At 40.0% G+C, this 60,948-nt stretch overlaps 1 protein-coding gene across 3 annotated transcripts; it reads left to right on the top strand.

Annotated features, from left to right (window-relative positions):
• The first annotated feature begins 1,048 nt into the window (after positions 1–1,048).
• Positions 1,049–44,636, top strand: gins4 (GINS complex subunit 4 (Sld5 homolog)). Of its 3 annotated transcripts, none has more exons than XM_048243074.1 (8): positions 1,049–1,196; positions 1,423–1,520; positions 9,695–9,781; positions 13,417–13,530; positions 43,263–43,360; positions 43,465–43,553; positions 44,169–44,259; positions 44,425–44,636. In XM_048243074.1, the coding sequence occupies exons 2-8, from the start codon at positions 1,437–1,439 to the stop codon at positions 44,519–44,521; spliced, it is 660 nt and encodes a 219-aa protein (XP_048099031.1). In that variant the 5' UTR covers positions 1,049–1,196; positions 1,423–1,436; the 3' UTR covers positions 44,522–44,636. The 3 variants fall into 3 exon arrangements, with proteins under 3 accessions (XP_048099031.1, XP_048099030.1, XP_048099032.1); XM_048243075.1 differs by having other exon boundaries at positions 1,056–1,145; XM_048243073.1 differs by having other exon boundaries at positions 1,049–1,520.
• The last annotated feature ends 16,312 nt before the right edge of the window (positions 44,637–60,948 follow it).

Below are 60,948 nucleotides of genomic sequence, written 5' to 3'. Positions count from 1 at the left end.
ACAAATACCCCAGAATAGCCACCTCAGCTCTCTCGGTTGGGAGTTGGTCAAAGAGTTCTTTCCATCATCCTTCTCAATTTGAGTTGCATGTCATAAAAAAAAAAAAAAACTGTTTATCAGTAATCATTAAACTATTAATCAGAATGTCAGTATAACTATGGGAAAACCTGTGGATGTGGATAAGTGTTGCAAAGTCAGCTTTATTTATTGTCAATTTCTTCACATGTTCCAGACATACAAAGAGATCGAAATTACGTTTCTCACTATCCCACGGTGAAGACAAGACATATTTTACCAATTTAAGTCCACAGACAAACATAACATTCAAGTAAACAAAAAAGTAAGTAAATAAGTAAATAAGAGGGCACATATAATAATGAAAAAATAAGAGCAGCAAAATTTGGTTGAAATTGTGCATAGACAGTCAATAAAATACTAGTGCAAAGTCAGGCCAATAAAGTAAGTAATAAAGAAAGTGGCATAGTGGTGCAAGTTATGTAAGAGCAGCAGAAGTGTTGTGTTTTCAGGACAACAACACCAAGTTGTAAAGTGTACAAGTGTGCAAGTGTTCAAGTGTGCAAGTGGAGTAGTGCAGGCGGCCATTGTGGGTCCAATGTCCAGGATGTTATGTAGCTGAGGGTGGAGGGGGGAGAGGAGGGAGAGAGTTCAGCATCCTTACAGCTTGGTGTATGAAGCTGTTGGTGAGTCTGGTAGTGCGGGAGCGCAGGCTTCTGTACCTCTTGCCTTCACATTATCTAATATAGATATAGCCTACTCCATAAGTCAGAGAAGCAAAAAATGTCCCACATTAGGACAATCAACCACAGTTATTTATTTAAGATTAGTGAGCGTATGTTTTAACCATTTTTGTAGCATCCATGTTTTTACACTTCTGGAAAAGCACTTGAACACTTGCAGTGGGAAAAACAACGTCACGGGGGCGGTCCCTAATACTCTTGGTTCACACTCCAGTCCAGATGGTGGCGCTAATGCACCAAAAAGCCAACCGCCATACCAAACATTAATAATAATAAGAAGAAGTAAGAAATGGCGGGAGTTTATTTGGAGGCGGAAGTTAGTATAAGCGTTTACTCTAAATAGCTTTCTTGGCTTCTAAGTTACCCGTTTAGCCAAAAGAAGAAGACGTAAGTTACCTGAAGTATTGCCGTCTACAACAACTACAATTTTACATTTTGGTGAGGTAGCGCGACGAAAAGAGACCATATCTACTGGTTTACGGAATGTTTAGATTCAGTTCCAACAAATGAATAGCCTTTGTTGTATGATGTTACCCAAGCATGCGTATTTTACCAAGTAGTATAAAGAATTATAAACATTGCGAGAGGCAAGTAAAAGGAAAAATATCGTCATCTAGGAGCAATCTCCTGCCTTGAATTACAGTAACGCTAAAATCTAACTTAAGGTACTGTTGCAACATGTCGGACTATCTAAGTGACCACAACAGCGATGAAAATGAAGATGTAATCACCTCTGCGGAGCTCATTGTGAAATTAGAGGAGGTAAATAGTTACTTATGTCTTACTTAGTATGCTAATGTCAGAAAGTAAAGTGAGTCTGTGTTATTTAACGTAATCGTAATGTATTGTTGTCTCCACTAGGCCTACCCTGGGTTTTAGACCTTTCGTGCCCGTGCCGAACATTCCACTTTTCGTGCTTGATGACCCACACACACACTTTATTTCTTATATTGCATACCATCAATGGGATATACATACCATTTTAATCAGAGGGATCAGTTATATTAACTGATGTAAAATACATGGTAATAATGTTGATCTAGTAATGTACAGATTTTTTGTCCCAAACTAAATTGTTCTTCAGTCTACATACAGTACATCAGTCGAATTTGCATTTTGGAAATTGGACAGGCAGGTGCACAAGTGTCCTTCCACTGTACTGTGAAAACATTACCCTCTATTTTACGCCAGCTCGTGTCCCAACAATATTATTTTTGAGGTGGTCCATCAAATGGTCCAATGCAGTTTCCAAAGACGATCTTGATTGTTTTCTGTAGCTGGACCTATCTATTACATGCAGAGCAGCCAACAAAGCCTTGAGACGGTGCAACATAAACAATTTGGTCCACGATCCCTGCAGAGATTTGGTTCCCCAGTAGCAATGGATATTAGGGAGGGAAGTGAACCCCATGTAAATGATCAATCCCAGAAACCTGTGAACTCTTCTGGGGCCCACATAGCAACATTTGTCTGGCCCACCTCTGGGCCACTACCTTTCCTCAGGGTTGCCTCAGTGTTGGCCCACTTCTGATTTGATCCCCGGCCCAAAAATGGCCCAGTCACTGATAGGGCTTTGACTCCGAACTTCGTTATTCGAATATAATTCGATTATTTTAAAAATTAAAGATATTAGAACGAATTTTAGGGATCTCTTAGTATTCGAACCTGTAGCCTATGGAAATAATTTCTATAAATGTATTTGGTTGTAAACGTTGTTTTCAATTCAGATTCCGAGGTTTTTTTCACGCCCGGTGAAGTAAAATCGCGAGCTCATTAGCAAGGCTATTATTGGTCATCTGGGCTCCTAGGTGACGTTAGCATCCTGGCTTGTATATAACCTTACCATTACCTTACGCATGCCAGTTATCTCCAGCTGCCTGCCTGCAGCCTACTTCCAAAACTCCAAAGCTGCTTGCTGTCTTGCTTTATGTGATGTGTTAATCAATTAAATTCCCAACAATTTCACAACAGCTAGTTCTGGAGTAGGCCATTCAACTATCCCGCTTGCTTACGACGAGACTCAGGCTGCGCAGTCGGCACCCTCCTTATCTGGGTTTTGGGTTGCCAGGTTTTAGCCTATGCGAAAACGGTTGAAATTGAAACTAAGTGATAGTGTATATGTAGGGTGTATTTCATACACAATCTGAAAACCTGAATGGATCAATGATTTTAAAATGAAGTTTGATGGCCATGCAAATTACGGGAGTTTTCCGGGAGAAATAACAAAACGGGAGGGTGTGGGAGATGACCTTGAAATACGGGAGAAACCCGGGAAAACAGGAGTATTGACAGGTATGGTGTGTTCATCTGGTCTGTCTCACTCAGTGGGACACACGCATCACAGCTATATGAGAGTGCTGCGCTACCTGAAGAAGAGATTTTAAAACTTTGAGAGATACGTTTTTATACCTGTCAGCAGGGCTCTACACTAAAAAAAAAATTCAGCAGCACTTGTGCGCCCAAGTTAAAAGATTTAGGAGCACAGACAAAAATTTGGGAGCACAGTCAGTTCTGTAGTTAACTTACACATAATCTAACATTATACTGCAGCTAACAGTTAAACATGCCAGTGCACCAATTGCGAATATTAAGAATGACTGACAACATTTAGGCTACAGGAAACAGGATTTTAAAGATCAGTGCCTACTTTATTTTCAGTCTGTTCTATTTTCCTACATTTTGTTAATGTAAAATAATATAATGCATTGCCATATTTGCATTTAGCCTGTATATCAAGTATTCTGCCAAATTTAGGCTAATTTATTTATTTGTGAATCCATCTATAGCTAATCCAAATATGCCCATGGTGACCTATCTGACTGCATACTGCCTAATAGACTACTACTACTAAAACAGTCCATTTTCTCTTCCACAAAACCCAACATAGGCTAATCAAGGATATATGTTTTATACTTTTAGTTTTTATTTGAAATATCTGCATTGATGGGGGCAGTAGGCAAACGTTAGGCCTACTTTCGTTTTGCACTTCAGCTTGTATTTGGTGTAAACAAACATACATGCGTAGAAGCCTGGAGTTGTCAGTAGCGTTCTACCTTTGAATAAAATGGGAGTATTACGGGAGGGTACTTTTGTGCCGGTTCGTTCGCTACAGCTATATTTTGCATATTGCAGCCAATACCTCAAATGGGCTAAAAGGCATGTTAGGTTACCTTTCCTTCTCTCACTGCATTCTCAGAATCTCATCCTGTTCCTCCCATATCCAATTAATTTGGTGGATAGAAGAACTAATTTCTTCAATCTTTGCATCTTGGTTAGCTAGTCTAACTTTCCGCTTTTTCTGCGCGCTCTTGGATTTGATAGAAGCGACTACTAGCGAGTCACAACGCGAAACTGCTAACGTTGATGGGAGGTGTAGTTTTTATGCTGCATTCGCGACGTGATTCTATGGTTTGCAACCAGTAATGTTTCTCGATGTTGCGGTGTATTTTGTAGACAAACATTGACATGGTTAGAAGTCATTCGCACCAGTGCGCCTAAATATTTTTTTGCACTCGCACGGCATCATTTTTACTCGCATGTGCGAGTGAAATGGGCGCACTGTAGAGCCCTGTTGACGTTGATGCCGTTTAGAACAGAAACATCTGACACCACGTTATTTCCACGTTATTTTCCTCTGCTGATTCATGGTTCTGTGATTGACAAATCTGGCAGTTTTTTTTTTTGTGTTTCAGAAAAAATATAGACATAGAAAAATTGAAACCATGCAGTCTAAAATGACAAATCAAGCACTTTATTTCAATAGCTACTTTTCAGGCTTATTGTTTTCTTAAATTATTTAAATGTGTTGACAAAGGACATTTTGTGATGACTTGAATTATGTCTTATAATATGTCAGCAAGCAATGCATCATCAAGGCTGTGTTGTAAGATGTTGATGAAAGCATTTTGCACAGTTAACCATATCCAGTGCACCCATCCATAAGTTCAATAAATGTTCCTTTTTTAAATTGAGACTTATAACATTTGTTATCATCATTTGTGTCATTTGTATGATGTAAATTGAGGGAGCAAAATAAAAGCAGTATCGGCTCCAAATATCGGCTCAAGAAAATCGGCAGCCTGTATCGGTCAACGGCTAAGGCTGATGGAAAAAAATCGGTATCGGCACTAAAAAATCCATATCGGTCGATCCCTAGCATCCACACATCAGCAGTCTTTTAACTGTGTTAATGTTATTGCAAGGATTCGCACACGAACGTCTTAAAATGACAGGCAATTAGACATACACTACTGAACTTTATTGAATGCTACCTCTGACTAAGAATGCATTACTTTGCACTTGTATAGTCTTTTATTTTTGAATCTTAAGAGCAATAAACATATATTGCAATGTTAAAGAATTCATGTTTTTTCATTCATATATGAAAATAAACAAGTTGCTATTAGTGAATTAATTGGGAGATAATCGAAATCGAATCGGACTAAAAAAATGAATCGTTAGATTAATCGATGCATCGAAAAAATAATCGCTAGATTAATCGTTTAAAAAATAATCGTTTATCCCAGCCCTAATTATGTCCCTTGCTGGCCACCGGTATTTTAACATGGCGCACGTACATGGCGAGTCGACATGGCGCTATGTAAATGTAAATGAGGATTTCTAAGCCAATAGGTATGCTTCGACTTGTTGGTGGTGGTAATTAAACATGAATGGGGCCACATTTATGTATGGGAAATGTTGATTTTGTTAACAAACAACTGAAAACGTTACACAGGGGACCTTTAAGTTTCATGTTGCCTAGTTGAAAGAGTGAAGAGAGAAAAACGCTGCTTTATATGAATTTCAAAATATTTAAAAAAAGAATCTAAGGGGGTAGTTCCCCCCCCATTTTGAAAAATGAATTTTAAGCCCTGTCCGAGTAAGTGGTTAATCTTCTGATAGAACGGCTTCATTCTCCCAACAAAACAATGCCATAGGGCTTGTTGTAGGAAGTTCACCACCTACTCTGAATTAACTTACTCAGGTTTGTCACTAAATGTCACATCAAATCCATTCTCCCCCCCACCCTGGACCCCTTCCAGTTTGCATACCGAGCCAAGCGGTCTACAGAGGATGCAATCTGCTCTGCCCTCCACCCAGCCCTCACCCACCTGGAAAAAAGAGACTCATATGTGAGATTGCTGTTTATAGACTTCAGTTCTGCATTCAACACCATAATACCACAACAACTCATCTGCAAACTTGACAAACTGGGACTCAGTACCTACCTCTGCAACTGGCTACTGGACTTCCTCTGTCAGAGGCCTCAAGTAGTACGTGTTGGCAACAATATCTCAAGCAGCATCACACTGAGCACGGGGGCCCCCCAAGGCTGCGTGCTCAGTCCGCTGCTCTTCACCCTGCTGACGCATGACTGCACTGTAACCTACAGCAACAACCACATAGTGAAATTGGCTGACGACACAACTCTGGTGGGTCTCATCACCAAGGGCTTACGAGACTCAATACAGGTTGGAGGTCGACCTTCTGACCACGTGGTGCAGGGACAACAACCTTCTGCTGAAGCGTCAGCAAGACCAAGGAGATTGTTGTTGACTTCCGTAGAGGTCACACCCAACACCTGCCACTGACCATCGACGGTGCTGTGGTGGAGAGAGTGAGCAGCACCAAATTCCTGGGGGTGCACATCAGTGAAGACCTCTCCTGGACCACCAACACTGCATCACTGGCGAAGAAAGCTCAGCGCCGCCTGTACTTCCTCGCTTGAAACTCAGGCGAGCAAGTGCTCCACCAGCCATCATGACCACATTCTACCGAGGCACCATTGAGAGCATCCTCTCCAGCTGTATCGCTGTGTGAATGGAAGCTGCACTGAATACAACAGGAAAGCCCTGCAGCATAGTGAACACAGCTGGAAGGATTATTGGTGCTTCTCTCCCCTCCCTGAAGGACATTTACACCTCCCACCTCACCCATAGAGGCGACCAAAATTGTGAGTGATGCAAGTCACCCGCTCACAATTTGTTTGATCTACTGCCCTCTGGGAAGAGGTACAGAAGCCTGCGCTCCCGCACCACCAGACTCACCAACAGCTTCATACACCAGGCTGTTAGGATCCTGAACTCTCTCCCCCCTCTCCCCCCTCCACCCTCAGCTACATAACATCCTGGACTTTTAGACCCAAAATGGCTGCCTTGCACTACTCCACTTGTACACTTGCAACTTGTTGTTGTCCTGAACACTTCTGAACACACTTCTGCTGCTCTTACATAACTTGCACCACTATGCCACTTGCATACTTAGGTCAAACAAAATTACCTCAGCCATTTATTGGCCTGACTTTTGCACTATTATATTGACTGTCTACTGTATGCACAATTGCACAATTTCTACCAAATTTTGCTGCTCTTATTTCTTCATTGTATGTGCCTTCTTATTTTTTACTTTTTATATTGTTTACTTGAATGTTATGTTTGTCTGTAGACCTAATTGGTAAAATATGTCTTGTCTCCACCGTGGGACAGTAGGAAACGCAATTTCGATCTCTTTGTATGTCTTGACATGTGAAGAAATTGACAATAAAGCAGACTTTTGACTTTGACTTTGATCATAAACCAGGTACCGTATTTTCCGGACTATTAGTCGCTCCGGAGTATAAGTTGCATCAGTCAAAAAATGTGTCATGAAGAGGAAAAAAACTAGAAGTCGCTGTTATTTCGAAATTATTTTTACGAAATCCAAGACCAGGAACATACATTTAATCTGGAAAGGCAGGGTGTTCAACTACACAATAGCACACAGAACAACAGGCTGAATAGGTGTCCGGTAGGTATGTAACGTAATACAGTTATTCAGCTACACTATTTAGCCAGCTTGATGTTGGTTAGCTTGGTGACAAGGAAATTAAAATGGCAGTTCCTGGTTGCACAGTTTGTTGTGGTGATGTTTCCTTTCTGCCAGATGTGGAATATTAACGATGACTAGACGTTTGTTTGCTTACCCTCGTTTGAACTGCCGTTGTCCTTTGCTGTGTAATTTGTTAGCTAGATGCTAGCGATTAGCAAATTGCTAGCGGTTGTCTGTGTTGAACATGGGAAGTGCCTGGGAAGCTGAATAGGCTAAATTAACATAACAAGCCAGCAAGTCACAAGCCTAGAGCGCCCTCTCACTGTTGTAGATGGTAATGTTACCTTGGTTCATGCAAAGATTCATGTCAGTCAACAGGAATTAACATTTAACAACATGTTAAAATATATATATATATATATATATATATATATATATAGAAGTTGCACAGCAAACTAGTCAAACTATGAAAAAAAGTGTGACTTATAGTCCGGAAAATACGGTACTTGGAATACCCCCCATGTCATCATCCCTGTTGACCCGTTAAGTAAGCAGTATTGTGTTTTTTTTTTCTTTGCTCTTAAAGCGTCTGCATACTCGCCATTCCCAACCTGTAGCGCGACAATGTGACGTCACGGGAGCGCCGTAACCATTTATACTTGTGTGTGGTGGTCGCGACACTAGTTGCAATATTCTCCTGAACAGAGGTGTCGCTGTTGTGAAAAGGGTATTACTACCTACGTTACACAGTAGAAGAAGCAGTCAGTACCATTGGCGTCAATGGCAGTAAAAAACACTAGCTAGCCTTTGTGATGGTATTTCAGACTTCGGTTGCTGCTATTCACAACTACCATCTAGTTTCCAAGGTGTGTGCAGATAGATAGATAGATTTGACTTGGACAAGGGGGGGTCACTTTAAGACGTTCCTGAGTAGCCTAACACAGTTAAAAGGCTGCTGATGTGTGGATGCAATTCATAACGTTTTCTACATAGTAGTTAAAATAAAGGTTTGTACTTCTCCTTGGGACAAGCACTTTTGAATTTTGGAAAAAACTTTTCCATTTACATCGGGATTTTGCAAACATTCAGAGTCAAAAAAATGAGCCCTTCAACGAAATTGACAAGCAGCTGTAAGTAGGCTAAGCATACTAAATTCGACATCCAAACAGTATTCTAACGTTAGCTTTGAGATACTTCTTGATTTCATAACTTAACTTAGTTTAGTCTCTTCAATGTAGCCTACTATGTTGTGATGAGACCTTAGCAGAGTTAACTTCAATGCAGCAGTTTTGAACAAATTTGCGCAGCATTTAGCCAGATGTCTTCTATGCAATGCTTCTATGTGGCAACAACAATCCTTCAACAATCGTGAATATTTTGTTAAATGCACATGCAGAGGAGGGGCAGTGGGCTACGAGAGAGAGCGGGGTGGGGTAAGGAAAGGCTGCGTGCTTAAAATGCGCAGCTCAAGGGCAATGCAAGGATTTGATCTTATATTTAATTTCAATTAAATTAAACATAGAATATTAATCTGTGGCGGCCTATTTTGATTTCATGGCGCCCCGCCACAGATTAGTCAATGTATGGGAAACACTGATAAATCTTTTCTATTCTTTCCTCTTCATTCCATGTATTGCGACTCTTGCTGGTAACTTAGTTAACTTATCCAGCTAACTATTAAAAATTCACGACTGTAACAAAACAGTCCTCCGAACTGCAACTCTCGCTTGCCGTCAAACTAGTCCATCTTCCGGTTTCCGGATTGGCGCGCTCAGCTGAAAAAAATAGTGGTGCGCTACCGGCCAAAATCCTGGCGCGCCAGAGAGATCTACGTCATTTTTGACGTCACATTGTCGCGCTACCGTAACATAATTGGCCATAAGTGAATATTTTTTTTTTTTTTTTTATTAAGTTCTTGACAAAACATTCTCATGTGATAACCAGGGAACCAAATGGGAACGTTCTGACTTTGTCCTCTTTGTAACAATAATGTCACAAGATAACTTTGGGGGGGACATTCCTTTTATCTAGGGAACTTTAAACTGCAACACTTTCCTAACCAAAAGACACCATTTTAAGAATGTGATTGATGACCATGTATATTTATGAGTGATTTCCATTTGTCATAGGCCTGGCTCAATGAGAAGTTTTCCCCTGAACTGCTGGAGCACAAGAGCGAAATTGTGGAGTGCGTCATGGAGCAAATTGTGCACATGGTGAGAAGAAAATAGTCAAATACATACAGTATCTCACAAAAGTGAGTACACCCCTCACATTTCAGCAAATATCTTTTCATGGGACAACACTGAAGAAATTACACTTTCATACAATGTAAAGTAGTGAGTGTACAAGCATAACAGAGTAAATTTGATGTCCCCTCAAAATAACTCCGCACACAGCCATTAATGTTAATGACAATTTTTATTGGTAAAAACTGGTGATTAGATGCCATGTCTGCCATTTATTTGATGATGTGTGTGTCTGAGTCTGACGGGGACAAGGAGAGAGAAGGTTTAGACCAGGGGTGCCCAAATTCTTTCCCACCAAAAATGAATCGGGGGTGGAGGGCAACGGGCCAAATTGTTCAAGTTGTGGACCATTAAGTTGAAATATATTGTATATTTGTTCAAAATTAACATTCTATAAAAGGTAGACTTTTTTAAGAAATAGGAACAATTTTCCTTATTGTGCTTGTCTTTGTGCTGTGTTTGTCATTAGCAACCTACATCTGTCCTGCTCTGAAAAAAAAGTTCAGGAGTTTTTCTAGTAGGCCTAATGAACAAAATATTAATACAAATATAGCTGCAAGCAGCAATGTGGGGGCCAAGCAGTGCGCTATAGCAGGAATGGAGTTGCCATGGCATGAGCAAGCACTCACAGCAAGTTTGGTTGCAATTGGATAAAGAATGGCTGAGAAATAAGCTCATTTACTTTGTATTAGTGTCCCTAGACGTGCAAATTACACCAATGTCCAATGTGCATTCTCAGAATCAGCTACCATGTCCCTGGACTTCATACACCAAAGAGTTGCTGAGATGCGAGTTCAATTTGTCTATTACAGCACCCCTACAGGCCAAATGAGACCACTTTCCTTGCATGTCCTCACAATCAGCTACTTTGTCTCTGTATTAAGTTTGGACATCAAAGCGTTGCTGAGATACAAGCTCACTTCCTGTATTGCAACGCCCCCTATAGAGGCCAAATGATGCCAATTTCCTAGGGCGTCATCACAATCAGATACCAAGTCCCTGTACCAAGTTTGGACTTCATACATTAAAGCGTAGCCGAGATGTTAGCCCAGTTCCTGTTAGGTGGCATCGTCGCCATGTGTGATTGGCTGTCACGGGCAAATAAACTTGAAATTCAAAAATCTGACAAGTATCGTTTGTGCGGCTCGGTCTGAAGATCCTCTCCGCCTAGTTCTGTGAAAATCGGATGAAATTTGTAACCGCTGAAACTTTTCGTAGAGTTTGGACTAAATCCAATTTGGCGGAGGTCCAATATGGCAGAAAGTGACGGGATAGGGGTCGATGAACTCGGGATGGTCCAAGGATTCAGACGCTACCTCAATTGTCAAAATCAGACAAAAGAGTCAAGGATCACGCGCATGAACGTCCATGTCCAGCATTGAACTGGTGGTGGCGCTAGAGTGTTCAATGTATATGCATAAAATTGCTGTGAGTGATTGGGATAGTGTCTTGACTAATGGTATCGAGTTTTGTTATGTTAACTCAAAGCGTCACAGAGACGTTAGTCCACTTCCTGTTTGGCGGCTTCATCACCATATTTGATTGGCTGTCACGGGCAAACAAAAATGAAATTGAAAAATCTGACAAGCTCGTTTGTGCGGCTCGGGCAGAAGATCATCTCCGCCAAGTTCCGTGAAAATCGGATGGAATTTGTGAACGCTGAAACTTTTTGTAGAGTTTGGACTAAATCCAATATGGCGGAGGTCCAATATGGCGGAAAGTGACGTAATAGGAGTCATTGAACTTAGGTCGGTCCAGGGATTCCAACAGTGCCTGATTTGTGAAAATCGGATGCACCGTTCAATGGTCACATGCGTTAATGCAATCCAGTTTTGACCCATTGGTGGCGCTAGAGTGTTGGGCATAGAGTTTGTACCAACTGTAAATTGGTGAGAGTGATCATGGGACAGTGCTGGATCAGTCTGCCGAATTTCATAACTTTAGACCCAGCGGTTCAATTTTCGCCCAGATTTTGACCTGTTGGTGGCGCTAGACGGCTGGGTTTAGAGGTCCGTAAATGAGCGTGAGTGATCAGTGGATCAGCACTTTTTAGCCAGGCGTTCTATGGGCTGCCATAGACTCCAATGGCGGATGTGTAATAATAATAGGAAAAGCTAGTAACTCAATGGGTGCCTTCGCAGCTTCGCTGCTTGGCCCCCAATAATGACTGAACAATAACAATTGGACAATTCAGATTAGCTACTAGACACATCCATAGTACACAAACAATCATTAGAGTTAGCATGACAATCCCTCAGTTTTTTCAGAAAGTCCGTAGTGTCTTTAAGGTAAGAGGGTAAAGTGTACCAAGCCACAAAAACACGAAACCACGAAACAATTGGACGGCCCGGAGGGTCTTTTGTCTGTTGTTTTTTGTTGCAAACTGCAGTTTCATTATTCTATGTTTTTGTACATTGAAACTGGGTCTCCCCCTGTTGGAGAGCGCTGGGTACCTGTGGGGGTTAAAGGTGATGATGTAGTTCATTTAAGCACACCTACTTGGGGTCAAGGGTGATATTGCCATTTTTCACACTCAAGAAGGGTGTCAGCCCGAAACGTTTGTGAGGCAATTAAAAAGTAAACGAAACTGGAGTACTTGCTTTATTTATTTGTCAAAGTCTTTGATTTACCATCAAGAAAGTTTAAGCACCCAGTTGAAGTACTATAGGGTGTTGAGAGCGCTTCCTTATTTCTACATATTAAGGAGAGCTGATAAATTATCTTTAAATTTGTAGGGTCACCTGCAGAACATTCAATGAAACACTTTTGTACTTGAATACACCTTGTGGTGCAACCTGGACACATCGTCAGTGATGCTCCCGGGGTCATAGGGTGTTTCGGTTCTTACATCAGACAACCTCACACGGACGACCCAGCCGGGGTTGATCAGGCCCTGACTCGGGGCAGCTGTGGTCTACTGGTTAGCGCTTCGGACTTGTAACCGGAGGGTTGCCGGTTCGAACCCCGACCAGTAGGAATGGCTGAAGTGTCCTTGAGCAAGGCAGCTTGAGCTAACCCCTCACTGCTCCCCGAGCGCCACTGTAGCAGGCAGCTCACTGCGTCGGAATTAGTGTGTGCTTCACCTCACTGTGTGTTTCACTAATTCACGGATTGGGATAAATGCAGAGACCAAATTTCCCTCACGGGATCAAAAGAGTATATCCAGGTAGCGCACTACGTCACAACGTGTACAACCCCCCCCACCTTAACCAGAGCCACTGTGAAGCCTTTTCAGCAGCTTCCAGGATGTTCTTGATGGCTCTTTGGCTGTGCAGTCCGCAAATCCCTAAGAGTCCCAGGACCCATTGTAGAAACTGGCCTACGAAGCCCCTGCAGCTCACTTCAGCAGGCTTACAGCGGGCCTTCCACCCGTTCCTCCGACACTCAGCTACCAAATCACCTTGGCCCTCTTCCTTTCCTTGGCTTCCCCCATTCAATATTCCCAGGGGACAGTTAGTTCAATTAGCACCACCTGCTTCCTTGCTGCGGACATCCCCCGCCCACAGTTTTTGGTTTACAATTGGATTAAATGGCCTTGGTTTAATTTTACTTAGTGCAGGGCGAAAACTTCAATTCCACTTCAATCTGTTTGTGTGATACAGGAAGAAAACCTGCAGCGAGCAAGGAAGGGTGATGTCAAAGCCAACATTCATCGAATGGAGATTGACCGCATCCGGTTTGTCCTTAACAGCTTCCTGCGCTCCCGCTTACAGAAGGTACAGAATGTTTTTGTTTTTGTGTAGAAATCATTCTGACTATTTCATTAAATTTGATGTATGTATTCCCCCATTAACAATACAATATATATATATATATATATATATATATATATATATATATATATATATATATATATATATATATATATATATATATATATATATATATATATATATATATATATATATATATACATACACACATTTATTAGGGTGGACACAGGACATTTTTTTTCTAAAATTTCACAACGCACACCCTCTCATTCTAGGAGGTTAGGTGAAAAAGAAATGCAGTTTAAATTTCAGGAAAATCCAACAAGTAGAAGTGGTCCCCCCCAGAGGCTTCAAAATCCCCAATGTTCACTAAATTAAAGTTTTGGCCGTTTTTGCCAATTCTGTTGTTTTGCGCCTGTTGTTCCTGGTTGAAAAGATTATTAATATTATTCAGTGGCAAGTAATTGACAAATCAAAATTTGAGCCTTTGGGTAGTGATGATTCTGGTCCAGGTTGTCTTGGTGATTCTGAGAAGATCGGGCTAGACAACAGACGTCATGTTGTTGTGCAAAGTTTGCAAAAGCATCTGGAGAATGCCCAAGTCCTCGAGAAGACTACAGAGAGTTTGCTAGACTAACACTTTGGTTGTTGGGGGAAAACATTACATCAGATTTCTCTGCACCAGGTCTGTACCATCGTGGTCGCTGGATGGCTAAAGGAATTTATTGCCTGAAAATCTTTGGATATCGCCACCAATTCAAGCTCACCAAAGGTGACCTTGATGCCTTGCGGGGCATGTGTGTGTTTGTCTTCACGGTCTATGCATGTTTTTGGTTTGTGGCACCAGTGGCAGAGTCTGCCCCTCTACATGACCTAGCAATGATTAAAGCTGGCCGAAGACTACAGCAAAGTCGACAAAATTTCTCAGATAATACTAAGTAAGATGCAGCTTCATCTTTGGTATTTGATTGAGGACCTTGCTGCTGTGACATTGTTCTCCCCTGATGCCAGCAATGAAGAAAAAGAGGCAATAGTCAATGCCAAAGAGAGCCATTCCCTGAAGATGTGCGACGCCTTGCTCCTAACAAGAGTTAACTTCAAGGGCCTTTCTGTTACACAGTTTGTCACAAGTCGTTCTCTCAACCTGTTCCAGGCACTTGGCCTATCACAGCAATTCCTGACCTCTTCAGTTGCTACATGGTCTGATCAAGCTGATTATGTTGCAGCATCTAAGATTGTTCATGCACTGAAAGTGGTGAATGATTGTGCTGAGCATGCTGTTAAACTAGCCACGGATTTTAACAAGGTCCTCACAATGGTCCACACACGATGACCAGCGCCAGTTGCTGTACCAAGTGGTCGGACATCATAGCAAGCTTGTGCCAACTAATACAACCAAACAACAACTCATTTGTTAAACACTGAGACCTATTGAGATTCAATATTTTGACAATGTCGTTTGATATGCAAATTTTAAGTTGGATGTTACTTTCATTATTTTAGATGTTGTAATTAAGAATGACTGAATAAATCTCTTTCATTGTAAATTCAAATGTCTTGTTTGCCTTAACACCATAACCTATGGCAACTTTATTTTCTGAAGCACTGCTTGGCTCCATTTTATTTTTTAACTATTAGAGATGTGACGCAGCACAGTCTTATTTGTCAAATTCGTCAAATTTTAAGAGGCCTTGGGGGACCACTTAGACTTCTTGGATTTAAGAGTGTGTCCATGAGAGGACCAGGTGGGGCTGACACATGCTATGTCACTGATTTTGATGAAACTTGGACAGTTTGAAGGGTCCACCTAAAAACTCAAAAAGCCAAAATAGTACAACATTTGAAACAACCCAGGGGGAGTTAGGCCCCGTCCTTGTTTTAGGCCAAAAAACCTCAAAAAAAGGCCCAAAATTGCATAAAATGTTGACATCCCTCCAGCTGTCAGATTTAAACACAGCAAAGTAACAATCCATGTCATCAAAGGTCCATCCAAGGTTAGTTACAAGGCGTAAGGTGTGACTGGTGTCAGTCCAGGACTGCACGTCTCCACTATGTCACATGCCTTTTGGCGAATACCCCAAAAATGGCAATATTCAGACCTGAATATCTCCGATGAGCAACCTCCTTTTTTCAAAATTCTTTCTGCACATGAAAGGGCCATCTGTGGACTTCATAAATCAAAAGAAAAATGCTCGGCCTTTTTATTATTTTTGTCGCTGTAACCGCCTAAATAGTGTGATCCAGCCAGTGATTTCAAATACATATCTATTTCAGTGATTGGTTGAAACATAATGTTTAGGTCATTTATGGTGGACAAATGGAGATATATTATCATCAGTCATGTCTACTGATCAAAGCTATATTTAATGTCCTAAGTGCAATATATTCCTTAAGGTAGCTCAAAATGACATCATTGGGTGACATACACCAGTATACCCGTATGTCCAATATTTGCAAATGTGATATCTCCAACATATCTCTATATATCTCGCTAGAAACAGTCACTTGGATTCAAATAATAACTTGTAACATTTTGGTAGCCACAGGTCAAGGTCACTGTGACCTTATGTATATCCCTTTGTGGTGGATAAATCTAAAAAAATCCCTGACATAATTTCATGTTATACAAATATTTGAATCTGGTGGTCAAAGGTCGAGGTCAAGGACCTTGCATTCTTGAGAAAATTGTATATCATAAATGCCTGTAGGGATGTTTTTTCAAATTTGGTACAAATATTCACTTGCTCTTTTGTCTTCGTCATTCATCGGTGACCTCCAGAAGGCTCAACAGTGGTATCTGGCATCTCAGACCAAGCTCCCTCCACACTCATGATGGGTTGTCTACCAACCAATACGACACATTTTTTGGTAATTTGTCTTCTTTGCTGTGGCCGTTTATGATCCGATCAGCAACACAGCCAAGCAAACTGCAGTACCTTGATGTGGGCACCCACAAATACCAACAAATTCTTCAGTTAATCATCTTTTTTGCTGCTTTTTTGCAACAAACAAAACACCAACCCTTAATGAGGGCACCAAGAAGTACCACCAAAGTCTTTGGTAATTCATCTTCTTTGCTCCCACAGTTTCTGATCCAATCAGCAACATAACCAGACCAACTGTAAGCCCTTGATGTGGGCACCCACAAATACCTACACATTCTTCAGTCAATCCTCTTCATTGCTTTGGTGGTTTATTATCTGATCATTAACATACCCAGTCAAACCGCAAGCCTTTGATGCAGACACCAACAAATATTTAGATACCAACTACCAACCATTGTCACAAATTCTTCAGTCATTCCTGTTTGTTGCTATGGCCATTTATGATCCGATCAGCAACATACCAACATCCAAGCAATATCATAAATTCTCTAGTCCTTCCTCTTCATTACTGTGGACACTTATGATCTGATCAACAACATACACAGCCGACACGCAAGCCCTTGATGTAGGCACCAACAACTACCACTCCAGAAACACAGCAGCAGCGTCTCAGAGTCAATTCAGGTTACAACATGACCCCAAATAGCATGTGAGTGACATAGCCATTGGCTTGCCTTTTCAGCAGCCTCCGATATTTATTACAGCTCCTTTCAGTGACCGTCCTCAAAAAAAGTCTAACAGAAGTTTTGTGGCTGATTTATATTTGTGAACTATTTTACTATTCACTAAAAAATATTTTTACAACTTGAACATGATATCCTGGAAACACAGAGTATTGTTATTATTGCTATTATCACATGATAATTACATTGTTATTTTTCATGTGATAAATGGTTTTAACATTGGAAAATGTTAATCTAGCTTGGCATTTCTCCATTAGCACTGTTCCATCAGCCCAACACAGCAGACAGCGGTCATATGCAGGAATTAAAGTGGGAGGAACGCAGTTCCGCCACCTCGGATAATTTAATAATAAATATATTCTTTCATACCAATACATACAGCGATTATATTGTTAAAATAATTGGGGAGTTAATTTTCTTGTGTACAGAGGTGACCAAGAAGCTATCAATTCTTGTCCAAAAAGTATTGCTACACCACGATACTCAATATGTTGTCCAACGGTGAATCATTTTTCCCCGTTGCACCGACACTGTATTTTAGGGTTCCCCCACCTGCCAAATCCAACTTTAACCACTGGTCATGTGGCATGCAATGGAAACGGATTCACAAGTAATGTACGTTATCATGATTTCAATGTTTCAGACAGATTTCCTTGTGGGAACCTAATATGAAGCTAGGTGGTTATACCATATCAGAGTCTCTGCTTTAAAACAACTTGTACTAATAAGCAGGGTCTACAGACATGTTTTTACGATGGATGGACATCGAGGTACAGTAGGCTACAAAACAAGTAAAGCCCAGGAGAGTACTGACTGACTTGCTATATACGAACACCCAATACCCATAGTAATCATCATGTCCTTGTCCAATTTCCCTCACGGGATCAAAAGAGTATATACTGTATACGTATATACTTGTTTGTAAAAATCTCCATTTTGGATGTCCACAGATCCAAGTAAACCAGCATTCTCTTTAGAAGGTTTTAAAAAAATATCTGTGTGGGCTAAAACACTGTTTATGTGTGGACGAAAGACCCAAACATAAAATATCTGGTTATGTGTGTACAGGGCCTAGGCCTAAGTTGTGCTAAATTTGAAATAACTCCCTCAAGGTGTTTCCAGGATATTGTAAAAATACAGTAGGCCCATGTTGTTTTTTTGAGAGATCACAGTAACATTGACCATTCAAATCTAATCAGTTCATCTTTGAGTGTAAGTGCAGGGTTCGTACGGGTGCTTGAAATCCTTGAAAATGCTTGAATTTTAATGTTGCGTTTTCAAGGTTTGAAAAGTGCTTGCATTTCGGATAAAGTGCTTGAAAATGCTTAAAATTGTAAGTGTATTTCTTTTGACACATAGCTTTCTGACGGAATAATAAGCTTATTAGATGCAGAAAGTCGGAGAGTTTAAAATTAAAACTTCTCCGCCATGGTCCTTGCTTGCGCCTCTGCGTATGTGACTGATCTGCCCAGTATATGGATCTCAGGGTTCCCGCGGATCCTTAAAAAGTCTTAAAGTATTAAATACAACTTTCGGTTTTTAAGGCCTAAAAAAGTCTTAAATTGACTGGAATGTCTTGAATTATCGAAAAGGAGGTATTAAATTTGTGTATGGGACTGCCAGCGAGTGCGAGAGAGCGAGTGAAATGTCTCCATCCGGTTTTGTGTAATTGTGGCTCTAAGGCTACTGAAGGAAGTGTAGTGGTTGCAGAGTGAAGATGTTTTTGTCGTTAAAGGTGTGAAAATGGTAAGAATATGTAAAAATATGCCTTACGTTTTGTGTTGTAGCCGAGGGCTGAGAGATACGTAGGTAGCCTATGCAAGCGATAGAGCCTGAGAAGGAGCTGGTAAGCCAGTTAGCGATAGGGTGTCCTACGTTCGGATTTGGGCCGGACAGTTTAAAAGCCCTGTCCAGTGCAGTCTCAAGCCAGACGCTCATTTGTCCTCCTTTTTGGAGTTGCGCTGGGCTTCTAGAATCTTTGCTCGGACGCAGCATCGTTTCACAAATTATGGACGCGAAGACTGCTGGTCAAATTATGCGCGATGCTTCAGTCACTCGTCTGATAATTTGCTGCGCAATTTATGAAGGAACCACAGACCGACAGAGGAAATACACATTAAGTTGATCTGTTGCATCTCTAGCGTGTTTTGCTGGTCTAGCCTAAGTAAATATCTGTCTAAGTTATAATAGGCCTACCTGTAATACCTGTCTGCATCTTGCTTGCCAGCCTTTCCCAGTACTTATAAAAGTTGTGAAATATAACCGTGATATTTTTTTTATAATGTCGGCGACTGGCTACATAAAAAAACGCATCTGTAAATGCGTTCATAATATGTGCATGCTTGAGATGAAACCAGCAGGTTTTACAATGTTTCAGTCAAGCTTTGGTTGGTTTAAATACAACTGGTATGCAAAATGTAAAGAAGTGGATTAACTTTGATTTGCTGTGCTGCATATGGGACAATAGATGCCTAGTAAAGTTAGTAGGCTTATTAAAATATTTAAATAGTCTACCTTTGAAAAAAAAAAATTGAAGGGAGTCCAGTCCAGTACACATGTTTGGCAAGTAGCCTAGGCTACTACAGACACAGGTGAAGAACAGCCCAGACCCTAAAATTGGGCATTTATAACTGTGAAGGTAAATACGCAATTATTTTTTTTTGCCAAAATATCTTATCAATATAATTGTCTCGTCTGCTATTTTTAACTAATAAATGAAACTTGAAATTTGAAGAAAGGTGACCTCTATGGTAGATACGGACATAGACATGACTGGTGCGGTTTTGCATTCACATACCATAAAGTTTCGTTTCCCTCTTCAACCTAACTTTCTCCTTGTCTTCCAATGATTGGAGCTAATAGCCTATTCAATAATATGTTAGCTTTAATGGTGACCTAGCTAGCAGTCGTTAGGTGGAAAAGTTTGTTTGTACTTACAGCCTGTGAGCTGGTGGTCGATCGTCGTGACGTACTGTACAGGTCCAGGTTTTCAGAACATCGATGCAAAACCACTTTTTTAACTGTAGGCAGGCACATTGAGTGTGGTCGAAATGATTGGAACACAGAACTAATGTTGCACTATACTTCGGTGGTGGTGTTCCAACGATAAATTCCAACCATTTCTTCCTCAACTCTTCTTTCTAAGGCAAGACATGCAACATTGATGTGTTATTGCCACAAATAACACAGGCACGAATTTGCTCCACCATGTTAGCAACTTGCTGTTAGCTCCTACTAACTGCAGAGAGACAATCTCCTGGCCAAAATCTTCCTGTCTTCCTGTGGGCGGTCACAAGTCAAGGTGGACGAGGCCATGAATAATTGTTGTCACAGGGAAGGGCTTTTTCTGATTCGCTTGTTTTTCCGTGTATTTTCTATCATTGGCTAATGCGGGCAATGGGGGTAGAAGATCATTTTCACGTGCAGCATGCATATGCAACTTGGAGTAAGCTATAGTATTTCGAAAGGAACAAGTATTAAACGGTTTCTCGGTGAATGAGACCTTTAATTGAAAAGAATGAAGTTGACTTTAATAATATCAATTATTGGCAAAGTTGTCATAGAGGTAAACAGTGACATATGAAATGTGGCACATGGAAATAATATATTTCTAGAGACCTTTTGTCTTCTGTCTTTGGATGTAGGTATTGTTGTACAATGTAGGAAAAAAGGAATCAAATAAAAAAAACTATTAATAAGTGTGTGTGTCCAAACATTAACCCATAGAACCCTTTACCTATGGGATAAAGAAGCATTTATCCTGGTCATTTTAAGCACATGCTATATATTGTTTTTTTTCAGCAGAGTCTAGACTACCCAGATCTACCACAATTTCATGTATTAATACTTGGGCAATTCCATGGAAAATTACGTTTTTTGTAACCTCCATAACGCCAATAAAATGTGATGGTATGGTATGATGTGAATGATTACATGAAAGGGGGATTGAGGATTAAGATTGTCTTGGTTGTGTATAGGTCTAATTGAGTGCCTGTCACTTTAAGACGTTCGTGAGGGAACCCTTGTAATTGTAACGCAGATGTGTGGATGCAATTCATAACGTTTTCTACGTAGTTAGTTAAAATAAAGGTTTGTACTTCTCCTTGGGACAAGCACTTTTGAGTCTTGGACAACACTTTTCCATTTACATCGGGATTTTGCAAACATTCAATGTCGGAGTCAATGAAATGAGCCCTGCATGAGTAACGAAATTGACAAGCAGCTGTAAGTAAGCATGCTAAACTCGACATCCAAACAGTATTCTAACTAGCTTTGAGATACTGCTTAATTGCATAACTTAGTTTAGTCTCCTCAATGTACTAAGTTATGTTGTGATAATACCTTAGCAGAATTAACTTTAATGCAGCAGTTTTGAACAAATTTGCGCAGCATTTTACGTAATATGTATCCGTTGTTCAGATTGGCCCAATTTCTGGCGAACATTTCTAAAAGAGGAATTTCTATGAAACGGAGATGTTTAGAATGTCTAGCTCTTTTTGTATGTTTATTTTGTATGTTTTTGATTCTCCGTCACCTTTAAATAATAAAAATACAAAAAGCGTATTATAAAAATCCTTTTATTTTGATGTATCACCACTGCAAGCTGGCAGCTTGATGTGCCTTTCATCTGGCAATATCATTGCCATGGTGGAGGGATTTTCTGGGGTTGAGCAAACGTGAAAAATATGTGTTGTGTGCCTTACAGAAATAAATGCCATTTGTTATTTAGCCCTATGAGCCCTACTCTATTTTTGGCCATTCTCACTACCTTTAGGTATAAGCATTTATCCTGGTCATTGTAAATGCCATTAACACAAGCTATATTTTTTTTCAGCAGTCTAGGCTACCCAGATCTGAAATGTATCTCACCATAGCAAGCTGCCACATGACTTGACTTCCATGTATGTGTAGGCCAGACTGTCCTGAATCTGGGAATATAACAATCATGGTGGAGGTGGACTTTGGGGGCCGCTGAGCAATTTACAGACATTTACATACGTTATGGTGTGTGCCTTACAGAAATAAATGTCATTTTTTATTTTGTGATGAAAAATGACCTTTCTGCGCTCCATATCTGTGACACGAACTGATCAAAAGCCAACATCTTAATGATCTCATTCTGAATTTCATGCGACAAGTAGTTGTATTTCTTTTCTTGTTTAAGCCAACCTGTGAGAGCCTCGTTATCCAGTGAGCTCAAGCTCACTTTATGTGGCCTCTGATTGCTATGCCCTGTCACACAAGCAGTTGCAGCGTAGAGATGATGCACAGTGGAGCATCTCTCACTTGAACCATATCCCTATTTTTCTTTTTTTAAAAAAACAATTTATTTATTGATTTTCAACGTTTTTATCCCACAATAATACAGGACATATTTTAACTTTCAGAATTATATCCCACTGGTACAAAAATATTATCATATACAGAAACAAATCCTAGACTCCTAGGTCTACTAATGTAGCCTAACAGATTAGTGCAAAATGTTTTAAGTGCAAGTGGCATTTCATTTTGTTGGCATCCACCTTAATGAAGTGGAGTTTGATTTGTTTGGCATTTATTACATTATGTGAAAAAACAATACACCTCTCCAGACAACACACCCCTTTGTATACAATGTGTCCATGTTTTTTTTCTATGGCAAAATAACGTGGATTTTGGATAATCACGCCAGCCAAACTGTCGATAATATAGAGGTCTGAAATGCAGTCATATGTTTTTCCCTACACACATTTGTCATCTGACATGTTGTGGTTTTTGTGTTAAAAGAGTTAAGTTTGGTTTTGCTGTGGGAGCTGTGGGAGCAAACTCCTCAGTAGGGTTGTGGCGATATCGTCCATAGTACTGGTTGACCGACATCACTATGGGAAGCAACCATCGTGATGCCACGCCCCCACATGCCAGGCACTAATTCCTGCTGTAACATAGGCTTAAACATAAAAAATCTTTCCCTGGAAATGAAATTGAGCCAACTTTAAAGGCTGCAGTGTTAATTTCGTTGACTAAGACTATGACGAAAAATATTCGTCAATGAAGCTTTTTCATGGACGAAAACTAAATAAAAAGTCAGATATGATGACTGAAGACTATGACAAAATATAACTGACACTTTAGTCAACTAATAAAAACGAGACGAAAATGTTAGGGAGGGACGAATGGAGAAGAGATCCAATCAGAACTACTCTTTTTGCCAGACAGGTTGGGAAGAAATCCAATCGGAGCGAATCTTTGAGGGTAGGTTGATCTATGCAGAAGCAGCAGAGCCATTTAAAAAGCTGCGGCAAATGCAGGCGTAACAGCTAAACAAACGCAGCAGCAGTTGCATAGGAGGAGAACAAAGACAAGTTTGCAGGACTTCGCACAGTTTCGAGGACGTGTTCACATCAGTTAGGTTGTTTACATTATATGCACAGACTTAGTTACACAGCTGTGACTGATTTCAGCTGTCTTCGCTCATTAATCACATTTCATAGTGACATTTGACCCAGTGCAGTCTGGCTATCGTGACTGAAGCAGACCAGAAAGCACTGCTTTGAATAAAACATTTAGCCTACGTTTTAAAAAGAACACCCAGACCAGTACTGTTGACAGGAGCATCAATCTACTTTTTCTGAATCTGCAGTAAGGAATTTCCGTTGCCTACCGTAGCAGTTCTCACGTCTGAAGTAGCACCTCGATGCAAAACAATCTGGAGGTAACGTTAGTCCTACGGGTTAGCACACCTCTTGATGATGATAATGCTAGCTGCCAGCCTTGTCAAAGGTAACTTGGATAACGTTTTGCTGAGCCTACATAAAAACAAACTCCCAAATTGACTATGTGTGTTGCAGCTTGAAACAAAATGTCTTCAAAAGTATGTTGAAGGTGGCTACATTTATTTCCATTCTAATAACTTCACAAACTATATCTCCGTTTGCACTTGTAGGCTCTTTCTCTCATTTTCCTACTGTACTGTTTTGAACTTCTCTATTTCTTATCCTGGACTGCCACCTACTGGATACAAAAGGCAACAACCTTATTATGTGAATTAAAATCTAAAACATGTTTGAATGGCCAAAAAAGGAAAAATCATAGGGGGTATTCCAAACATTACTTTGGTGTTAGGGTAGCCTACGCTGCACATGTCATAGACAGTGACTGGTAACTACAGTCATTTGCATTTATCATGCTAAAAATCTGACACCAGGCACTACGCTGATGCCTGAGCCAAAGAGAAAGTTATAATAAGAGAGAGATGTTGAACTTTAGTCTATAATGTTGGTTTGGCTCTTCATTGATACACTCATCTGCCAAACTTGTTTTTAAGATGTTCATAGAAAAAATGGATGCATGTGATTAATTTGGATTAATTAATCACAGAGTATGTACGGTCAGTGTTTTTGACATTAAGAATAAAATAAAATACATCTTTTGTATTACAACCGTTAAATCTGTGTCTGTATTGCATATTCAAACCTTAATGCCATAACAGACTGATGGATACTTCCAATGACCGGAAATTCTGGAGAAACATTCAGTCAACTAAGTCCACTGTAGATTTAGTCAACTAAAATCTGCTAATATTTGGTCTACTAAAACTAGACTAAGACGAAAAGACTTAAGACTAGACTAAGACTAAAACTCTTATGATATTTAGGCGACTAAAACTAGACTAAGACTAAAAGATTTCAGATGACTAAACTATGACTAAAACTAAATGGCGTGTTATTCAAAAGACTAAGACTAAATCAGAATTTGCTGTCAAAATTAACACTGAAAGGCTGTCAGCCAAACAGTTATCACTTATTAGTCTACTGTCTTGTGAAATAAAAGACTTATTAGTCTATCGTCTTATTCAAATAACTCCTGATTGTGGCGTGAATGTGTAATGTGTCTTTTGTACATGTCTCGCAGTAGGCCTATAGCCTACATTGAACGTAAAAAATGTAGCTTAATGTTTTAGCAGAAAATAGTTCAAATTAATTATTATTGTTATGACTAGGACATTCTAGCGCTCTAATATTTTTGCGAGGCTACAGCACTGAAGCGCCAAATGCGTCCTTCTCCTCCGTGTTAAACTAAACCATTTCTTTCGTTAGTTATAGCATCAGAAGGTAGCCTATCCGTCTTTCATTGTAAGGCTTGTATTTCATGCATTTAGCAAAAGCCCCAGACAGCAGCGGAGTGGTCGCCCTCATAGTCGCCATGGCTGGTAGCCTAATAACGTGGGATGCATAGCGTACTACTAAAGATTTTAGATAAGTGACCGCGATAATAGTCTTAAGTAGCTTTTTTGCTAGGCCCAGCGAAGGCTGGCAATGTGGAATATTCCTCTGGTTGGTGCACATGCAAGTGTTCAGATTGATTGTCTATCCGATTTTCTTGGAGCAGATCTTCCACACAACTTCGGTAGCCTGGTCAGTATGTCTCTTAGCTGTCCACTTTCATCAGGCCATATAGCATATATAATATATTTTTTATTTTTATGTAGGAAAATTATACATTTATTTCTGTACAGACATATGATAATTAGTGTTTACTATCCTCAAGCCAGGCGTGGTTTTTCTGCTATTCATATACTAATTAGAGCCATTAGCACTCCGCAAACCCTCCACATACGTCATAATTCGTTTCCGACAATATGTGGCACAGACAAACGCGACTTTCGCAGGCTGTAAATTGTCGTTAACTGCCTGAAAATTAGGGAGATTTCCGGGCATTTACGGGGACGAAAATCCCACTTTTTATGCAGTGCTAGCAGATGTGGATGATGTTTGTATCAAGTCTAAGATAGTCACATTGGTCCTCTATTAAGACTACCCCTAAATCTGTGTCCCAGGCTTCTTTCAAATGTGCAGTTGTGTGAGGGTCAATCTTACCAATACAATTATAGACCTGGGATATTAGACATTTACGGTCTGAATTGAGCTCAAGGATACAATCATATTGTGTCTTTGTGGGTTTATCTGTAAATGAGCTAAATGTTTTTTGTACAAAACTCCTGATCTGCAGTTAGCGGAAGAAATTATTTTTGGGTAGGTCATTGGTTTGTGAAAGTTGAAGGAAAGAAGCAAATACATCTTCAATGAACAATTGTTCTGATCCCTTTGGTAGACCATGCAGTAAATGCATCTATGCAGGAGGGAGTGAACATATCATTTGACTCGACTGGGGTGGAGGCTCTTTGAAGCCCAAAATGACTTCTAAACTGAGCCCATATTCTTATGGAGTTATTAACAATAACATTTGGACTAAATTTGCTGCTAAGCAGAGGTAAGCCTGCACACACCATTAAGGTCAGATTGTCCAATAGATATGTCTTCCACCCAGTGAATTAACTTCTGCATGTTGCATGACCAGTAATAGGAGCAAAGCCGTTTCTCCAGAACATTTAGGTCTCTGGAGTTGGGCTCTGCTAATCCGACTTGATTTATAAGAAAGATCTTTTAATTAAAATGGGTATTTTGGAAAAAGATATAAAAACTTTTGTAGTATTATCATTTTAATCAGGCCCAGCGGTACATGTCTTGTTTACACATATTTTAGCAGAGCAGTGAAATTCTTTCCAAAAAGGCTGCCACTTCAGACGACATGTTAAACTTGTGCTTGTTACCATTGACGGTCACTCGGAGTTTAGCAGGGAACAGTAGACTGAAGCGCCATCCATCTTTTTTGAGCCAGGCTTTGATCGGGGTGAACGTGGCTGTTTCTGGCTACCTCAGCGCTGTAGTTTGCGCAGATATGGATGTCTGACCCCTTGTAGTCTAGGGAGCCTCTTTCACGCGCTAGTTGCATTATTCATTGCTTCATCTGGAAGTGGTGAATACACGCTATGACGCAGTGTATTGACTTGCCTCTTCTGGACGGCTAGCCTATGCGCTCCATCAAGGACCACAAGGCAGGGTAAAGCCTCAGCTCCAAAAACGTCTTGCAGGAAAGATTCTATGAAAGAAGTTGGTTGTTTGCCTTCTCCTTCCTCTGGTATGCCGGTTATTCATATGGTGCATCTTCTGGATCTGTTCTCAAGCTCGTCAAACTTCAGTTTAAGCGGCTCGTTCTCCTTTGCTAGGCAGCTAAGTGTGGACTCCATTGTAGCCATTCTCTCGTCAATGTCATTCATCGCTGTTTCAATTGCTTGAATCGTCTGGTCTTGTTTGGCGATGGTGGCGTGATTGGAAGAAATCTGTGCGTTAGGTTGCCAATAATTCACTCTTCCATGCCAGCTAGTAGTTGTTAACTCGAATAAATGACAATGAAGGGTACAAAACATTTACACTTTACTGGAGCACTTTCTACACATACAGCACTGGTATTGTTTCTCTATACGACTGCCCGCCCCGCGCTCACACATGCGCAGTTACACTTAGTGTCTGTATTTCAGTTATCGACACCGGGCTGCTTTTTCAGTCATGGTTGTTGCTAGCCTGGTTTGAGGCTAGCTCTCTGCCACTGTTCTTGTTTTCGTTTTTTTGTCCTTAACTTTGTCCTTATTGCTCATTTAAGTGAATTGAGCACATAATATGTCCAAGACCTATACAGGCAGGTCACCAAAGTCTAAATATGGTTTTCGAATCAAGAATTTGAAATAAATGTCAAATTCAGACAGAGCTCTTCCGGTCTGCTGCTTACTCTGCCATTTGAAAAAACCGGAAGTCCCATATACCCATTTTTTGATCTGGAGAACATTTGCACATAATTTGTGTATTTGGGGAGTTTTTCGGTGGCACTAGGAATTTTCATGAGCTCGGAATTTCTCTGGGCCTTTTTTCCTGGAGTTATTGAAGCCATCTAAAAGGAAAGCTCCCTCCCTCCTAATGGAAAACATCAACAGTTTTTGTTCCTCGCATGTCTGACAAACTTCACAAAAGGTAAAACAAAACTGAAGGTCACCTCACCCATGAACTCAATTTCCCCTCAGTCCTCTGATGTTTGCGATTGTGACACGGACCAAGACTGTCACAACCTTCGACATTTCAGGAGGCACCAACGTCACTAGGGGGTTCAGTATCTACCAGGCCGGTAACGGTAGGCATATTCAGTCCCCTCTCTGGATCCGCAGTGACATTAGGCCTACTGCCTTTAGTGGCAGTGCCAGTGGTGCGGATAATCCACTTATCCATAAGTTTGCTGAATATCTCTATAATTTTCAACTCGATTAAGCTACGGTATTAGCTTATGCTGTTAGCATCTGGTCTGGCTAATTAAGCTAACGCTATCAGTCTGATGTTTGTCAACAGTGGAACAGTGGGCTTTCATACTTTGCAGGGTTCAACCTGTCAGTTAATTTGCCCTGTGTCAACCACAGGAATGCTCGGACTGTTGTCAGCTGTGCTTTACAGTGATGGGGTGGGCGGAGGGATATTTGACTGCTGCCGAAAGCATGATTTTGTTGTCACAGCCGGCATTGTATTAGTGCTAGCTGGTATGGCGCTGGCTGCCAACAAAATCATGCCGTTGAGTTGTTTTTATTGTTTTTTTTTGTTTGTTTTGTTAAACCCAATGCCCAAACGCATCAACTGGGACACTGAAGGTGAGGAACTTGGTCGGTTGAGGGTTGTTGTATAGATATTAAACACAAAATATTGCATGACTACATTGTGTCAGATTATTTGCTCATTTTTGTCCAGATGGCTTCAAACCCATTTTGCTTTAAACTAGGGATGCACAATATATCGGCGGCCGATATATTATTAGCCGATAAGTGAAAAAATGAAAATATTATTATCAGTTATTAACAGAATTCTGGCCGATAAGTCCTAATTTAGGCCTACTTTATTTATTTTAGTCCTAATTTAGGCCTACGTCTGGCTACACTGAGCTAGCCTACTTGAGCTTGGTTGGCTATACTTTTTCCTCAATATAATGTCAGCGGTGTGAATGTATTTCACCACTCTAACAAAATCTGTGGATATGCGTTCATTTGGGAATCTGTGCATCTCAAAATCCTCTCGTGAATGATCCGCCATTTAACCTTAACAGAGTGGAGCTCAACCCTATCTAGAGCCGTCTTGTGCTGGTGTGTTTACACTTTACCGCGCTGGTCGGGGAAACAAATAAACAAACTCGTTAGTGGAACGAGTACATAAGTAGGCCTAGTTCTAAGTTGTGTTTTAGTATTATATTTGCATTACTTTAGCTTGGGTTTTGTATTATTACCTAGAAATATGCTAACCATTCGTGTTTTCAGTTCCAGACAGGTCATCATAATAAGTTATTAAAACCTTCGGGCTAACGCCTTTCATTTCTGCTGCAGCAGGTTGTGCGCAACAGAGTAGACGGACATAAGATACAGTCTGAGGAGTTGCAGCTTTATTCAGTTACCCGCAGTCAAGTCAAGTTTATTTATATAGCACATTTCATACACAGAGGTCATTCAATGTGCTTTACATAAACAAAACCAAACAATAATAACAAATAAAAGCATAGAAGGGCAATATAGTCAAAGAATAGTTAAAAGGTAAAGATCATAATAAAAAAAGAAAACATAAAACACAAGGTAAAATAATTTAAAAATAAAAAGAATAATTAGTAAGCAAAACAAAAGGCAAAAGTAGTAAAAAAAGTAATAAAAGACAAAGTAGAATAATTATCGAGGCAGATTCAGAATTTGTAACTTCGGCACAGTTAGCAGAAAGCGTCTGAGAACAGTTTGGTCTTAAGTCTAGATTTAAAACTGGCTACAGTTGGGGCCTTTTTTTAATGTCATCCTAAAGTTGGTTCCACAGCTGAGCCGCGATAGCAGCTAAAAAGCTGCTTCACCATGTTTAGTTCTAACTGTAGGTTTTACTAGCAGGTTTTTCACCTGGGACCTGAGAGGACGAGAAGGTGTGTACTGCTGAAGCATGTCTGACAAGTATTTAGGTCCTGCTCCATTTACTGATTTATAAACAAGCAATAGTGCTTTAAAGTCAATTCTGTGACTTAATGGAAGCCAGTGCAAGGACTTAAGTAATGTGGTCAGTTCTTTTAGTTTTTGTTAGAGTCCTAGCTGCTGCATTTTGTATCACCTGAAGCTGTTTAATAGTCTTTTTAGGAAGGCCTGTCAGCAGTCAATTGCAGTAATCAACCCTGCTGGAGATAAATGCATGAATGAGTTTTTCTAAGTCATGTTTTCACATCAGCCCTCTGAGTTTGACAATATTTTTGAGGTGGTAAAAAGCTGATTTTAGTTATCGCTTTCATGTGGCTGTTGAAATTTAGATCACTGTCAATTAATACAATAATACACCAAGATTTTTAACAGTATCCTTTGCCTTCAACCCTTTTGTGTCAAGGAGAGTGGCAACCCTAAGTCCTTCCTCATTTTTACCAAATATAATTACTTCAGTTTTTTCTTTGTTCAGCTGAAGAAAATTTTGAGACATCCAGGTGTTGATTTGTTCTATACACTGACACATAGATTCAAGAGGACCATAGTTGTTTGGTGATGGAGCTAAGTAAATTTGTGTGTCATCTGCATAGCTATGATATGAAATCAAGTTATTTTGGATGATTTGTCCAAGTGGGAGCATATAGAGGTTGAATAATAGTGGCCCCAAGATCGACCCCTGGGGAACACCACAGGTCAAGGACGTTGGTGTTGAGGTACAGTTTCCGATGGCAACAAAGAAGGTCCTTTCTTGTAGATATGATTTTAGCCAGCTGATAACTATGCCTGTAAATCCAACCCAGTGTTCTAGTCTGTGTAGTAAATGCTGCACTAAGGTCCAGTAGCACTAGGACTGATGTTTTACCTGAATCTGTGTCTCTTTAATGAGAGCTGTTTCAGTGCTGTGATTTGCCCGAAAACCAGACTGAAAGTAATCAAAATACCCATTTGATGTTAGGAAGGTGGTTAATTGATTAAAGACTACTTTTTCAATAATTTTGCCAATAAAAAGTAGATTGGATATGGGCCTGTAATTGTTTAGCATGGAGGCATCCAAGTTATTCTTCTTGAGAAGTGGCTTTACAACAGCTGTTTTCAGTGACTTAGGAAAAGTGCCAGACAGCAGTGATACATTTACAATTTGAAGGACATCCGCCGCTATGAGGTGAAAAACAGTTTTGAAGAAATTGGCAGGCAGAGTGTCTAAGACACATGTGGAAGGGCTGAGATTCTGTACCTTTTTTTCAAGTGTTTCGTAGTCTATCAAGCTGAACTCTGACATCAAGTTTAGTTTCCCTCTGTTTGTTGCTGGGAGTTCAGGTTGTTGAATTTGTAATTGAGCAGATATGTTGAGTCTGATTTTGTCAATTTTACCTTTAAAAAAAGATGAAAACTAATTGCATTTATTAGTTGAGAGAAGTTCAGGCGCTAATTGTGAGGGGGGATTTGTTAACTTATCAACAGTTGAAAATAGAATACGAGTGTTATTTGAACTTCTATTGATAATGTTAGAAAAGAAAGACTGTCTTGCTTTGCATATTTCAGAGTTATATGGCGGAGCATCTCTCTGCTGGATTTTGCCTCCATGGTGCTTTCTTGTTTGTCCTTAACTTTCTTGAATTGTAATGGAGCAATGTCATCCATAATGTTTGCCATTTTTGCATTAAAGTGATCAAATAAGTCTTCAGAGTCTGACAGTTGACTTGACTTTAGTGAAAGTGCTTGCTCAAAGAGAGCACTTGTCTGATCATTTATGATTCTCCTTTTTACCATCATAGCTGTGTTTTGAGTGTGTGGGGACATAGACACATCAAAGAACACGCATAAATGATCAGATAAGGCCAGGTCTTTAACAGCTGTAGAGACATCGAGACCCTTTGTGATAACAAGGTCGAGGGTATGGCCGAGAGAGTGTGTTGGCCCCTGTACGTGCTGTGTTAGGGAGAAAGTATCGATTAGTGCAATGAATTCCTTGGCATAATTGTTTTCAGGATTATCCACATGCAAGTTTAGATCCCCTGATATAATAAGACAGTCAAACTCTATGCAAACAACTGATAGCAGTTCACCTAGCTCTTCAAGAAAAACTTCAAATGAAGTAAAGTCACCGAATGACGACTGATTGCACTGAAAAGACGTCTTGAAAATTGTGGCTATCCCCCACTTCTTTTATTTGCTCTGGTAGCACTCAAGAAACTGAAGTTTGGGGGAGCTGATTCGATGAGAGTAGCAGCACTGTTTGCTTGATCTAACCATGTCTCAGTTAAAAGTAAAAAATCAAGGTTGTGTGTGCAAATTAGATCATAAATTAAGAATGATTTGTTTGAAAGAGATCTGATATTTAGGAGTGCTAGTTTTGCTGTAAGTGTTGGGGAAATATGATCCATGGGGGACATCTGAGGTTGATGTGGTACGGGTAGGAGATTGGACTGGTTTACCCTATAAGCTCGATGCATTTGTGTTCCATTTCTTGTCAATACAGGAATAGAGAATGTCATGGGCTTACTGGGTCCCAGCATGTTCTCAAAACTACTGTCAGTACCATTTATATTGCAGGGACCCTGAGAATATCATGCAATACAGTCATCATATAATTGTCCCCTCCTGCTGCCATCTGTATTTTCCACTGCACATTCCATGCTATATTCCGGCTGAGAAAATGAACTAAGAGGTTGCTGCTGCTTAAGAGATCCTTCTAAACAGGGAGGGGGAGGACGAGGGGTGGAGGTGCCCCACCAGCTTCTTTGGTGCTAATGATCTTGGGCTAGTAAAACTCTGCATGGCTACTGGTAGCAGTCTCTCCATTCTTGCAGGGAACATCATGTGCTTGGGTGGGGATGGTGATGGGTATTCAGGAGATCCTGTGGAGTTTGAGTGGGTGGTGGGATGAAGGGGTGGGGATGGTGATGGGAGATTAGGGGGGTTTGTGTGGCCTGGGGAGTTTTATTGGGTGGGGACGTGATTGGGTGTGGGTGGTGATGGGAAATCAAGGAGGTTGGGGTTGAAAATTGATCCAGAGTCTCAATCTGCCTGCTGAGGTTCTGGGAAGTTTGTTGCAGATGCTCCGCTTTCAGCATGTATTCCAGTAGTGTATTCCATGTTGTTGTGTCTTTGTGGGGAGGGGTATTGGTACTGGTGTTACAACATGACCCTTCCTTTCTGATCCTCTCAGCAGCTTTGATAGGTGCTATCTCCTCATGCTCATCACATCCATTTGTTTGCTGAGATTCCAGGGAGTTTGACGCCAGTGATTGACTTTGAGTCATTTTAGCAGCACCCATCTTATCTTGTCCAGTGGACATGGCTTGGCATTGTTGAGCTGGTTGTTTATGTTTCTCCAAGGTCTGCATTTCAGTGCAGGCTAGCGGGTGGTTATCAGAGGGCCCCACAGCAGGGGAGGTTGGGCATATCTCTGTTTCAGCCTGTGCAGAGTGTTTTGGTTTAGGTGAGTTGTTGATGTCATCCGCTTGTTCCGTCTGTATGGCCACTGAGCGCTTATCAGAGGCTCGGCTCAAGGTTGGCAGAAAAAATGTTGGGTGCAGGAGAGAGGTGATAGTATTCGGTTAAGATCTTGGCCCCAGTCCAACTCAGCTCTGTGCTATTTGGTCTGAAGTATTCCCTGCGATTCCAAAAAAGGTTAAAATTGTCAATAAAATTCATCCCAACTGAAAAGCATGTTTTTGCGAGCCAGGTGTTTAAACTGAATAGTCTGGAAAATACAAAGCTTCCCTCTGCTGGGAGTGGGCCACTGATGAAAATTTGTATTCCAAGCTCATATAGGGCCGAGAAAAGTTCCTTGAAATCTTCTTTGACATACAGCTGTTCTCTGTAGATGTCATTTGCTCCAACATGCACAATGATGCTTTGATAGTTGCATATTTTGACACCAGTTCTGCAAGCTTGTTTTTTGTGTCAGACACTGAAGCATTTGGGAAACAACATACAATCATCCTTTCCCCATTTATATGTCTCACAGCAGAGTCGCCTAGAACGAGGGTTGTGGGATGAATAGGTGTCGAGTGCTGCTGCTTATCTGTGCCCATCTTTCTATTGTTGTGGTTTGATCGCTGCCTGCTTTGGGTCTGTTCCCTGGGAAATTCCTCTCTCACGTCCCGGAGGCATTCAAATCTGTTCCATAGTGTTAGGGGCTGTGGGCTTCCCTTAGGACCACAAGCCCTATAGTAGTTTGCTGATCTGTCTGTATTTCTGATACGAGGACTGAAGTTAACATCTGAATTTACTGGTGCTGAGGTACTTATACAGTTCTTGTATTACGTTTTTTGTTTTTTGGTCTGGCACCTTGCCTTACCAAGGCTCTGTACTCACATTTCCCTTTGAGAGGTCGATGCATTCATCTGCTCTATTAGCAGTGATACTAGACTGCTGGGTTACATTCTCTGCATTTCCAGTAGTTGCTGTACTCACTTCATGAGATGCCTCTCGTAGTTCATCTGTCGTTGGGAAGGGCATGCATCTTTGATTCCAAAGTAGAAATCCTCTGTTCTAGCTCAGTACATTTTCGGCATGATCTCCTGGGTCTCTGGCCGGAGGAGCGCATTTTGTTTTAATCCAACTTCAAGGTGAATTGCCGTTCAGTTTTTGCTCGTTGACTTGGCTGGCTCATTTAAAGTAAAAAACTAACCACAAGTTTCAGATTTAAATGTACTGGTTTCACTGTTTTTGCTAAACTAGCTTGTAAATGAAATAAAAGAATGAAAAAGAGTGGAAATTGCTAAAAGGATAGGTGAAGCAGGAGCAGTGTGAAATGCGTCCTACTCGCTTGAGTAGGAGTTGAGTCAGCAGTTGAAGTTTCCCTCACAAACTCTGATTTGGTCGCTATAATGTAGCTTATTCCAAGCTGAGCCGTTTATGAGCGTTTAGTCCTAAATGAAAACGATTCAAACTCTCTAGCCACTCACTCGCAATTCACTGACGTCAGGTTCACTTAAAGGAGCCACACATACTGTAGGGCTAGGCTACTGTTATGTTGTTGACTGCCGTACTATTGAGGACTATTATGAGTTCTGTCCATCATTTGGTGGTAGGTAAAATTACTGCAATAAAATTATGCTTATTAAATGCTTTCCCCAAATCACTTTTCACAATTTTTTTTCAAGAGTAATATTATCGGTTATCGTATCAGTATCGGCCACAACAAACCAATAAATATCGGTTATCGTTATCGGCCCTAAAATTCCATATCGGTGCATCTCTCCATACATAATACATACATACTGTACATACATTATCATCCGTCTGTATGAAATTGCTGGTGGGTGGTGGAGTGGACAGTATTGTCAGATTACAGTGGGCAGTGCTTCGACAGCGTCACTCGCGGTCCGCGCGTGGGATCACGCGGCTTTAATTTGTATTTTCACAGTGAGACGCTGCAACAAACCAAACAACGGTAGATGGCTCAAGTGAGCAGGGTGTCTCATAAAAAGAAATGGAGCCTGGAACCGCGAGAGAGGCTACGCGTTTGACGGCAATGAGTTGTTAACAGACATGAACCAAGACATATAGCCCAGCAGCAATCTAGGGACTGTTCGTTATTTATTGAAGGGGCCACCGGAGGAATTTTGAGTGCTTCAGTCAAAAGTTACATGACCCTCCCTTGCCTGCTAGAAATTGTTCAATGACCCTCCAACAGAATTTTTAAAAAAGACATGACCCTCCCCTGCCAGTTGTCGTTGTCTTCCGCCCGCGCTGCTTTGCGCCACAGCCACACACCGTGATAACGTTCTTAAATCAATCTTTCCCGTGAGCTTGCATGCTACTAGTCCTTCCTTTTCAAATGTGTTGCGCCTGTTTGCACAATTTCACAAATAATCATATGTGATTAATAATATGACAAACTAGATGTACCGCATAGCGGTACAAAATATGACTGCCGCTCAGTCCTGTACATCCGTTCCGCGAAAAGAAATCACACTTCAATTTGTCTCCATATTTTACTCCATCCCCCACTCTTGAAACTTTTGTGTATGCTTGTTTGGCATGCCTGAGTGTGTGTGTGCGGCTGCACAGAAAGTAGCCTACTGGTGCTGAAAAGGTGAATAGATTGTAGAATAGCCAAAGAAGATGTAGCATTGTTATAAAACCTTTAAAATCTCTAAACAATCACAAGTAGGGCAGTTCATCACAGTTCATCCATTGCAAATGGATTGATGAAAGGTCACTTACACCTGTAGGCTACATTGTATTTGGGAAAAGCAAAAGGTATCAGCATAATGTTATTTATTTTTTTATTTATTTATTTATTGATTTATTTATAAACAAAAACATCTCTGTCAGTTCCATGCCGTTTTCAACAGCTATCAAAAACAAAGGTCATTTTTGGATGGATGGATTTTTTGTGAATGTTTCTTCTTCTACATAAGATTTTAGTCATCTTTAGTTCATGTTATACTTTATTGTCAAATACACAAATTAAGTAACAGTAGTCTGAAACGTTATTGTTATTGAAATGCTGTTTTACATCTAACCAGTGGTGCAAATTACTGACATGTCCAAATGGGCCTTGATGAAATGCGTCGCTAGACTGTAAATACCCATTTTAATGGGCCAAAGTTGAAGAGCTGTTGTCCGTTATTGTTCGTGCAAATATAGGCTGATTCATGTTCCCTTGAATTGTGTAACTGAGGTCCATGGCTAGTCTGGCTTTCACCAGACCAAGCTCAATCTTTTAAGAAATCAAAAAATAAATAGCGGGCAGATCAGACTGGGTTCACCCAGCCTAGTCCATTGGCACCCGATATTGTTTAATTTTCCGATTGAGATATCCACGCTCTGGCTATTCTAAATGCAAAAATGCATCAGGGAGTTATGACAAAACTGTAACTAACAAACTAGATCCTAATAGAAAGCTGTTGGCTTCCCTAAGCTACAGGTAGGCTTATAAGGTAGGCCTATTTACAACATAAATTGTCAATAGGCTATGCTGGCGACACAAATAAAATCTCCTTTGGAAACCAATGGCTCAATGGCCTTACAGTATCAAGTGGACTTAAACTGCCATATCGTGGCGAAAAGTTGTAATAAAATTCACGCAGCTCCATGAGTCAAGGAAAGCGCGAATGAAGTAGCCACTTCTAAATGGGACCCACTACACAGTAGCTTAAGGTGTGTTGCTAAAGCAGCCATAATGAAATGAAGGTGTCATTGTTTGGATACTTCACACACACATGCTTTTTAATTTCACAGACTTCAACTACCAAGCTGGAATCAAAGCACATCGATTCCCCTCTCACACCCTGCACGCACTTAAAACAAAATAAACAGGCGTCTCAGTCTCGCGCATGTATAGGCAAAACTGTAACAGACCGGTGTAACGTTGGTAAATCTTCCATTGCACAGAATGATTTTTGTAGCACGTGCAACAAATGACAGTCGAAAGATACAATTACAGTGCTGCTATACATTTGCTTGGTATAACCGCATTTATAGTTTTCTACAAATGCAATAAATCAAATTGGGCTCCATCACTCAACCAGCGCTAACGGTAAAATTACCTAGGTCCTTATTGATATTATAAAATGAACGTACCTGCAGTAAAAACCAAGCATGTCCGATAAACATCCTCAGATTTATTTCGGCTTCAAGAAGAAATGGGAATTACATTTCATGTGAACATCGTCCTATCCTTATTAAACGTTCTCTGCGGTAAACTACAGTCCTTAGGAAGTCCTTTTTCCAACCTACTTTTAACTTTCAACAAAATTACGTCTCACTGCAACGATGCGCCATCTAGTGGACAAACGACTACTTATCGCCAATACTGGAAATGCAGCCATGATGATGAATATTTATTTTGGCTTTTTTTTAATCCTACTGAATTTGTAATTATGTATCGGCCGTTCTAATACCGATAGTATGTGGGTGCCTGTGTGTGTGTGCATGTGTATATGTGTGCACCGCCATCTACAGGCCAATGAGTGTACAGTCACTAAATGTACACATAACCTAATTTTTTTAGACCCCCCCCATGGATGAAATTCTACGAAACTTGACATACCCCCAGAGAATGCCAGGTCAATCATACACATAAAATTTGCTGCAGTTCTGAACATCTTAACTGAAGATAGGGGCGATTAAAGCAGAATAATATTGCATTTTCATTTTTTACCGGGGGGTGCAAATCACAAAAGAGTGATTATGGGCCAGGTTGATGTGGGCCCTTGAGACCAACATACCATAAAAGATTCTTCATCCTCAGTGCCACGGTTCAGGTAGTTATTTAGGAAAAACTGCTTTTTTTGCGGTTCGGGGGGCCCAGCACTTTTATTTTTCCGTTAAAGTTTAGTGGGGCTACATACCCACCAAATGTCATGTGCCCCGGTGGTTCGGTGTCCCGGGTATCGTTGACCAAAAATTCAGGAAGTAGATGGGGGACCGCTTCACTAGTGGCGGTCATAATAATAGTACATCGGGTGGCGTAGCAGGCTATCTGTTCAAGTCATAGCCTAGGTGACACAAAATGAATGACCTCCCCTGACAAGAGTTCACGATAGTAAGAAATTGTCTACATTGATGCACGGAAAGAACACAGCCTACGCTTCTCCGAGATCTCACAATATCATTCGCTAGCGGCGGTCATAATAATCCCTGTGCACGGGGACCGAAACAATGCATGCCAACTTTTTCCGTGTTTCTCACGTATTTTAACTTCCCCCCGCTGTCTTGCCGTTTTAATGTTTTCCCGTAGAATATCCCATATTTTAATACTCACATAACAGCCCTGCCATCGGGCCTGTCTCAGTGTTGCCTTGTTGCTACCCCTTGCCCTTCCAACGAAACAGATGTCCTCAAATCATCGTTTTCCTTGCTTGAAGGCGAACTTAGAGTGATGTTAACTTATTTAAGATTAACGGCGTGATTGTCGTGAGAGCGCGATTCATTGGCGCTTTCATGTTCGACCTTATGTCTACGTGCACACCTGAGGCTACTCAGCTACTAGAGAAAGAATTTCCCCTGTTTGTATGTTCACTCCAAGTTAGCCTACCATAACTTACCAACTCTGCACTGTAGAGCCTAACTGGCTATTAATATTTTTCTGTGAAATAAGCAAATGTATTTGTTCAACTTTATGAAGCAGAATTACGCACTAGGCTAAAGGACAGATGTATGTTATAGTGACAAAATATTAACTTTCAGTGTTTTACAATGTCTTTGTCATGGGGAAGTTTTTTTCCCCATGCATTTATTCTAGGCTACTGTCAGTGACTGCCGTGAGAGAAGCGGGTTCTGTGTTTCGTTCATGTCAGTGACTGACGCGAGAGAAGCAGGGTCTGTGTTGCGTTGCGTTAATTTATTTTCAATTGGACATGCCGTGCCGTGTCGTCCACAGCTCAGTTCTGACAAAGCCGAATTTACTCCTTTTGAAACAATCAGTGCACGCGTTTGTATGGTTATATTGCTTGACAGGGGGGATCCCAAGCAGCTTTCAGCCATAAGGCTACTTTGAGAACATTTCCTAATTCACCCGACACTAATATTCAAAATGTTGAAAACTATTTCGGCATAGCCTATTAACTGACCACCCGATTCACGTTGACTGGGGGGCAGGGGGGGCCATCAGACATTTGTGCCCAGTTAATCCGGCCCTGCCCCCAACAAATCACACCTTCCCACCAGCTGTGACAGCTTAAAAGAAGTCAAGAGGACTCCTAACTCACAGACCTATTCACAAACCCGGTTTTGTGGCATTTAAGCCTGTTTTGAAATCCTATGCGGCTACAGGAGCTTCCAATCGTGAGGAAGCAATTTTGCATTGTAGGCATAACTAACATGCAATAACGCCACCAACAACAACCAAAACTAGGCTCATTGTCAACATGTAAATTAAATGTAACATTATTGTGAATCAAATTAAAATGTTCTCTTTTGCAAACGTAGGCATAGTAACAGATTAATTTAATAATGTTACAAAGATACTACATCAATCCATTATGTTTCATTAGGCTACTAGGCTATTTGTTTTGCCTTACTCTTGATTCATTTAGGCTAGGCCTTTTTATTCAGTTATTCATCATCTTCTGTCCTTGTGTAGCGCGCATTCTCAGACCTGTCACCTGCCACTCATCGTTAAAAGGGAGGTGTTTGGAATCATTCAGCGTTACAATCATCAGCCAATCAAGGTGGTCACTTCAGTCAAGCTCGTGCATGAGTAATAACGTCATCCATAGCAACGAAGACTCACTCACTCTTAGACTGTTAGTCAAAGATTCCAGAGCGCTCAGCTCCAGAATCTGTTCAGGAGTTGTCATTTTTCCTTACTAAGAGTAGCCTAGGTCTGAAAGGCTTTGTGAATAACTTAATAAGAGAAACTCATATAGCTAAAATCTTTTATTGCTATTTAGGAGTAGCCTACTCCTAGTGGTAAGATAAAAGGCTTTGTGAATATGGCCCCTGGTGTCTAACCCAATGCATAGCCTACTTACACAAAATAATGGTCGAATATTAGGCTACTGATGATCATTGTTATTTAAGAACATGCAGAGCACCAAAAACATCTTGCTCGTAAAAAATCATCATATCTCACGTTGTGGCGGGTCTGTTATTTAACATACTTACTGTAGGCTGGTTAGCACTCTGGACTTGTAACCGGAGGGTTGCCGGTTCGAGCCCCGACCAGTGGGCTGCGGCTGAAGTGCCCTTGAGCAAGGCACCTAACCCCTCACTGCTCCCCGAGCGCCACCATTGTAGCAGGCAGCTCACTGCGCCGGGATTAGTGTGTGCTTCACCTCACTGTGTGTTCACTGTGTGCTGTTTGTGTTTCACTAATTCACCGATTGGGTTAAAAGCAGAGACCAAATTTCCCTCATGGGATCAAAAAAGTATATATACTTATACTTATACTTATACTTATACATAGGCTGCGCAAACCACAGGCCTTTATTTTGGGCAAGCCTGCATTCGAGGCAGGCCTTCTGTTGAAGAATTTTATATAGTATATAAAACAGTAATCCTCCTGCCCCCGATACCACAGCTGTGGATAGTGTGGAATGCAAGTAATAACACAATTCAATGTGTGTCTCAATTGTCCCCCGCTGACCACCTCACACATTTCTCTAGATTTTGCAACGACCTTACATGACACAATGCCATAAAATGCCAGTGTTTAGGACACCGAATAATGTTTGTAATGATACCACTTAGGCCTACGTTCAACAGTAACATAAGTGTAATGAGCTATTCATTGTCGAAGGTGCATGGTAAAGTGAAATTTGGCGGTGTCACGTCTGCCTGTCACAGACGTGGGGAGCTGAAGCTTGGGGTACAGTTACTACAGTAACAGTATTTTATTTTACTTCTTATGGATTATATATATTTTTTCAATTTTATAAAGGCTTTGTTTGAATGCTGTTGGAACAAATAGTAGTTGATTATAAAGGCAACTTTCTGTTGCAATATTCTGTGTGTTCTGGACTGCAGGTAACTTGTTAAGCCAGTGGTTCTCAAACTTTTTCTTTCATTCCCCACTTTGATCAAGGAGGCATTGACTGATGATAGTGGAGATAACGTGTTATCCCGAGGCCTTTGCAAGTCAGCATTGCCGACGGTAGTCTACCCTATTAAAAATATAAGTTTTCAATGTCCCAAACGGAGAGCCATACTTCATTGTTTTAACAATCTCTATGTTACTCACCAAAATGTAGGTATGGGAACATGGTGAAGTATCCAACTGTCGTGTGTTAAATTATTGTGATTACGAGCCAGTGGTTTTCAAACATTATGCATGACTCGGACATCTATGCAACAGACTCATATTGTCCTCGCACTCGAGAGCTTCGTGCTAAGTAATAAGCGTTGAGTCGAGATGTTTGTGTGAATGAAACGAAGCGTATAGGCCATAGTGTGACATGCGTAAACCAATGGTGTAGAGATGACGCCACAGGGTTTTATTTAAGAGAGCCTACGTTTGTATGTAGGCAATTTATATTCACAATACTTAGGCCTACTAAAATAAATAGTATTTTATTTGTATTGGTTGTTTAGAGTTAAAAAAAAATCGGTCGGTCTTAATGCAAGTTTACAACCGGCAAGTCGGTCGGACTAAAAGGGGAAAAAAATAAATATTTGGTTCGGTTCTAAATTGACAGGGTCGGTCGGGTTACGGCAAACGAAAATATTTTTAAGGATGGCCTGGCAGTGTTTTTTTGCGCGTCTGCAGAAGTCAGCCAAATATGAATGTAATTCTGCGGCATAAAGCAGATATATTTGTTTATTGTACAGAAAAATAAAAATGACTTCATTAATGTCAAGCAGTCAATTGACTACATTGCAATCAAGAAGTAGGGCAAATTAATTTACGAAACCAAAACGTGGGTCATAGTTGTCTAAGCCTCTATTGCGTAGCCTGTTAAAATCGTCGCCAGATAGTATTAAATCGGCAACAACATTGTTTTCTGCAGAAGCCTACCCAAGGCTACAGATTAATTCTGAACAGTTATTTCTCTACTGGCTCAATTATCACACCACTGTTTTGATTTGTGTAGCTGCGTTACCCCCAACACTGACAATAATGTAGACAGCAAATTTCGATTTTGATTTTCGTTACCACCGTGTAGTCAAGCCTTAAGACATACCCAAGTAGCCTAAATCGAGGTAATGTTTAATTATGCATGATTTATTTTGTTATTGAATTCGTAAGCTGGGATTACTCTCGGCAAGTCTCCTGCTTTTTCAGTAGGGGCGGCAGGCAGAGCGACGCACAGTGGCTGAAAGTGGTACTAAAGCTTCACGCAGCTTCACGCCTCGTAATGCGCGACTGAAGTGGTCATTTGAAAGCCATGCCCACTGTAGATGTGGCAGTAAACCAGATAGCACCTTGGAGGACTGTGAGAGGTCAACTGGACTGGCTGACTAGAGAACACCCAAATTTCCATTTTGTTGCATTCATGATGCAGCCTTGACTCAAATACAGGAATACAAAGAAAGTCATTTTACTTTATGATTTATGATTACCTCATATGGTGTTAATACGTGAAGTTTAAAGTTATACAGTAATACAAAGCCACATTACATTTTAGACATTATATAAAACATTATCAACTACCTCAATGGCTGTAAAAGTTATTTCTACTACTAACTGCACCAGTTAATGGAGAGTTACTGTTGTATTTTCCACAGACTCAGATACTGTATCAGTAACCTTGTTATCGAGAATTGTAGAAGGTTCCATTAAATTATATACATACAGATACATTACAAAGACCGTTTAACTTGTATCGGTCAAATATAATATTATTAGTGTAGTTTCCATGGATAAGATCAATTAAATTAAGAAATGATAAATAGCATTTTTTTGCCTTATGCTTGCAGATAGAGAAGTTCTTCCCTCACATTCTTGAGAAAGAGAAAAGCCGTGAAGAAGGCGACCCATCATACTTGACAGCTGAAGAATCCATATTTGCCAGAGAGTGAGTTGTAAAATATCAATTGTCTGGTAAATATGTTGTATGAAGATGGTGATTATGATGATTATGATGATTATTATTATTATTATTATTTTGTCTTTGAACAGGTATCTGGTTAACACAGAGAATTATATGAATAAAGTGGCTCTGAAACACATGCCTCCCAACCTGCAGCATATGGACATGCTTAAAGCTGGTGAGTATGGAGAAAAAAATTGGGGGAAAGTTCATTTAAGTGACATATTTCAAGTCATTTTTTTTTTATCTTTATTACGACTTACAGCTCACGAAAAACCCAAAATTAGTATCTCAAAATATTAGAATAAGTATATATAAGTATATATACTCTTTTGATCCCGTGAGGGAAATTTGGTCTCTGCATTTATCCCAATCCGTGAATTAGTGAGAAACACTCAGCACACAGTGAACACACAGTGAGGTGAAGCACACACTAATCCCGGCGCAGTGAGCTGCCTGCATCAACAGCGGTGCTCGGGGAGCAGTGAGGGGTTAGGTGCCTTGCTCAAGGGCACTTCAGCCGTGCCTACTGGTCGGGGTTCGAACCGGCAACCTACCGGTTACAGGTCCGAAGTGCTAACCAGTAGGCAACGGTTGCCCCTAAACAGGATAATATACACTGCCTGGCCAAAAAAAAGGTCACCACCTGGATTTAACTAAGCAAATAGGTTAGAGCCTCCCTGTGGGGGCAGTGCTTTGATCTAGGGTTGCTGCAGTTGGTCAGGTCTAGGTTGAGCAACGTTATGTGCACTGTTACAGCACTGTTAAGATCTGATTTCTGATTTCTTCACAGTGCCTAGGCCCTGTCTGGACACTTTTGTATTTCTTAATGTGAAAGAGAGACAGGAGAATATTCTAGTGGAGCCTGAAACTGATGAGCAAAGGTAGGCAACTGGTGTAAAGATGATTGAATTCTCTATTTGCCATCTCAAACATAGGGATGTATGGACCTTTTCATGACGGCCCTTACTGTTCGTCACATCATTAACTGATTTCTTTGAGTGAATTTGTTAATGTGAACTCACAAACCCGTTTGTAATCTCTTGCAGAGAATATGTTGTGGACCTGGAGAGAGGATCTCAACATCTGATGCGTTATCGCACCATAGCGCCCCTAGTGGCCAATGGAGCAGTAAAACTTATGTGATGGATACTTGTGTTACTATACTATGTGTTGCTGGGACTCATGATGACGTTTATATTTTGCACTGGAAGTAAATGAGTTGGTCACAAAATAAATAAAAAATTATGTCAGAGCCTAACTTAACCAATAACCAATTTATTTCAGCCACAAAATTAAACAAAATTTAAGGTATTTCAACACTATATAAGCATATGTTGTGCTCAATAGCTCTAAATGCAAACTGTTCTTTAAGCAAGTCTGCAGGCAGTTGAATGGAGCAGGATCAACACTGCTCTAATAGGTTAGCCCTTGACATCCCCGGCATCGTCCGCATTACAATACAATACAAAAACAACATTCAAGCCACTGTAACTCTTTGTCAGTACATCACACAGTCACTCCTAAGTAGATTATATGCAGTGTCGGACAAAAAAAAATTAAAATGGGGCCACAAGTTAAGTAAATTAACCACAATAGCACTATGTTCTGGTCTCATGGCAGGCTATCCCTCTTCTTGGACCATATGTATCTAAGGATGAAATTACACTGGCAGGACTTGAATGAAAAAGAAGGTGGAGAGTTTTTATTGCAGCTTCCATCTCAATTTTTATTTCAGTTTAACCATTCTGCCAGTTGTGCATAGGACAACCATAATGATGATGATGATGATAATAATAACAATAAATATAGCTGCAAGCAGCAATGAGGGGGGCAAGCAGTCAAGTAGGAGTTGCCATGGCAATTCAATGCTGTTATATCAAGACATATGGCTGTAAGCAGTCACAGCAAGTTTCATGTCTAGCAACCAAAGATTGGCTGAGATATAAAGTCACTTTCTGTTTGGCAGCTTTGCTGCCGATTTTGATTGGCTTTGACTGGCAAATTTATTCTGTTGTTTCAAGATGGGGTTGTGAGTCCACATACCAAGTTTGGTTTCTATACATGAAAGCGTTGATGACATATGAACCTACTTCCTGTGATTATAACATCACCACCATAGTGGTCAATTTCTTGAACATCCTCTTAATTGGGTACTGGGGCCATGTAGTTTGGGTTTGATACGTGAAAGCTTTGCTGAGATATGAGCTCTCTTCCTATTTGGCGGCTTCACCACTGATTTCGTTTGGCTGTGACGGGCAATCAATTTTTAAAAATGGCTCCAGAAAGTAATGCATGTGTGAGCGATGGTGTGAAGATCATGTGTGTCAAGTGTGGTAATGATCGGAAAAAATATGTGAACTGTTGAAAATGTTTTTGTGTTTGTGACAAATTCCAAATGGCTGCCGTATCGATTTTTTTAAGGCATGTGTTGGCATTAGGACCTGCAACAGTACTAACAAACACAACCAGTGAGTTTTAATTCCAAACACATCAACAGTTAGTTTTTCTAATTGCATTGCCCCCTTTCGAGTGTCCTCCTAATGGGGTTTTGAGTCCATATGCCGAGTTTGATTTTGATACATGAAAGGCAGTGTTGGGTTACATTAAAAAAGTAATGTAATTACAGTAATGCATTGCTTTTTGCTGTGATGCAGTAATGTAAGGCATTACCAATACAATTTCAGTAATATTTTACTCTGTACAATTCTCAGTAACTTAAGTTACTTTGCTTTTTAATCCAAAATATTGAGAAATGCTCAATTGGCACCAGAGAAGATTATCCAAGAATTAAAAAAGTCATCTATGCTGGTCCTGGAATTTGATTGCCTTGTTTATATGACTGTAGAAAGGGAATTTGAGTTATCTCTGCCATTCATGCAACAGATCTAACATGGTTAGGCTATACTTCTCATTTCAAGCAGTGAGAATAACTAAAAGGTTGCTTTTACAAAGATCGTAGCCATTATTCTCAAACTATTTGCATTAAGTCTACACCACTGTAAGTGGAAGGAAAGGTAACCAGCAATGATGAGAACCATTTAAAGTCAACATAGAATTTCACTATGGCTATATTTTACTATATTAAGTTGTGAGTAATCTTTGGCCTTTCGGGCCTACATTGTCCCATGAGCCATAACTGCAATTGCTTCAGAAAGTAATGCATGTAGAAGACATGGACTGAAGATTGTTAACCTGACTCCGCCAGATGGATGCTTCGCATTTGCTCTGCATGTCCATCTGGGAACTTTCCGTTGGAGAACTTTTGGGAAGGGGCGAAAATACTGGTTAGCTGATTGGATAAACCTGTCTATCACCACCTATGTTCAACCAATCAGATGAACGAAGTGTTCTTCTAATGCCTTCGTTTAACATACAATTATGCGGCTAGCGTGGCGGTCGTGGCAGAGGAGGATATGGAGGTGGCGGTGGATATGGAGGCGGTGATCGTGGATACGGTGGCGGCGGAGATCGTTCCTACAGCAGAGGCGGTGGCGGCGGCTACTCCAGCCGGAGTGGAGGCTACTCCTCAGGAGGAAATGGCGGCTACCGAGATCGACACATCACAAAGATGCCCACCGTGAGAAAACCCAAATGTATGTATGTCAGATGTGAGATTGCTGTTTACAGACTTCAGTTCTGCATTCAACACCATAATACCACAACAACTCATCTGCAAACTTGACAAACTGGGACTCAGTACCTACCTCTGCAACTGGCTACTGGACTTCCTCTGTCAGAGGCCTCAAGTAGTATGTGTTGGCAACAATATCTCAAGCAGCATCACACTGAGCACGGGGGCCCCCCAAGGCTGCGTGCTCAGTCCGCTGCTCTTCACCCTGCTGACGCATGACTGCACTGCAACCTACAGCAACAACCACATAGTGAAATTTGCTGACGACACAACTCTGGTGGGTCTCATCACCAAGGGCGACGAGACTCAATACAGGTTGGAGGTCGACCTTCTGACCACGTGGTGCAGGGACAACAACCTCCTGCTGAACGTCAGCAAGACCAAGGAGATTGTTGTTGACTTGCTAAAGTTGTATGCTAACCATGCTAACTAGCTACAGTGGGTAGGAGCAGAGAATGTAATGGTTACTTCTGGTTTCTGGACTGGTTGCAGTTCCTCCTCAGATTCCACTTGAGGGCGCTCGCAGGCGAGTGCAGAATGCATTGAGGTCTATAGAGCTTTACCCCTCAATATCCACTTTTATCTGGATATAATTTTTTGAGTAGTAATTTGAATGTTGCATTCGCTAGGAGAGGCAAAGAAAATACACTGTTGATTGTTATATTTTTTGAAGTCACGTAAGTCTTCTAAAAAGCCTTTCAAATATGTCAATGACGTCATTCATTAGCACAATGCTAGCGTGATATGGGCAACAACGACCCAACCTGTAAGAAATGAAAAGGACATAAGTACTCGTTCATTCAACTTTAGATCTAAAATCTATATTGAACTTGCATAAACTACAATAAAATCTACGATTCTTCCACGACAAGCAGGTGAGATACCTTTAGCCATCTAGCTCCATAGACCCCCATTCAACCTGCACTCGCCCGCGATCACCCCTAGTGGAATTCTAATGGAACTGCAACCAATGTCGATACAATGAGGCTTAATAGGAAGTGCCAAGGCTCTCCGTAGACGGGCTCTGGTAGGAGTCATAGTTGATGACAAGTAACAGTTACAATGGCTGAACAGTTAAAAAGTTCAGTAGTTTAAAGGGTTAAATTGTTTAACAGTGAAATATTATAGTTAGGACTTTTATTTTGAAACAGTTTTTGGCAGAGGAAGCAGTGGAACAGGATGTGTAGTCTTAATAGGGCCAGTTTGTATGCTTAAAGCCTGAGACTGGCAGTTGATCCAGGTCATAGACTGTATATATAGAACTGGACAGTGTGCCGTCTGTTAAGAGTGATGCAAGCGTTAGTCCAGAGCCCCCTGGTGGCTGGCTGCAGTACAATGTGTAACTCCGCCCATCCCCATGTATTTCAATGGCCAAGTAGCCAACTTTCTGTGTCACTTTTCTCACCTAAAACTATTTTTGTATCAACAACTTTTTATTCGAAAAAATAGTTTTCAAGATGCTTCAATACACACAATTTTTATTTTCTCGCTGAAATATATTTTTTTAATGTTATATTAACAAATCTAAAAAGGGCGTGTTTACACCTATGATTGACAGCTGCCTGGCTGCAGACACGACGCTTTGTCCATTATGTTTTACCGACTAGGCTGCAGACACTACCACGTCATCGCTCACTTATTTTAACGACACCTGATTTCGATACATAATCTAACCTAAATAAGTGTTGCTGTTCCTAATTATCATTAGGCTATATCTTATCAGTCTGACTAAATACATATTGATAGTCATACATTGTGTAGTTGTTTGTAAGAGACATCGTTGTTAGTTGTGACCGATTCTTTGTGAAAAAAGATATGTGCTGTTCTTTCGTAGATGCTAAGTATATTAGCTCATAGCATGCTACATCATGCTAGCATTAGCCAGTTGATAGGTAAAGTAAAAGAGCTCTGCTATATTGATCCAAAGTGACGTTAGCCATAGTCACCATCATTTACAGTCCTACTTGTTTCAAATGGTATAACGTAACCAGTGATTGCCGCCATCATCGTTGCAACTTCATTTGAATACACTTTGTCACTGGAGAAGGCGATGTTAAGTTTCATTAACGTTAACTCTTGCTTAGTTTTGCGAATGGCAATAAATGCCACCTAGCCTGCTAGGTCGACAACATCGGTATGCCCATTTATGAATCAGCCCGACAAATAACGTTACTTGTGTTTAGTGAACACATTATTGGACCATAGCTTAACGTGAGGAGGGATTCAAAGTTACAAATTGCCAATTTGCTTAGTATGCTCAGAACAGCGGTATCTGAAAATGCGTTAAGGTATCGTTGTTACCTGCGATTGCACTGCTGGAGAAGCATTTTGCATTGGTATGATTTGATCAGGTCTTGCCAGTGATGTGTAAATCCTCCCGTAGACGTACATCATTTCAAAATAATATGTCTAAATTGAAAACTGTGACGACTCATTGATAGGCTCTCTCAATATGTCTGTAATCGTATGCCTCTACCACATGCTTGCTAGTTTTTTACCAGAGATCGGGGGCTCCATTATAAATCAAAAATGTAATACTGCAGCCTTCATGTCAGCTGTAAAAATATGAGAACATGGACCTACTACATCAGGATACTCTGTAAACATTTTACACATAATCAGGAAGCTACTTTGCTGTTCAGTGTGTGATGTGTTCAAAGTGGTACTACGTTTAAAGAAACATTTGTATTCTTTGTTTCAAGTGCATAAGAAAATACCACATTATGATGATGATGGTTACTCTTAACAAATACAAAACAATATAATACTTAAAACAGGGATCAATCAATAGCCTAATGAAATAAACAATGAAAATGAGGGGGGAAAGCAATAATAAATGATAATGCCCATTCAATCAATAATATAATAAAAACATGGTAAGACTACATTAAGGAGAATATCAATAATAAACAATGTCAAATTAATCAACAGCCTATAGTGAAAATAAAACAGTACTACTGCATACAAACCATAATGTATAAGAAGTGCTTAAAAGACCAAAAACTATCACAAGAACGAAGAGCACTGGGCAACTCATTCCACAAACATGGAACCACTGAGAAAAAGAGTCTTGAATTTGACCTAGCGTTTAAGACTGGTCGACACAACAGACGCTCATCAGAAGACCGCAGTGGGCGGTTGGGGATGTATATCTTGATCATCGAATTAAAATAACAAGGAGCAGATCCAGTCAGTGTCCTATAGGCCAAAGTGAGAGATTTAAATTTAATTCTGGCTACTGTAGGGAGCCAATGGAGAGTAACTAGGAGAGAAGTTACGATGTGTCCTCTTTGGCTGATTGAAGACCAGTCATTTTGCAGCATTCTGAATGATATATCACACAAAAGAATAATATGAATGTTATAAAAATAAAATTGAAAAAACATTCAATATTGATTTAGTATCAACCAATAATTATTCTGATATTAATATTCTTGTAATGTCTACATCTTTGTGTAGGCTACAGTTAAATACTAAGCAATGGCCTCTGACTTAAATACCAAGGCAGTTAAATGACCGTGGTATGGTATAGTCTACGTGATACACAGGACTACACAGTAAACCCATTTAAAAAGCATCATCATCTCAGTATACCCATTTAAAATAGGCAAGGATACGTATTTAATAACATTTGGGGTTGCTCACAGTATACCCACCACTACAACTAACCAACTAGACTAAACCACTGGTTAAATGGCACATTGCAATTTATAATTTGTGTGAGTTCAGGGGCATACAGAAAGTTGAAGTTTGGGTGACATCAATAAAGAAAATAGAAACAAAGGGATGTGTACAGCTTCAAGTATGAATGATGTCACATTAACAGAAGGTTCAGAGCAGCGGCAGACCTTTCTTGGTGCCACGCAAGGTATTGAAAGTCATGTGTTTTCAGAACGTAGTGGTGCTGTGCCATGTCCCATGTATAAGGGACTTCAGGTTGATCCAGTGACGGTGGGTGATGATGTCCGGGAGATGGATGTCAGGGGACTTGGAGAAAGGGGGAGGACATGCCACCTCAGACCACCCCAGCCAAACCACTTCACGTAGGCATTCCCTTGCTTGCAGACTACTGTAGACCATGGAGACCACCTTGCCGCCACCTCCAGTACATTCAGCCATCACCCATATCTTACCTGCAAAAAGGAAAGTTACAATAAAGTTAGTCAGACAATTTTACAACATTACAAAGCATCTAATCAGGCACTCAACACCACTAGTAATACCAATTAATTAAATATATGTGTGCAATAAACTTCACAGCCTACCTAATGTTAACTAGGCCTACACATTTAAATATGCGGTGTGAATGTTATTAACTTGCGTCAGCTTGAAAAATAACGTTATCAGTATGACTGATCATGGACGTTAGATGACAAACTAAGGTCTTTCTCAAATGTTCACCGATGTCCCTGGGAAGTGACTGGTTTATGGCGTAGTGTTTAATGCAGGTGTTTCATTTATCGATCATTCACTTATGCGGTCTACAACTACAGACCTACCGATCTATTTTTTACAGTCTATCCATGCTACCGACCTAGAAGTAGCTCTAACAGAGGTGTCTGTCGTTTACGTTAGAAAAAATGCAACGCTGGCAAACTGGCTAGTAGTTACATTAACATGAGGTTGATGTGGTCCATGCTTCACATTACGTTAACTTGCGTTGCTTTATCACATCATACCATTGCTTTATCACATCATATACTGTACTGACTGTCTAGCTGCTAGTGTTATTAATCCCCATGTACAGTCAATGGTTACTCCATGTTGAGATGGCATACATTGAGATATTTGAAAACAGCAATAAAACCAAGTATATCATGCATCGACTGTTACGGGAGCTGTGTGCTAATCTTCACTTCAACGACTAACTTAGCCTCCTGTTAACGGTAACGTTAATATAGCTGCTAACGTTAGCATGTAATTCGCTGTCCGTATTTCTGTTAGCTCATTAGTATTCACCATACTAACTTGTCACAGTCTATAATCAACATATTAAGCTCTCTTAGACGTATTTAGGAACACCAATAGACAAAAAAACTTTTCAGTTGATACAGAACACTTACCAGACAAGAACAAACCGATTGTTGTTTGTACTGTTTAGCTAACTCACAGCCGCAAAACTCATCCAGCCAGCTAGCCTTCGGCGCCGAGTCGACCTGCGTTGTGGAAAGGAGAAGGGGGCGGGTTTCACTTGACAAGGGGCGTGTTTAACTCGCTGAGTGGCAACTGAGTGGGCGTGCCTGACCGCGACTCCTCTTCACTGCGCATGCTTCAACTTTTTTGCTGCGCAGCCGCACTTCAAATTGGCTCCAAATTTTCCAAGATGGCGTCGCCTCGGCGGCTTCAATTCCATAGAACACTGCAGAATGCAGCCACACTGTCCAGTTCTATATATAGTCTATGATCCAAGTGGCCTGAACACCTGCCATAGGATTCTAATTGCTTAACGGCCATATTGTGATGTCATAATCATAATGTTAAGTCAATGGGGAAATTTTGATTAGTTTTTAATTAATAGTTTAAAAAGTATAAAAGTTACAAAGATGAAAAATACAAAGCCCACATGTCCTAAGTAAGACCTACGCAACATAGTTTGAATGAAGTTTCTACATTAAACGGTTTAAGCTGCATTAACTGCGTTAGAAGAAGAAGAAGAACTAGAAAAGCATTTCCTGAAGGAAATACAGTGCATGAAAATGCAAAAATATGATGTAAAATATCATACAGAGTAAAAACGAACTATATTGGTTCAGTGTTTCCCCTACAGTGTATTTAACAGCGGCGCAGCGCCGCCGCTGGATTTTCAGCGCCGCTGCAACATAATATCACGAGATTCACTTAACACACTGTAAAAGCACAACGGCCAACGTCATCTCGAAATTGTTTTCTGAAAGTCTTGAGTAAGTTAAGTGCATCAAATCCGCACTTAGCCTCTCATTATTCAGGACATATATGCGGCATGATGTGTCAGGTGATTACAAGCCCAAAGACAAGTCTGCAGCCCATATGGCTAGCCTACGTTCTGAACACGGTTACATTGTTTAGCTATCCGACTGATGGGGTCTTGCTCCGCCACAGTGTAGCCTATGGTGTCATCGTTCACTTGTAGGTTACACAATAAATAGCCTACTTATAGGCCTGGTGACAATAAAAATGATATTAGTTATATTTCATCGAAGCTGTTTGTATGCCGTGAATTCGCTTGTAGCCTATGCCATATGTTAAGCTTGAGCAATTCCTCTGATCCAAAGCCTGCTTTGACACATTGACACTAATGTGAAACATGCATCCTCCTCTCTAGCCTACATCAAATAAAAGAAACCAATTCATGATTACGAAATGAATTTAACATGGGGAAAAAAGTTTGTTGCGATTTAGCCTACTGTTGTGATGCGGTTCTTTCTGCTGATTGGATTTCGTCGTGTCGTCAACTCTGAGAACTCTTGCTCCGGCTGACAATTTTATCCAGAGAGCTGATTTCCCAAAGATGAGCCTCCATCAACATTCAACGACAAATTATTAAAAGCGTAAGTAATGCAATAGAGTAAACCAATGTGCTACAAGGTGTATGGTCTTAACGTTAATTGTAGCCTAGACTTGTAGCGTTAGCGTGGGGCTACATGTAATGTTTGCATGGGAAAGCTAAGGCGAACACAGTCTAGGCCTGTTTAAACTTTCTGATAGTTAAAGGAAATATGAGCATATGTTGGCATATACGTATAGCCTAAATTCTGTCCACTTAGCTATAATAGGCTATCACAAACAGACCTTTTTCTACGTTTGCGGCATTAGATATAGGAGCCTACATTCTCTTATCAGAAAAGGCGTGTTTCTCATAACTTCAGCGTTCTCTTTGACGGTGAGGCGACGGTCGCACTTCAATCAAGTAGCCTAGGTCCTTTTCAAGTTAATTGTGAGTGAGTTGTATGGTAACTGTGGGAGTGATGTAGAAGAAAAGTGAGTATTTACTTTTTTTATCACGTGGGTTTGTTGTTTTGGGACTGAGAAATAGACTACAAGGAGAGCATCTGGCTACGTGCATGCGTGTCAGCATTAATGGCCCCAACAATTCAATTCAATTACCAAAGAGCCTTAGAGATGTTCTTTGAAAAGCCCAGAAAAATTAAGTGCTGCGAGATTGGGTGTGGCCTTTGCCATTAAGACAAATTTAAATAAATTGTAAATAATCTTTTTTTCTGGGTTGTGCCATTTAATTTTTCTTCTATAATTTTTAACCAATAATGTAAAAGAAAGCTGAAAATGTCCACAAAAGAAACACGAAGGTATGATATAAAAAAAAAAAAAGCATAACCGCCAGTAGTAATAGCACCGCTGCTGGAAAAATTTCTAGGGGAAACACTGTGGTTGCTAGGTAGATGAGGTTTAATATAGTTGGAATGACTGAACAGTTAAATAAGTGGATAGTTTAAATGGTTAAATTATTTAGGTAGATAGTTGACGATAACTGACACTTGGAATGGCTCTAATGTTTGCTAGCAGTTATGTTAACTATGTTAACAAAGATAATAATGTTAACCAAGTTACTATGCTAACTAACATGCTAACAATGTTAAAATGTTAAGTATGCTAACCATGTGACTTAGCTAACTTAGCTAATCATTTTTAGTAGTTATGTTAACTATGGTAACTAGCATGCTAACTATGCTAACCATGTTAGTTAGCTAACTTAGTTAATCATTTTTAGCAGTTATGTTAACTATGCTAACTAATATGTTAACTATGCTAACATGCTAACTATACTAACCATGTGACTTAGCTAACTTAGCTAATCATTTTAAGTAGTTTTGTTTAAAATGCTAACTACCATGCTAACTTACTAGCATGCTAACTATGTAAACCATGTTACTTAGCTAAAGCTAACTAGCTACAGTGGGTAGGAGTCATAGTTGATGACAAGTAACAGTTACAATGGCTGGACAGTTAAAAAGTTCAGTAGTTTAAAGGGTTAAATTGTTTAACAGTAAAATATTATAGTGAGGACTTATTTTGAGTTTTTGGCAGAGGAAGCAGTTGAACAGGATGTGTAGTCTTAATAGGGCCAGTTTGTATGCTTAAAGCCTGAGACTGCAGGTGGCCTTGAACACCTGCCATAGGATTCTAATTGCTTAACGGCCGTATTGTGATGTCATAATCATAATGTTAAGTCAATGGGGAAATTTTGATTAGTTTTTAATTAATAGTTTAAAAAGTATAAAAGTTACAAAGCTGAAAAATAAATAGCACACATGTCCTAAGTAAGACCTACGTAACATAGTTTGAATGAAGTTTCTACGTTAAACGGTTGAAGCTGCATTAAACGCGTTAGAAGAAGAAGAATAAGAAGAAGCCTAGGAAGAACAGTACAGTGCATTTTCATGCACTGTAACTAGAAAACGCAATTCCAGGGAATTACCAGTGCATGAAAATGCAAAACATATGGTGTGAAATATATTGTTAAAACAGATGATGTGCTAATTGGCAACCAACATGATGAGGTTTAATATAGTTCAAATGACTGAACTAGGTAGATGAGGTTTAATATAGTTGGAATGACTGAACAGTTAAATAGGTGGATGGTTTAAAAGGTTAAATTATTTGCTAGGTAGATGATAACTAGGTAGATGAGGTTTAATATAGTTGGAATGACTGAACAGTTAAATAGGTGGATAGTTTGAAAGGTTAAATTATTTACTAGGTAGATGATGTTTAATATAGTTGGAATGACTGAACTAGGTAGATGAGGTTTAATATAGTTGGAATGACTGAACAGTTAAATAGGTGGATAGTTTAATTGGTTAAATTATTTGCTAGGTAGATGAGTTTTAATATAGTTGGAATGACTGAACTAGGTAGATGAGGTTTAATATAGTTGGAATGACTGAACAGTTAAATAGGTGGATCGTTTAAAAGGTTAAATTATTTGCTAGGTAGATGAGGTTTAATATAGTTGGAATGCCTGAACAGTTAAATAGGTGGATAGTTTAATTGGTTAAATTATTTGCTAGGTAGATGAATTTTAATATAGTTGGAATGACTGAACTAGGTAGACAAGGTTTAATATAGTTGGAATGACTGAACAGTTAAATAGGTGGATGGTTTAAAAGGGGTAAATTATTTGCTAGGTAGATGATGTTTAATATAGTTGGAATGACTGAACTAGGTAGACGAGGTTTAATATAGTTGGAATGACTGAACAGTCAAATAAGTGGATAGTTTAAATGGTTAAATTATTTAGGTAGATAGTTGACGATAACTGAAACTTGGAATGGCTCTAATGTTTGCTAGCAGTTATGCTAACTATGTTAACAAAGATAATAATGTTAACCAAGTTACTATGCTAACTAACATGCGAATTCGCTTCCTTTGAGTATATTGCCCTCACTCTGAAGGCTGACCCAGCTGTACTTCTATTAACCTTATACCGCCCTCCTAAACTATGGACTGGCTTTCTCGACCAGTTTTCTGAACTTATGTCGCTCATCATCACTAGCTATGATCGGATAATTGTAAATGGCGACTTCAATATTCATGTCAATAAGACAACTGATGCTAAAGCCAGTAAGTTCCTTAATGTGTTGGACAGTTTAGAGCTAAAGCAGTATGTTACAGGACCCACCCACAACCTTGGCAACACCCTCGATCTAGTCATTTCCAGAGGGATAGAAGTCACAGACTTATCAGTAAATGATATAAATATGTCTGATCATCATTGTGTATCTTTTAATATAGTACTACATACTCCAAAAATTCATCCCGAAATTGCAATCAAATGTGACTCTTGGACATTAGAGCAGAACAGCAGTTCATAGCTCTTATAGACTCCATAAATGTAGATATTTTACATCATCCTATTGATCAAATGGTAGAGGCTCTCAATCGTGAATTAGGCGCTCTGCTTGACAGAGTGGCACCCTTAAAGACTAAAAAAAAGGCCCTGTAGCAAACTGACACCTTGGATGAACGAAAATATCCATGATCTAAAAAGATCATGTAGGAAAGCTGAGAGAACATGGAGAAAAACTAAGTTACAGGTTCACCGTGCCATTCTAAAAGAAAAAATTGCAAATTATAATAGAGCTATTCGGAATGAGAGGAGGAACCACTTCTCTAAGGTAATTGCTGAAAACAGTGGAAACTCTAGGGTGTTGTTCTCTACCATTGATAGGCTATTGCATCAAACACCTTTTGATACACTCAGTCAGGCATCCTCTCTAAGATGCGAAGAATTTGCAGACTTCTTCAAAAAACAAAGTCATTTCTATAAGGGAGGCTATTGGTAACACAAGTAATATGTTTGATAGTACACCCAAAAACAGCCCCCCAAAATTAAGGTCCTTTAGCACTATTACTCAATCTGAGCTTGGTAAAATTATAACTCAAACCGGCTCCTCAACATGTGTTTTAGATCCAATCCCTACTACATTCCTCAAAAAAGTATATGATGGCTTAGCTCCCTTTTTTCTCAAGGTAATAAATACCTCATTAGAAACAGGTATATTTCCAACTGCTTTTAAAACCGCTGTTGTGAAACCTTTACTTAAAAAGTCAAATCTTGACCATACCAATCTGAGCAACTACAGGCCTATATCAAATCTATCGTTTTTTGAGCAAAGTACTTGAAAAAGTTGTTTGTAATCAGTTAAATACCTTCCTCAACGAAAACAGTATCCTTGAAAAATTCCAATCAGGTTTTAGATCAAATCACAGCACAGAAACGGCTCTAGTAAAATAGTCAATGATCTCAGACTAGCTACCGACTCAAACAAAGTCTCAATCCTTATTCTTCTGGATTTGAGTGCGGCATTTGACACCATTGATCATAGCATCCTAATTCACCGCCTTTGCGAAGTGGGTGGGTCTCTCTGATAATGCTCTAAACTGGTTTCAAACCTACATTACTGGCAGAGATTTTTATATCAGTCTAGGAGATCATGTATCTGAAAAAACATGACTTGCCTTTGGTGTGGCCCAGGGGAGCTGCCTTGGTCCCCTGCTATTTCTCTATATATGCTTCCATTGGGAAACGTCATAAGTCAGCATAATGTAAACTTCCACAGCTCATGCAGATGATACCCAATTGTATCTTTCTGTGGAGCCAACTAACCCAGATGGCCTTTGCTCCCTCACTGCATGCCTAACCTCCATTAATCAGTGGATGAGCAAAAACTTTTTTGAAACTAAATGATGACAAAACAGAGGTACTTCTGGTTGGACCAAAACTAAAGCGTAGATATTATTCTTAGTAATCTGGGGAACTTGGCACACCAGGTCAAACCAAAAGTAACAAGCCTCGGTGTCATCTTAGATGCAGAGTTAAGTTTTAAGCCCCATATCAGTAAAGTTACTCAGACAGCCTATTTCCACTTGAGAAACATTGCCAAAGTCGGCCCCTTTTAACTCAACAAGATGCAGAAAAACTAATTCACGCCTTTATCACTAGCAGGTTAGACTACTGCAATGCACTTTTCACTGGTCTTCCCAAAAACATCTAAAGAAATTGGCACTCATACAGAACTCTGCGGCTAGACTTTTAACTAAGACTAAGAAGAGAGAACACATCACCCCTGTGTTGGCTGAACTGCACTGGCTCCCTATTTCCTATAGAATTGATTTTAAGGTTATGTTAATTACTTACAAAGCTCTGAATGGCATAACACCTTCATATATCTCTGAGCTTTTAATATCTTATCAACCACAAAGGAAACTTAGATCATCCAATTCTAATCTTTTAATCGTACCCAAAGTGCTCCACAAACAAAGTGGAGAAGCTGCGTTTATCCATTATGCCCCAAACTATGGAACACCCTGCCTCTGTACATCAAGCAGGCGAAGTTCAGTAAATATTTTAAAAAGATCTGAAAACATACCTGTACAGGAAAGCTTTTAGTTAACTCATCTTATCCTGTAGACTACATTTTCAGATTATTCTACATCTGCTACTATTGAGGGGCAGCCAGCCAGAAGCAGATGGGCTCCCCTATTAAGTCAGGTTCTGCTCAGGTTTCTTCCTGGAATATGGGAGTTTTTCCTTGCCACAGTTGCCATATGGCGTGCTTGTGGGGGGTAAGAGGGTTAAGGCTGCCAGTCTTATGATGTCATTTTCTATATTTTTGATATGTTGCTGAGTATATCATAAACAGCAAAGAAAAGTGATTGATAATGACTGACTGACTATTATTGTGTTACATGCTTCAAATGTAAAGCACTTTGAGCTGCATTCTGTGTATGAAAGGTGCTATACAAATAAAGCTTTATTATTATTATTATTATTATTACGTTTAACGGTTGAAGCTGCATTAAACGCGTTAGAAGAAGAAAAATAAGAATAAGAAATTTTCGAAGAACAGTATAGTGCATTTTCATGCACTATAATAAGAAGCCTTGGAAGAACAGTACAGTGCATTTTCATGCACTGTAACTAGAAAAGCATTTCCTGAAGGAAATACAGTGCATGAAAATGCAAAAATATGATGTAAAATATCATACAGAGTAAAAACAAACTATATTGGTTGCTAGGTAGATGAGGTTTAATATAGTTGGAATGACTGAACAGTTAAATAAGTGGATAGTTTAAATGGTTGAATTATTTAGGTAGATAGTTGACGATAACTGACACTTGGAATGGCTCTAATGTTTGCTAGCAGTTATGCTAACTATGTTAACAAAGATAATAATGTTAACCAAGTTACTATGCTAACTAGCATGCTAACAATGTTAAAATGCTAAGTATGCTAACCATGTGACTTAGCTAACTTAGCTAATCATTTTTTGCCGTTATGCTAACTATGCTAACCATGTTACTTAGCTGACTTAGCTAATCATTTTAAGCAGTTTTGTTAAAAATGCTAACTAGCATGCTAACATGCTAGCATACTAACCATGTGACTTAGCTAACTTAGCTAACTAGCTACAGTGGGTAGGAGTCATAGTTGATGACAAGTAACAGTTACAATGGCTAAACAGTTAAAAAGTTCAGTAGTTTAAAGGGTTAAATTGTTTAACAGTAAAATATTATAGTGAGGACTTTTATTTTGAAACCGTTTTTGGCAGAGGAAGCTGTTGAACAGGATGTGTAGTCTTAATAGGGCCAGTTTGTATGCTTAAAGCCTGAGACTGGCAGTTGATCCAAGTGGCCCCAACACCTGCCATAGGATTCTAATTGCTTAATGGCCGTATTGTACTTAGTTAACTTAGCTAATTATTTTTAGCAGTTTTTTTTAAAAATGCTAACTATCATGCTAACATGCTAGCATGCTACCTATGCTAACCATGTTACTTAGCTAACTTAACTTATCCTTTTTAGTAGTTATGCTAACCAACATGTTAGCATGCTAACTATGTTAACCATGTTACTTAGCTAACTTAGCTAATCATTTTTAGTAGGTATGCTAACTATTTTAACTAGCATGCTAACTATGCTAACCATGTTACTTAGCTAACTTTGCTAATAATTTTTAGCAGTTATGTTAACTATGCTAACTAACATGTTAACTATGCTAACCATGTTACTTAGCTAACTTAGCTAATCATTTTTAGCAGTTATGCTAACTAGCATGCTAACTATGTAAACCATGTTACTTAGCTAATCATTTTTAGCAGTTTTGCTAAAAATGCTAACTAGCATGTTAACATGCTACAGTGGGTAGGAGTCATAGTTGATGATCAGTAACAGTTACAATGGCTGAACAGTTAAAAAGTTCAGTAGTTTAAAGGGTTAAATTGTTTAACAGTGAAATATTGTAGTGAGGACTTTTATTTTGAAACAGTTTTTGGCAGAGGAAGCTGTTGAACAGGATGTGTAGTCTTAATAGGGCCAGTTTGTATGCTTAAAGCCTGAGAATGGCAGTTGGGACAGGTGGCCTGAACACCTGCCATAGGATTCTAATTGCTTAACGGCTCTATTGTGATGTCATCAGCCCATGTTAAGTCTATGGGGAAA

The sequence above is a fragment of the Alosa alosa genome, chromosome 5 (genome assembly GCF_017589495.1).
Source record: "Alosa alosa isolate M-15738 ecotype Scorff River chromosome 5, AALO_Geno_1.1, whole genome shotgun sequence".
NCBI lineage: Eukaryota > Metazoa > Chordata > Actinopteri > Clupeiformes > Clupeidae > Alosa > Alosa alosa.
This window is presented reverse-complemented; position numbering and strand designations above follow the sequence as displayed.

What these genes read in the sequence shown, in the direction of transcription:
- gins4 (XM_048243074.1), top strand. Translation starts at nt 1,437, where the DNA reads ATGTCGGACTATCTAAGTGACCACAACAGCGATGAAAATGAAGATGTA. An exon ending in GAATCCATATTTGCCAGAGA is followed by an intron (nt 43,361 to 43,464) that starts GTGAGTTGTAAA and finishes GTCTTTGAACAG; the next exon opens with GTATCTGGTTAACACAGAGA. An exon ending in CCTGAAACTGATGAGCAAAG is followed by an intron (nt 44,260 to 44,424) that starts GTAGGCAACTGG and finishes AATCTCTTGCAG; the next exon opens with AGAATATGTTGTGGACCTGG.